Genomic DNA, 72,089 nt, shown 5'->3' with positions numbered 1-72,089 from the left:
TAGAGCCCAACGCACGTCCCGACGTAGAGCCCAACGCACGTCCCGACGTAGAGCCCAACGCACGTCCCGACGTAGAGCCCAACGCACGTCCCGACGTAGAGCTAAAAGTAAGCTAAATCCCGACGTAGAGCCCAACGCACGTCCCGACGTAGAGCTAAAAGTAAGCTAAATCCCGACGTAGAGCCCAACGCACGTCCCGACGTAGAGCTGAAAGTAAGCTAAATCCCGACGTAGAGGCCAACGCACGTCCCGACGTAGAGGCCAACGCACGTCCCGACGTAGAGGCCAACGCACGTCCCGACGTAGAGGCCAACGCACGTCCCGACGTAGAGCTGAAAGTAAGCTAAATCCCGACGCAGAGGCCAACGCACGTCCCGACGCAGAGGCCAACGCACGTCCCGACGCAGAGGACAACGCACGTCCCGACGCAGAGGACAACGCACGTCCCGACGCAGAGGACAACGCACGTCCCGACGCAGAGGACAACGCACGTCCCGACGCAGAGGACAACGCACGTCCCGACGCAGAGGCCAACGCACGTCCCGACGTAGAGCTGAAAGTAAGTTAAATCCCGACGTAGAGCCCAACGCACGTCCCGACGTAGAGCCCAACGCACGTCCCGACGTAGCGCCCAACGCACGTCCCGACGTAGAGGCCAACGCACGTCCCGACGTAGAGGCCAACGCACGTCCCGACTTAGAGGCCAACGCACGTCCCGACTTAGAGGCCAACGCACGTCCCGACTTAGAGGCCAACGCACGTCCCGACTTAGAGGCCAACGCACGTCCCGACTTAGAGGCCAACGCACGTCCCGACTTAGAGGCCAACGCACGTCCCGACTTAGAGGCCAACGCACGTCCCGACTTAGAGGCCAACGCACGTCCCGACTTAGAGGCCAACGCACGTCCCGACTTAGAGGCCAACGCACGACCCGACGTAGAGCTGAAAGTAAGCTAAATCCCGACGTAGAGCCCAACGCACGTCCCGACGTAGAGGCCAACGCACGTCCCGACGTAGAGCTGAAAGTTAGCTAACTACAGACGTAGAGGCCAACGCACGTCCCGACGTAGAGCCCAACGCACATCCCGACGTAGAGCTGAAAGTAAGCTAAATCCCGACGTAGAGCCCAACGCACGTCCCGACGTAGCGCCCAACGCACGTCCCGACGTAGCGCCCAACGCACGTCCCGACGTAGCGCCCAACGCACGTCCCGACGTAGCGCCCAACGCACGTCCCGACGTAGCGCCCAACGCACGTCCCGACGTAGCGCCCAACGCACGTCCCGACGTAGAGCTGAAAGTTAGCTAACTACAGACGTAGAGACCAACGCACGTCCCGACGTAGAGCAGAAAGTTAGCTAACTACAGACGTAGAGCCCAACGCACGTCCCGACGTAGAGCCCAACGCACGTCCCGACGTAGAGCCCAACGCACGTCCCGACGTAGAGCCCAACGCACGTCCCGACGTAGAGCCCAACGCACGTCCCGACGTAGAGCCCAACGCACGTCCCGACGTAGAGCCCAACGCACGTCCCGACGTAGAGCCCAACGCACGTCCCGACGTAGAGCCCAACGCACGTCCCGACGTAGAGCTGAAAGTAAGCTAAATCCCGACGTAGAGGCCAACGCACGTCCCGACGTAGAGCCCAACGCACGTCCCGACGTAGAGCTAAAAGTAAGCTAAATCCCGACGTAGAGCCCAACGCACGTCCCGACGTAGAGCTGAAAGTAAGCTAAATCCCGACGTAGAGGCCAACGCACGTCCCGACGTAGAGGCCAACGCACGTCCCGACGCAGAGGCCAACGCACGTCCCGACGTAGAGCTGAAAGTAAGCTAAATCCCGACGCAGAGGCCAACGCACGTCCCGACGCAGAGGCCAACGCACGTCCCGACGCAGAGGCCAACGCACGTCCCGACGCAGCGCCCAACGCACGTCCCGACGCAGCGCCCAACGCACGTCCCGACGCAGCGCCCAACGCACGTCCCGACGCAGCGCCCAACGCACGTCCCGACGCAGCGCCCAACGCACGTCCCGACGTAGAGCTGAAAGTAAGTTAAATCCCGACGTAGAGGCCAACGCACGTCCCGACGTAGAGGCCAACGCACGTCCCGACTTAGAGGCCAACGCACGTCCCGACTTAGAGGCCAACGCACGTCCCGACTTAGAGGCCAACGCACGTCCCGACTTAGAGGCCAACGCACGTCCCGACTTAGAGGCCAACGCACGTCCCGACTTAGAGGCCAACGCACGTCCCGACTTAGAGGCCAACGCACGTCCCGACTTAGAGGCCAACGCACGTCCCGACTTAGAGGCCAACGCACGTCCCGACTTAGAGGCCAACGCACGTCCCGACTTAGAGGCCAACGCACGTCCCGACTTAGAGGCCAACGCACGTCCCGACTTAGAGGCCAACGCACGTCCCGACTTACAGGCCAACGCACGTCCCGACTTAGAGGCCAACGCACGTCCCGACTTAGAGGCCAACGCACGTCCCGACTTAGAGGCCAACGCACGTCCCGACTTAGAGGCCAACGCACGTCCCGACGTAGAGCTGAAAGTAAGCTAAATCCCGACGTAGAGCCCAACGCACGTCCCGACTTAGAGGCCAACGCACGTCCCGACTTAGAGGCCAACGCACGTCCCGACGTAGAGCTGAAAGTTAGCTAACTACAGACGTAGAGCCCAACGCACGTCCCGACGTAGAGCCCAACGCACGTCCCGACGTAGAGCCCAAGGCACGTCCCGACGTAGAGCCCAAGGCACGTCCCGACGTAGAGCCCAACGCACGTCCCGACGTAGAGCTGAAAGTAAGCTAAATCCCGACGTAGAGCCCAACGCACGTCCCGACGTAGAGCCCAACGCACGTCCCGACGTAGAGCCCAACGCACGTCCCGACGTAGAGCCCAACGCACGTCCCGACGTAGAGCCCAACGCACGTCCCGACGTAGAGCCCAACGCACGTCCCGACGTAGAGCCCAACGCACGTCCCGACGTAGAGCCGAAAGTTAGCTAACTACAGACGTAGAGCCCAACGCACGTCCCGACGTAGAGCCGAAAGTTAGCTAACTACAGACGTAGAGACCAACGCACGTCCCGACGTAGAGCCGAAAGTTAGCTAACTACAGACGTAGAGCCCAACGCACGTCCCGACGTAGAGCCCAACGCACGTCCCGACGTAGAGCCCAACGCACGTCCCGACGTAGAGCCCAACGCACGTCCCGACGTAGAGCCCAACGCACGTCCCGACGTAGAGCCCAACGCACGTCCCGACGTAGAGCCCAACGCACGTCCCGACGTAGAGCTGAAAGTAAGTTAAATCCCGACGTAGAGCCCAACGCACGTCATCACGTAGAGCCCAACGCACGTCATCACGTAGAGCCCAACGCACGTCATCACGTAGAGCCCAACGCACGTCATCACGTAGAGCCCAACGCACGTCACCACGTAGAGCCCAACGCACGTCCCGACGTAGAGCTGAAAGTACGCTAAATCCCGACGCAGAGCCCAACGCACGTCCCGACGTAGAGCTGAAAGTACGCTAAATCCCGACGCAGAGCCCAACGCACGTCCCGACGTAGAGCTGAAAGTACGCTAAATCCCGACGCAGAGCCCAACGCACGTCCCGACGTAGAGCTGAAAGTACGCTAAATCCCGACGCAGAGCCCAACGCACGTCCCGACGTAGAGCTGAAAGTACGCTAAATCCCGACGCAGAGCCCAACGCACGTCCCGACGTAGAGCTGAAAGTACGCTAAATCCCGACGCAGAGCCCAACGCACGTCCCGACGTAGAGCTGAAAGTACGCTAAATCCCGACGCAGAGCCCAACGCACGTCCCGACGTAGAGCTGAAAGTACGCTAAATCCCGACGCAGAGCCCAACGCACGTCCCGACGTAGAGCTGAAAGTACGCTAAATCCCGACGCAGAGCCCAACGCACGTCCCGACGTAGAGCTGAAAGTACGCTAAATCCCGACGCAGAGCCCAACGCACGTCCCGACGCAGAGCCCAACGCACGTCCCGACGTAGAGCTGAAAGTTAGCTAACTACAGACGCAGAGCCCAACGCACGTCCCGACGTAGAGCTGAAAGTTAGCTAACTACAGACGCAGAGCCCAACGCACGTCCCGACGTAGAGCTGAAAGTTAGCTAACTACAGACGCAGAGCCCAACGCACGTCCCGACGTAGAGCTGAAAGTTAGCTAACTACAGACGCAGAGCCCAACGCACGTCCCGACGTAGAGCTGAAAGTTAGCTAACTACAGACGCAGAGCCCAACGCACGTCCCGACGTAGAGCTGAAAGTTAGCTAACTACAGACGCAGAGCCCAACGCACGTCCCGACGTAGAGCTGAAAGTTAGCTAACTACAGACGCAGAGCCCAACGCACGTCCCGACGCAGAGCCCAACGCACGTCCCGACGCAGAGCCCAACGCACGTCCCGACGCAGAGCCCAACGCACGTCCCGACGCAGAGCCCAACGCACGTCCCGACGCAGAGCCCAACGCACGTCCCGACGCAGAGCCCAACGCACGTCCCGACGCAGAGCCCAACGCACGTCCCGACGCAGAGCCCAACGCACGTCCCGACGCAGAGCCCAACGCACGTCCCGACGCAGAGCCCAACGCACGTCCCGACGCAGAGCCCAACGCACGTCCCGACGCAGAGCCCAACGCACGTCCCGACGCAGAGCCCAACGCACGTCCCGACGCAGAGCCCAACGCACGTCCCGACGCAGAGCCCAACGCACGTCCCGACGCAGAGCCCAACGCACGTCCCGACGCAGAGCCCAACGCACGTCCCGACGCAGAGCCCAACGCACGTCCCGACGCAGAGCCCAACGCACGTCCCGACGCAGAGCCCAACGCACGTCCCGACGCAGAGCCCAACGCACGTCCCGACGCAGAGCCCAACGCACGTCCCGACGCAGAGCCCAACGCACGTCCCGACGCAGAGCCCAACGCACGTCCCGACGCAGAGCTGAAAGTTAGCTAACTACAGACGCAGAGCCCAACGCACGTCCCGACGCAGAGCTGAAAGTTAGCTAACTACAGACGCAGAGCCCAACGCACGTCCCGACGCAGAGCCCAACGCACGTCCCGACGCAGAGCCCAACGCACGTCCCGACGCAGAGCCCAACGCACGTCCCGACGCAGAGCCCAACGCACGTCCCGACGCAGAGCCCAACGCACGTCCCGACGCAGAGCCCAACGCACGTCCCGACGCAGAGCCCAACGCACGTCCCGACGCAGAGCCCAACGCACGTCCCGACGCAGAGCCCAACGCACGTCCCGACGCAGAGCCCAACGCACGTCCCGACGCAGAGCCCAACGCACGTCCCGACGCAGAGCCCAACGCACGTCCCGACGCAGAGCCCAACGCACGTCCCGACGCAGAGCCCAACGCACGTCCCGACGCAGAGCCCAACGCACGTCCCGACGCAGAGCTGAAAGTTAGCTAACTACAGACGCAGAGCCCAACGCACGTCCCGACGCAGAGCTGAAAGTTAGCTAACTACAGACGCAGAGCCCAACGCACGTCCCGACGCAGAGCCCAACGCACGTCCCGACGCAGAGCCCAACGCACGTCCCGACGCAGAGCCCAACGCACGTCCCGACGCAGAGCCCAACGCACGTCCCGACGCAGAGCCCAACGCACGTCCCGACGCAGAGCCCAACGCACGTCCCGACGCAGAGCCCAACGCACGTCCCGACGCAGAGCCCAACGCACGTCCCGACGCAGAGCCCAACGCACGTCCCGACGCAGAGCCCAACGCACGTCCCGACGCAGAGCCCAACGCACGTCCCGACGCAGAGCCCAACGCACGTCCCGACGCAGAGCCCAACGCACGTCCCGACGCAGAGCCCAACGCACGTCCCGACGCAGAGCTGAAAGTTAGCTAACTACAGACGCAGAGCCCAACGCACGTCCCGACGCAGAGCTGAAAGTTAGCTAACTACAGACGCAGAGCCCAACGCACGTCCCGACGCAGAGCCCAACGCACGTCCCGACGCAGAGCCCAACGCACGTCCCGACGCAGAGCCCAACGCACGTCCCGACGCAGAGCCCAACGCACGTCCCGACGCAGAGCCCAACGCACGTCCCGACGCAGAGCCCAACGCACGTCCCGACGCAGAGCCCAACGCACGTCCCGACGCAGAGCCCAACGCACGTCCCGACGCAGAGCCCAACGCACGTCCCGACGCAGAGCCCAACGCACGTCCCGACGCAGAGCCCAACGCACGTCCCGACGCAGAGCCCAACGCACGTCCCGACGCAGAGCCCAACGCACGTCCCGACGCAGAGCCCAACGCACGTCCCGACGCAGAGCCCAACGCACGTCCCGACGCAGAGCCCAACGCACGTCCCGACGCAGAGCCCAACGCACGTCCCGACGCAGAGCCCAACGCACGTCCCGACGCAGAGCCCAACGCACGTCCCGACGCAGAGCCCAACGCACGTCCCGACGCAGAGCCCAACGCACGTCCCGACGCAGAGCTGAAAGTTAGCTAACTACAGACGCAGAGCCCAACGCACGTCCCGACGCAGAGCTGAAAGTTAGCTAACTACAGACGCAGAGCCCAACGCACGTCCCGACGCAGAGCTGAAAGTTAGCTAACTACAGACGCAGAGCCCAACGCACGTCCCGACGCAGAGCTGAAAGTTAGCTAACTACAGACGCAGAGCCCAACGCACGTCCCGACGCAGAGCCCAACGCACGTCCCGACGCAGAGCCCAACGCACGTCCCGACGCAGAGCCCAACGCACGTCCCGACGCAGAGCCCAACGCACGTCCCGACGCAGAGCCCAACGCACGTCCCGACGCAGAGCCCAACGCACGTCCCGACGCAGAGCCCAACGCACGTCCCGACGCAGAGCCCAACGCACGTCCCGACGCAGAGCCCAACGCACGTCCCGACGCAGAGCTGAAAGTTAGCTAACTACAGACGCAGAGCCCAACGCACGTCCCGACGCAGAGCTGAAAGTTAGCTAACTACAGACGCAGAGCCCAACGCACGTCCCGACGCAGAGCTGAAAGTTAGCTAACTACAGACGCAGAGCCCAACGCACGTCCCGACGCAGAGCTGAAAGTTAGCTAACTACAGACGCAGAGCCCAACGCACGTCCCGACGCAGAGCTGAAAGTTAGCTAACTACAGACGCAGAGCCCAACGCACGTCCCGACGCAGAGCTGAAAGTTAGCTAACTACAGACGCAGAGCCCAACGCACGTCCCGACGCAGAGCTGAAAGTTAGCTAACTACAGACGCAGAGCCCAACGCACGTCCCGACGCAGAGCTGAAAGTTAGCTAACTACAGACGCAGAGCCCAACGCACGTCCCGACGCAGAGCTGAAAGTTAGCTAACTACAGACGCAGAGCCCAACGCACGTCCCGACGCAGAGCTGAAAGTTAGCTAACTACAGACGCAGAGCCCAACGCACGTCCCGACGCAGAGCTGAAAGTTAGCTAACTACAGACGCAGAGCCCAACGCACGTCCCGACGCAGAGCTGAAAGTTAGCTAACTACAGACGCAGAGCCCAACGCACGTCCCGACGCAGAGCTGAAAGTTAGCTAACTACAGACGCAGAGCCCAACGCACGTCCCGACGCAGAGCTGAAAGTTAGCTAACTACAGACGCAGAGCCCAACGCACGTCCCGACGCAGAGCTGAAAGTTAGCTAACTACAGACGCAGAGCCCAACGCACGTCCCGACGCAGAGCTGAAAGTTAGCTAACTACAGACGCAGAGCCCAACGCACGTCCCGACGCAGAGCTGAAAGTTAGCTAACTACAGACGCAGAGCCCAACGCACGTCCCGACGCAGAGCTGAAAGTTAGCTAACTACAGACGCAGAGCCCAACGCACGTCCCGACGCAGAGCTGAAAGTTAGCTAACTACAGACGCAGAGCCCAACGCACGTCCCGACGCAGAGCTGAAAGTTAGCTAACTACAGACGCAGAGCCCAACGCACGTCCCGACGCAGAGCTGAAAGTTAGCTAACTACAGACGCAGAGCCCAACGCACGTCCCGACGCAGAGCCCAACGCACGTCCCGACGCAGAGCCCAACGCACGTCCCGACGCAGAGCCCAACGCACGTCCCGACGCAGAGCCCAACGCACGTCCCGACGCAGAGCTGAAAGTTAGCTAACTACAGACGCAGAGCCCAACGCACGTCCCGACGCAGAGCCCAACGCACGTCCCGACGCAGAGCTGAAAGTTAGCTAACTACAGACGCAGAGCCCAACGCACGTCCCGACGCAGAGCCCAACGCACGTCCCGACGCAGAGCTGAAAGTTAGCTAACTACAGACGCAGAGCCCAACGCACGTCCCGACGCAGAGCTGAAAGTTAGCTAACTACAGACGCAGAGCCCAACGCACGTCCCGACGCAGAGCCCAACGCACGTCCCGACGCAGAGCCCAACGCACGTCCCGACGCAGAGCCCAACGCACGTCCCGACGCAGAGCCCAACGCACGTCCCGACGCAGAGCCCAACGCACGTCCCGACGCAGAGCTGAAAGTTAGCTAACTACAGACGCAGAGCCCAACGCACGTCCCGACGCAGAGCCCAACGCACGTCCCGACGCAGAGCCCAACGCACGTCCCGACGCAGAGCTGAAAGTTAGCTAACTACAGACGCAGAGCCCAACGCACGTCCCGACGCAGAGCTGAAAGTTAGCTAACTACAGACGCAGAGCCCAACGCACGTCCCGACGCAGAGCTGAAAGTTAGCTAACTACAGACGCAGAGCCCAACGCACGTCCCGACGCAGAGCCCAACGCACGTCCCGACGCAGAGCCCAACGCACGTCCCGACGCAGAGCCCAACGCACGTCCCGACGCAGAGCCCAACGCACGTCCCGACGCAGAGCTGAAAGTTAGCTAACTACAGACGCAGAGCCCAACGCACGTCCCGACGCAGAGCCCAACGCACGTCCCGACGCAGAGCCCAACGCACGTCCCGACGCAGAGCCCAACGCACGTCCCGACGCAGAGCCCAACGCACGTCCCGACGCAGAGCCCAACGCACGTCCCGACGCAGAGCTGAAAGTTAGCTAACTACAGACGCAGAGCCCAACGCACGTCCCGACGCAGAGCTGAAAGTTAGCTAACTACAGACGCAGAGCCCAACGCACGTCCCGACGCAGAGCTGAAAGTTAGCTAACTACAGACGCAGAGCCCAACGCACGTCCCGACGCAGAGCTGAAAGTTAGCTAACTACAGACGCAGAGCCCAACGCACGTCCCGACGCAGAGCTGAAAGTTAGCTAACTACAGACGCAGAGCCCAACGCACGTCCCGACGCAGAGCTGAAAGTTAGCTAACTACAGACGCAGAGCCCAACGCACGTCCCGACGCAGAGCTGAAAGTTAGCTAACTACAGACGCAGAGCCCAACGCACGTCCCGACGCAGAGCTGAAAGTTAGCTAACTACAGACGCAGAGCCCAACGCACGTCCCGACGCAGAGCCCAACGCACGTCCCGACGCAGAGCCCAACGCACGTCCCGACGCAGAGCTGAAAGTTAGCTAACTACAGACGCAGAGCCCAACGCACGTCCCGACGCAGAGCCCAACGCACGTCCCGACGCAGAGCCCAACGCACGTCCCGACGCAGAGCCCAACGCACGTCCCGACGCAGAGCCCAACGCACGTCCCGACGCAGAGCCCAACGCACGTCCCGACGCAGAGCCCAACGCACGTCCCGACGCAGAGCCCAACGCACGTCCCGACGCAGAGCCCAACGCACGTCCCGACGCAGAGCCCAACGCACGTCCCGACGCAGAGCCCAACGCACGTCCCGACGCAGAGCTGAAAGTTAGCTAACTACAGACGCAGAGCCCAACGCACGTCCCGACGCAGAGCTGAAAGTTAGCTAACTACAGACGCAGAGCCCAACGCACGTCCCGACGCAGAGCTGAAAGTTAGCTAACTACAGACGCAGAGCCCAACGCACGTCCCGACGCAGAGCTGAAAGTTAGCTAACTACAGACGCAGAGCCCAACGCACGTCCCGACGCAGAGCCCAACGCACGTCCCGACGCAGAGCCCAACGCACGTCCCGACGCAGAGCCCAACGCACGTCCCGACGCAGAGCCCAACGCACGTCCCGACGCAGAGCCCAACGCACGTCCCGACGCAGAGCTGAAAGTTAGCTAACTACAGACGCAGAGCCCAACGCACGTCCCGACGCAGAGCCCAACGCACGTCCCGACGCAGAGCTGAAAGTTAGCTAACTACAGACGCAGAGCCCAACGCACGTCCCGACGCAGAGCTGAAAGTTAGCTAACTACAGACGCAGAGCCCAACGCACGTCCCGACGCAGAGCTGAAAGTTAGCTAACTACAGACGCAGAGCCCAACGCACGTCCCGACGCAGAGCCCAACGCACGTCCCGACGCAGAGCCCAACGCACGTCCCGACGCAGAGCCCAACGCACGTCCCGACGCAGAGCCCAACGCACGTCCCGACGCAGAGCCCAACGCACGTCCCGACGCAGAGCCCAACGCACGTCCCGACGCAGAGCTGAAAGTTAGCTAACTACAGACGCAGAGCCCAACGCACGTCCCGACGCAGAGCCCAACGCACGTCCCGACGCAGAGCCCAACGCACGTCCCGACGCAGAGCCCAACGCACGTCCCGACGCAGAGCCCAACGCACGTCCCGACGCAGAGCCCAACGCACGTCCCGACGCAGAGCCCAACGCACGTCCCGACGCAGAGCCCAACGCACGTCCCGACGCAGAGCCCAACGCACGTCCCGACGCAGAGCTGAAAGTTAGCTAACTACAGACGCAGAGCCCAACGCACGTCCCGACGCAGAGCCCAACGCACGTCCCGACGCAGAGCCCAACGCACGTCCCGACGCAGAGCCCAACGCACGTCCCGACGCAGAGCCCAACGCACGTCCCGACGCAGAGCCCAACGCACGTCCCGACGCAGAGCCCAACGCACGTCCCGACGCAGAGCCCAACGCACGTCCCGACGCAGAGCCCAACGCACGTCCCGACGCAGAGCCCAACGCACGTCCCGACGCAGAGCTGAAAGTTAGCTAACTACAGACGCAGAGCCCAACGCACGTCCCAACGCACGTCCCGACGCAGAGCCCAACGCACGTCCCGACGCAGAGCCCAACGCACGTCCCGACGCAGAGCCCAACGCACGTCCCGACGCAGAGCCCAACGCACGTCCCGACGCAGAGCCCAACGCACGTCCCGACGCAGAGCCCAACGCACGTCCCGACGCAGAGCCGAAAGTTAGCTAACTACAGACGCAGAGCCCAACGCACGTCCCGACGCAGAGCCCAACGCACGTCCCGACGCAGAGCCCAACGCACGTCCCGACGCAGAGCCCAACGCACGTCCCGACGCAGAGCCCAACGCACGTCCCGACGCAGAGCCCAACGCACGTCCCGACGCAGAGCCCAACGCACGTCCCGACGCAGAGCCCAACGCACGTCCCGACGCAGAGCCCAACGCACGTCCCGACGCAGAGCCCAACGCACGTCCCGACGCAGAGCCCAACGCACGTCCCGACGCAGAGCCCAACGCACGTCCCGACGCAGAGCCCAACGCACGTCCCGACGCAGAGCCCAACGCACGTCCCGACGCAGAGCTGAAAGTTAGCTAACTACAGACGCAGAGCCCAACGCACGTCCCGACGCAGAGCTGAAAGTTAGCTAACTACAGACGCAGAGCCCAACGCACGTCCCGACGCAGAGCTGAAAGTTAGCTAACTACAGACGCAGAGCCCAACGCACGTCCCGACGCAGAGCTGAAAGTTAGCTAACTACAGACGCAGAGCCCAACGCACGTCCCGACGCAGAGCTGAAAGTTAGCTAACTACAGACGCAGAGCCCAACGCACGTCCCGACGCAGAGCTGAAAGTTAGCTAACTACAGACGCAGAGCCCAACGCACGTCCCGACGCAGAGCTGAAAGTTAGCTAACTACAGACGCAGAGCCCAACGCACGTCCCGACGCAGAGCTGAAAGTTAGCTAACTACAGACGCAGAGCCCAACGCACGTCCCGACGCAGAGCCCAACGCACGTCCCGACGCAGAGCCCAACGCACGTCCCGACGCAGAGCCCAACGCACGTCCCGACGCAGAGCCCAACGCACGTCCCGACGCAGAGCCCAACGCACGTCCCGACGCAGAGCCCAACGCACGTCCCGACGCAGAGCCCAACGCACGTCCCGACGCAGAGCCCAACGCACGTCCCGACGCAGAGCCCAACGCACGTCCCGACGCAGAGCCCAACGCACGTCCCGACGCAGAGCCCAACGCACGTCCCGACGCAGAGCCCAACGCACGTCCCGACGCAGAGCCCAACGCACGTCCCGACGCAGAGCCCAACGCACGTCCCGACGCAGAGCCCAACGCACGTCCCGACGCAGAGCCCAACGCACGTCCCGACGCAGAGCCCAACGCACGTCCCGACGCAGAGCCCAACGCACGTCCCGACGCAGAGCCCAACGCACGTCCCGACGCAGAGCCCAACGCACGTCCCGACGCAGAGCCCAACGCACGTCCCGACGCAGAGCCCAACGCACGTCCCGACGCAGAGCCCAACGCACGTCCCGACGCAGAGCCCAACGCACGTCCCGACGCAGAGCCCAACGCACGTCCCGACGCAGAGCCCAACGCACGTCCCGACGCAGAGCCCAACGCACGTCCCGACGCAGAGCCCAACGCACGTCCCGACGCAGAGCTGAAAGTTAGCTAACTACAGACGCAGAGCCCAACGCACGTCCCGACGCAGAGCTGAAAGTTAGCTAACTACAGACGCAGAGCCCAACGCACGTCCCGACGCAGAGCTGAAAGTTAGCTAACTACAGACGCAGAGCCCAACGCACGTCCCGACGTAGAGCTGAAAGTTAGCTAACTACAGACGCAGAGCCCAACGCACGTCCCGACGTAGAGCTGAAAGTTAGCTAACTACAGACGCAGAGCCCAACGCACGTCCCGACGCAGAGCCCAACGCACGTCCCGACGCAGAGCCCAACGCACGTCCCGACGCAGAGCCCAACGCACGTCCCGACGCAGAGCCCAACGCACGTCCCGACGCAGAGCCCAACGCACGTCCCGACGCAGAGCCCAACGCACGTCCCGACGCAGAGCCCAACGCACGTCCCGACGCAGAGCCCAACGCACGTCCCGACGCAGAGCCCAACGCACGTCCCGACGCAGAGCCCAACGCACGTCCCGACGCAGAGCCCAACGCACGTCCCGACGCAGAGCCCAACGCACGTCCCGACGCAGAGCCCAACGCACGTCCCGACGCAGAGCCCAACGCACGTCCCGACGCAGAGCCCAACGCACGTCCCGACGCAGAGCCCAACGCACGTCCCGACGCAGAGCCCAACGCACGTCCCGACGCAGAGCCCAACGCACGTCCCGACGCAGAGCCCAACGCACGTCCCGACGCAGAGCTGAAAGTAAGCTAACTACAGACGCAGAGCCCAACGCACGTCCCGACGCAGAGCTGAAAGTAAGCTAAACCAGATGTAGAGCCCAACAGACGTCCCGACTTAGAGGCGAAAGCAAGCTCAAGCCAGACTTCCCGACCTACAACCCAACAAACGTCCCGACGTTGATCCCAACAGATGTCCCGACGTAGAGCCCAAGAGATGTCCCGACATAGAGCCTAACAGACGTCCCGACGCAGAGCCCAACACATGTCCAGTTGTAGAACTCAACATACGTCCCGACATAGAGCCGAAAGCGAGCTCAAGCCAGACATATCGAAGTAGAGACCAACAGACGTTCCGACGTAGAGCCAAAAGTGAGCTACAGCCGGACGTAGAGCCTAAAAGACGTCCTGACGTAGAGCCCGAGAGATGTCCCGACATAGAGCCCAACACACGTCCCGACGTATATCCCAAAAGACATTCCGAAGTAGAGCTGAAATTAACGTCAAGCCAGACGTAGAAACCAACATACGTTCCGACGTAGAGACCAACAGACGTCCCGACGTATAGCTCGGAAGATGACCCGACGTATAGCCGCAAGACGGAGGGATGGGGGGGCATAGACAGGTGCAGACGTGGTGCGCATCCTCACGGCTGCTCGATAGTCTCACCTTCAAGTCCCAGGAAGGGAAATGCGGTCACAAACACTCCTCACAAAAACCAAGTTGCCATCCTGCAGGAAGTTCAGAATTCCGGGAAAAACCAGTGCACCTAGAACAAAACAGCACCAAAACTATCAGTTAAAAAAAAGGCTATGTGTTTTAAAACCCTCCTGTCACCCCTGAACACCCCCTAGGAAACTGCCGACGTAAAAAAAAAAAAAAAAAAAAAAAAAAAAAAAACCACACCCAAAACCCAAGCTGCATCCCAGGGCGCTCTCTCCTGTGGATGCCGCTGGACCCTGCCCAGTCCCACAGCTCTCGCCTTGCCCAGAAGGAGCTCCCTGGGCAGAGCCCGGGGCTCATCTACTCCAGGGCCCCCCGCACCGAACCGGCACTTGGGCATCCTGGAGGACTGCGGGCCCATAGAGCGCAAGTTCGGAGGACTGAGGGGCACTTCCGGCATCATGGAGGACCGCGGGGAAGCGGCGGGAGCCTGCCGGAGCCCTGGAGGAGCCGGTGAGTCCCCCGCGAAACGAGTGCCGACGGCGGCCGCGGTGGCGGCACCGCCGTCTCGGGGCCGCATCCGCGTCATTTCTCTCCGGAGCTGCGGACGGTGCTTGGAGGGGGCGGGGGGGGGGGGGGGGGTATGGCGCCGCCATCTTCTGAATGAGGCATGGACAGGTGGATAGGGAGTGGCATATACAGGTGCATACATGTTGCACATTCTAATACCTAATAATCTCACCTTCAGTCCTATTAAGGGAAAAGCTGTCAGCCAAACTAGGGAAAAAAACAAGGTTACATCCTGCATGAAGTCCAGAGTTCCAGGAAAATCCAGTGCAGCTAGAACAAAAAAAATTCAGTTAAAAAAAATTCTGTGTTTTTAAAGTATCTTGCCACCCCTGAACACTCAGTATAAAATTGCTGACATCAAAACCAACAAACCGGCATCCAATGGCACTCTCTATGTGCTGCTGGACCTTGCCCAGTCCCACAACTCTTACCTCAGATGCTTCTGCTTCTCTCCGTGTCCAAACCGCAATACCCACACAGCCCAGCCAGCTCCCAAACTGCCACCGCTGATAGCGCCAACAGAGCACCCACACCACAGCAACCTCAGAGCAGAATGAGCTCCCTGAGCAGAGACCCAGACCCCGACCACCACCCTTCCCACAATCACAGGGAACTGAATAAACGGAGACACCGAGAGAGGGAGACCTAGAAATGCCATTGTCACAAGCAACGAGGAAGAATGAAATCAGAGCTGGTGGGGTGCCAGAAAGGAAGAGACATAGAAAGGAAAGGTAGAAGGTGATACTTTACAGGGCAATGCTAGCAGAAGAGCAAAAAGCTTTGGGGAACTAGACAGCCTGAAAGGCAGACAGAAGCAGGGACAGGCAAGGAGGCAGGCAGAGACCTGCAGAACCAGGGCAGGGATGGGCCCGGACACACACGAGGGGACACGTGGCTCCTGGTGCCAACGGCAGACCTTCACCGCCCCGAGGCTTTTCTCTCTGCTTCTGCCCCTTCCTCCTCCACAGTGCCAGCTGCCTGACCTTAGGAGTAAGCGGTGCGTGACTCAATGCACTTCTCTCACGAGGTTTCCTGGACATGCAGCAGCTCACACGTGTGGCCAACAGAGCCGCCAGGGTCCTGGTGTCGTGTGCTGGTGGCGTGCTCTGTTGGGGACGGCTGGGAGGGATCCTTCCTTGCCACAGGGACCGGCTAGAGACAGCTGCCTGTGGAAGCCCCTTGGTTTGACTCCTCAGCCACCTCCTGCAGGCAGGCATGCCCAGGCAGCCCCCTTCCTAGCCCAAAGTAGGGCCAGCCCCATCATTAGCCTCACTGGCCACACCTGCCCCAGCTGGAGCCCGTCAGGAACAGGGGCCTGGCCAAATCCCCACAGCACATGGCCCCCTCCCTGGCACCTGCTCACAGCCACAAGCTCTGCACCCAGGGGCTTGAATACCATCCAGGGGCACAGAGGAGGCAGGAAAAGTTTACTCACCTCTGCCCAGAACAAATCCTGGCACTGAGCTGGCTACAAGGCTCAGTGCTCAAACGCAGCAGGACAGCAGGAGAGAAGGGAAAAAACAGGAGGAAGATAGAGAAGAGGTGGGGGACAGGCAGCCAGTAAACGGGATGCTGCAAACAGGGGAGGGACAGGGAGCAGGACAGTAGCATAGAGAGAGGAGTACTGGGACACTGAGCAAAAAACCCAGGGAGAGGTGGAGGAATACATAAGAGAGAGGAGGAGCAGGAGAAAGAGTCCAAAGGCACCAGCAGGACCACAAGGCAAGGACAAGACGAGGGACAGGCAAATATTGTAAAGCAATAGGGGAAAAGAAACAGAGGCAAGAACTAACACATAGGGTCAGGAAGACAAAAAGAGGGAGCCTTACAAAGACAATGTAAAAAGTGACACCATTTCCACCCACTCTTGATTTCCACATTTTCCCTGACTTCGCACCCCATCTCAGCCTCCACTTTCTTCCAGCCCTGCCACCTCCCCCTGGCTTGAGGGGAAGCCCCAGTGCCATCGGAATGGCAGCAGGGTGCCTGGCAGGCTTCCACAGCAAAGTGGCCAGGACAGAAAGCCATCGTTGGCCCTCCCCATCCCTGGGCAGCCCTTTCCCAGGCAGCGGAAGGAGCGACAGGCAGGGCAGCAGAGATGGACCAGGATGTGCATGGGAGAACATGTGACTCACCCCAGCTCCCAGCACCGGCTCAGACCTTCAGTGCCCCAACACTTTTCTCTCAACTCCCCTCCGCTGCCAGGCTGGCCAGCGGCTCACACACAGCCGATGCAGGCACCAAGCTCTTGGCAACACATGCTGGTGGTCTGCTCCATCACGGACAGCTCAGAGGAACCCTTCTTCACCACAGGGACCAGCCATTCCATGCTGGAGGCACCTCCAGCTCCTCCTCAGCCAGTTCCCCTTTACCAGCTCCCTCAGGCAGCCCCTTTATAGTCCACAGCAGGGCCAGTCATGCCATTAGCCCCACTGGCCACACCTGGAGCCCATCAGGAACAGGGGCCACAGGCAAGAACAAACACCCAGGGACAAGGAGCTCAGAAGAGGGAGATGTAGGAAGAAAACGTAAAAAGTAATGCTGCTTTTCCACTCTCCCACCCACCTCTGCCCTTGGGAAAGCCTGATGGAAACCATGAGACTTCAGGGTGTCCCTGCTGGGTGCCCCTCATTCCCCCTGACATCTACTGGTGATGGCATTTTGCGGTAGTCTTAGGGATTTGGGGCCCAAGGAAGTGCCAGAGCAAAGTTCGGAATGCTAACAGTTTATTCGTGCTGTAAACCTGGAGCAGCAATACTTGGAGAGGTGGGGGCAAGGCAGCTGCATGGAGCAGAGACAAGGGGGGGACAATGCATGCCCATGGGAGGCAGGTGCAAGGCAGAAGCACAGGGCGAGGACAACAGTGTGAGCTATGCACACCCATAAAGAGGGAACACAAAGCAGGCAAAGCACACCCATTGGAGGCAGGGACACGAGAAGTAGGGCCAGGCACACCCACCCTTGGCAAGGCCACCGAGTTGGGGGTGGCATGGGAAAAATCCCACCTGCAGCCACGGACGGAGGGATGGGGGGGCATAGACAGGTGCGGACGTGGTGCGCATCCTCACGGCTGCTCGATATTCTCACCTTCAAGTCCGAGGAAGGGAAATGCGGTCACAAACACTCCTCGCAAAAAACAAGTTGCCATCCTGCAGGAAGTTCAGAATTCTGGGAGAATCCAGTGCACCTAGAACAAAACAGCACCAAAACTATCAGTTAAAAAAAGGCTGTGTGTTTTAAAACCCTCCTGTCACCCCTGAACACCCCGTAGGAAACTGCCGACGTAAAAAAAAAAAAAAAACCAAACCAAAAAAACCCCACCAAAACCCAAGCTGCAGCCCAGGGCACTCTCTCCTGTGGGTGCCGCTGGACCCTGCCCAGTCCCACAGCTCTCGCCTTGCCCAGAAGGAGCTCCCTGGGCAGAGCCCGGGGCTCATCTACTCCAGGGCCCCCCGCACCGAACCGGCACTTGGGCATCCTGGAGGACTGCGGGCCCATAGAGCGCAAGTTCGGAGGACTGAGGGGCACTTCCGGCATCATGGAGGACCGCGGGGAAGCGGCGGGAGCCTGCCGGAGCCCCGGAGGAGCCGGTGAGTCCCCCGCGAAACGAGTGCCGACGGCGGCCGCGGTGGCGGCGCCGCTGTCTCGGGGCCGCATCCGCGTCGTTTCTCTCCGGAGCTGCGGCCGGTGCTTGGAGGGGGGCGGGGGGGGGGGGGGGGGTATGGCGCCGCCATCTTCTGAAGGCTAAGGCTGCCCGCGGCGGGGATGGGGCCGCGCGGCCAGGAGGGGACAGGCCGCCGCCCCGCCGTGCAGAGCTGCGTTCCTTGCGTGTTTCGGCAGGAATCGCTGTTGAATCCGTCTCGCTCTCGAATCCGTCTCGCTCTCCACGGCTTCCGGGCAGTTTCTCCGCCCGCCCTGCCGGTCCGCGGTTAGGCCGGCGCGGAGCACCGGTGACGGGACCTGCGGGCGTGCGGGCGTGCGGGCGTGCGTGCGTGAGGGGCTCTTGCGAGAAGAGCCTCACAATAAGCAGGCTCAGCTCCGGGGCGGCACTAGTAAATGGCGTGGTCCTCGGGCGCCGTTAATTCGTGCCACGCGTTTGAGCTGGAATTTGAGAGAATAGTCTGTTATTTAAACGGCCCGATTGAAGAGTTGACTGGTACAAAAAGCCGGTGAACGAACGGCTCACAGCCGGCAAGCGCTCCGTGTACCGCTGCTGAAGGGAGCAGGAGCAAAGCGCAGGCACCCGACTGACACAAGAGGAAAAGGTTCATTACCGTTGGAAATCACGGTTTCGGATTGTGAATTAGGACTCAAATTAGGGGTACGTTCACGACGACCGTTACCCTAAACTGCTCCCAATTGGTATTCTATTTCTGCTTCCCAAGGAGAAAATTTTCACCTGATGGTGCTGCGGGGGTATCTTTAATGCATCAGTTTAAGATGGCTAGTATTGTTAAACGGGCATTCATGATGCCCAGTTAGCGTTCGATCTGTTTCTAAAATGAAATCTAAGTTTTTGTTCGTCGGATTTAATGGGCGTCGGTTTTTTCTTTTAGCTCTACTTGGAAGGAATTGGTACCCGTCCCCTCCTCCCCCCCCAACGGCTATGTTTAAATTTTGGCAGTCGTGACTCCCTGTTGGTTTTCTAATCTTCCTTTTATTTTAAATCTAAATCTTTTAGCGTTATGTTAGTTCACCACCGCCCGGGAATTCTTTTAGTACCTACGTTTAAACGGAGCCGTTATTGAACGATTCCTTTTTTTATTTCTCTTTATCTAAAGATCTAAAGCTTCGATTACTCTTTTGGTTCTAAGCAGGAGTCACTGTTGCCTCCCAGCTTGCTTACAGCGGTGTGATCGTTTAAGCGTTAGAGCCTCCCAATTAGTTTCCAGTTCAATTGGTTTAGCAGTGGTTATGTTTAAATGGAGCTGTTAACGACTCCCAATTAGTTTTCTGTCTTTATCACTTCAAGAGGGTCTCTAAACTATTCATTTTTTGAATTGCAGTACGGACCGGGAATCATTACTGCCTGGTTCATTAAGTAACATCTGCCACTAAATTTAGTCATTACTCAACCCTAGGTAATATTTCTTCTCTTTAGGCGCGCTCTAATATTTTGTGACTTTACCACGAAGTGGATTAACTAGGACGCGTGATTTTTTTCTTTTCCTGTTAGAGTTGTTTCGCTACAGCTATTACTTCCAGTTAGTGCTCTGTTGTTGACATTCTGCTGCTTGCCCTTTGATTACATCAATGGGGAGTAAGTACTGTCTGCAAAGCGGGAAGCAATAGCTAGAGCGGACGACGGGCAGTATTTGCTCCCAAAGACTATTCTGGTTACTGTGACGGACATTTTTATTTTAAACGTTTTGACGTAAACGAGCGGTAAAAATTAAACTAATAGAAACTGACCACTTTGGAATTCCCCAGGAAAAACCACCGGAGCGCCTCGACGCGACCGGAGCCAGGACGCCTGCCGCGGTCCACTTGGGACGCTCGACGGTTTTGCACTCCGTCTCCAAAGCTTGAAGCTCCGCGGAGCGCAACCTCCCCGAGCGGCGACTCGGCCTGTAGCCACCGCCCGCTCTTCTCTCCGGCTCCGCCACCCGTTTTTCCAGAGCAGCCCAAAATCCCGGGGAAGCGAACCCGCGCACAGCAGATATGCCGCGACACCAAACCTCCGGCTGTCCAGCTGCGCCGCCCCCGACCGTCGCTGCTGCGCCAACGGGAGCCTCCGGCCGACGCAGTGCCGAGCGCCCGCGACCCCGTCGGCCGCCGGCTCTGCCAGCGGCGCGGTCCGGCGAAATCCGCGACGCTGCCGAGTCTGCGGCGAGTCCGGGGCGTGTTTTTTTAGCGAAGGAAAAGGCCATTGCAAGTCTCAAGTCCGACCTGCAAGGAAAAAGAAAGCCCGCGTAACAAGGCTAGACCCGTTCCTGTCTGTTGCAGAACTTGTACCAGCACTACATTCTGGACGGGACCGAATGACAAAGCCGAATGACAGCCTGCAAGAATCCTCCTCTCAGAGCTCTCTGGTTGCAAAGGGAATATTGTAGATCACCAGCAGTTGTAAGACACTGAGACTCCTACTTTTCTCCATCTGCCTCCCTCAACAGAAATAAGTCCCAAAGGACAGAAAACCCCAGGATCGGGTTGAAATCAAACGGAACCCAAACCAAAAACCAAAACCAAGGAAAAACCGTCGGGGAAAAGAACCCCACAGCATCAGGAACTGTACCAAGCACCTTAAGTAACACTGAAGCGACTCGAACCAAAACAAGTGACAAAGCACCTCAGGAGAGGTGCCAGGAAAGACAAATGAGTCCACACAGAGCAACGCCCGTGTCCTTCTGAGAGGACTAGGCAGGTGAGAGAAGGCCCTTTGAAGGCCTGTGGTTCTGAGAAGGCCGCTTGTCACGCAGATTGATTCTGGTGCCTGGATGGGAAATGGAGGGGACTGAGGGGCGCACGAAGGGGAGGGAGGAACTCGGACAGCTTACGGAGATGCCTGCGGTGCAAAGCCGGGCTGCAGGATGGCTCGGCGTCGGTGCCATCGACCCCCCCCAAAAGATGCTGTGACCCCACTTGGGGACGACAACCTCTGGCCCCGGCGCCCCCGGGGCCGGGCAGAGGCAGCAGCGCTGGGCGTAGCTGGTGGCAGGGGGCCCGACGGGGGGGAACGCGTCCCGGCAGGGCCTGGCCAGGCCCAGGAGCACATCTGGTCCTCGCTGAGGGGCTGGAGCCGATAGGGGCCTGAGGAGTACAGGGGTGGCCTGGTGTCCCCGGCCGCAGCTCTTCCCTGCCGCAGCCGCCTGCGCTCCTGTCCGCGCCCGAAGCCCCATGCCCGCAGAGGCAGCTGGGTCTGGAGCTGCCAGCGCCAGCAGCCCCAGAGCAGAATGAGCTCCCTGAGCAGAGGCCGAGGCTCATATACCCCAGGCCCCGCCCCCGGGCAAGTGGTGGGGATGGGACACAAGGGGGGGGCGGGGCCGGGGGGGGGGGGGGGGGCAGCAAGGCACGCCAACAGGAGGGTGGGGCATGGGGCAAAAAAGTCACGCCCGGGGGGGGCGGTGCTGGGGTGGGGTGCAGAATAACAAAGGCAAACCCGGGAAGGGGAGGGGGTGGGGGCCGGGCAGGGCACAGCCACTGTCGGCGAGGCCATGGGGGGGGGGCGGTGCTGGGGCGAGGTGCAAAGCAGCAAGGCACTCCCACGGGGGGAGCGGTGCCGGGGCGGGGCGCGGGGAAGCAGGACACGCCCACGGGGGGGGGGCGGTGCCGGGGCAGAAAAGGCACTCGGGGGGGGGGGGCAAGCAGGGCACGCCTACAGTGGCCAGTGCCGAAGAACAGCAGCAAGGCACGCTCACGGCGGGGGGGAGGCGCCGGGTGGATTTGGGGCCAGGCACACCCACCCTTAGCAAGGCCACCGAGTTGGGGGTGGCATGGGAAAAACCCCACCTGAAGGCGGAGACAGGGGTACGGGGGGGCATAGACAGGTGCAGACGTGGTGCGCATCCTCACGGCTGCTCGATAGTCTCACCTTCAAGTCCTAGGAAGGGAAATGCGGTCACAAACACTCCTCACAAAAAACAAGTTGCCATCCTGCAGGAAGTTCAGAATTCCGGGAAAATCCAGTGCACCTAGAACAAAACAGCACCAAAACTATCAGTTAAAAAAAAGGCTGTGTGTTTTAAAACCCTCCTGTCACCCCTGAACACCCCCTAGGAAACTGCTGACATAAAAACAAGAAAAAAAAAAACCCCAAGCTTCATCCCAGGGCACTTTCTACTGTGGGTGCTGCTGGACCCTGCCTAGTCCCAGAGTTCTTGCTTCACACGTAAGAAGGAGCTTCCTGGGAGAGCTCAGGGCTCATCTACCCCAGGCCCCAACCACCACCCTTCCCACAATCATAGGCAACTGGGTAAACTGAGACACGGAGAGAGGGGACCTAGAAATGCCAGTTTCACAAGCAATGAGGAAGAATGAAATCAGAGCTGGTGGGGTGCCAGAAAGGAAACGACATAGAAAGGAAAGGTAGAAGGTGACACTTTACAGGGCAATGCTAGCAAAAGAGCAAAAAGCTTTGGGGAACTAGACAGCCTGAAAGGCAGACAGAGGCAGGGACAGGCAAGGAGGCAGGCAGAGATCCAGAGAACCAGGGCAGGGATGGCCCTGGACACACACGAGGGGACACGTGGCTCCTGGTGACAACGGCAGACCTTCACCGCCCCGAGGCTTTTCTCTCTGTCTCTGCCCCTTCCTCCTCCACAGTGCCAGCTGCCTGACCTTAGGAGCAGGCGGTGGGTGACTCAATGCACTTCTCTCACGAGGTTTCCTGGACATGCAGCAGCTCACACGTGTGCAGCCAACAGAGGCGCCAAGGTCCTGGTGCTGTGTTATGGTGGCATTCTCTGTTGTGGATGGGTGGGAGGGATCATTCCTTGCCACAGGGACCAGCTGGAGACAGTTGCCTGTGGAAGCCCCTTGGTTTGACTCCTCAGCCAGCTCCTGCAGGCAGGCATGCCCAGGCAGCCCCCTTCATAGCCCAAAGTAGGGCCAGCCCCATCATTAGCCTCACTGGCCACACCTGCCCCAGCTGGAGCCCATCAGGAACAGGGGCCTGGGCAAAGCCCCACAGCACATGGCCCCCTCCCCGGCACCTGCCCACAGCCACGAGCTCTGCACCCAGGGGCTTGAATACCATCCAGGGGCACAGAGGAGGCAGGAAAAGTTTACTCACCTCTGCCCAGAACAAATCCTGGCACTTAGCTGGCTACAAGGCTCGATGTGCAAACACAACAAACGCAGCAGGAGAGAAGGGAAAAAGCAGGAGGAAGGTAGAGAAGAGGTGGGGGACAGGCAGCCAGTAAACGGGATGCTGCAAACAGGAGAGGGACAGGGAGCAGGACAGTAGCATAGAGAGAGGAGTACTGGGACACTGAGCAAAAAACCCAGGGAGAGATGGAGGAATACATAAGAGCGAGGAGGAGCAGGAGAGAGAGGCCAAAGGGACCAGCAGGACCACAAAGCAGGGACAAGACAAGGGACAGCGGAATATTGTAAAGCAATAGGGGAAAAGAAACAGAGGCAAGAACTAACACATAGGGTCAGGAAGACAAAAAGAGGGAGCCTTACAAAGACAATGTAAAAAGTGACACCATTTCCACCCCCATCTTGACTTCCACATTTTCCCTGACTTCGCACCCCATCTCAGCCTCCACTTTCTTCCAGCCCTGCCTCTCCCCCTGGCTTGAGGGGAAGCCCCAGTGCAGTCAGGAAGGTGTTAGGCTGTCCATCAGGCTCCCACAGCAAAGGGGCCAGGACAGAAAGCCATTGCTGGCCCTCCCCATCCCTGGGCAGCCCTTTCCCAGGCAGCAGAAGGAGCGGCAGGCAGGGCAGCAGAGGTGGACTGGGACACACACAGGAGAACGTGTGACTCACCCCAGCTCCTGGCACCAGCTCAGATCTTCAGCACCCCAACACTTTTCTCTCAACTCCCCTCCACCGCCAGGCTGGCCAGCGGCTCACACACACAGCCGATGCAGGCACCAAGCTGCCAGCAACGTGTGCTGGTGGTCTGCTCCATCATGGACAGCTCAGGGGGATCCTTCCTTACCACAGGGACCAGCCATTCCATTCTGGAGGTACCTCCAGCTACCTCCTCAACCAGTTCCCCTTTATCAGCTCCCTCAGGCAGCCCCTTTATAGCCCACAGGAGGGCCGGCCCTGTTATTAGCCCCACTGGCCACACCTGGAGCCCATCAGGAACAGGGGCCACAGGCAAGAACAAGCACCCAGGGACAAGGAGCTCTGAAGAGGGAGATGTAGGAAGAAAATGTAAAAAAGCGATACTGCTTTTCCACTCTCCCACCCACCCCTGCCCTTGGGAAAGCCTGATGGAAACCATGAGACTTCAGGGTGTCCCTGCTGGGTGCCCCTCATTCCCCCTGATATCTACTGGTGATGGCATTTTGGGCCCAAGGAAGTGCCAGAGCGAAGTTTGGAATGCAAACAGTTTGTTTAAAACAGTTTGCATCTGGAGCAGCACTTCTTGTAGCGGTGGGGGCAAGGCAGGTGCATGGAGCAGGGACAAGGGGGGGGGGGACACAAAACATGGTAATGGGAGGCAGGTGCAAGGCACACCCATGGTGGGGGGGCGGGGGGGGGGGGGGGGGGGGAGGAAGGCAGGTGCACAGGGGGAGGATAGGGTGTGAGCTATGCACACCCATAAAGTGGGTACAAAAATCTGTCAGGGATAACCTGATTGAGGAAGATGAAGTTGACCTTGACAGCATTCCAGTATACCCTTGAAAAGACAGAAGAAGTGGATGAAGAATGTTGTAAACAAGTTTGAGGAAGTTATAAGAGATTGAGCAAGAAGAGACTGAGCAAGTAATACCACAGAGCAGAAACTTGGCAAGAGAACAGTAGGTACAGTGAGAAATACAGTAGGAGCTCCAGCCAATCATTATGTGAATGGAGGTGAATGGACAAAGCTATTGAGCGAATCATTTTAGCAGCCTTAGTGCATGAACAGGTGGACAGATAAGAAAGGTTATAAAAGGGTACGCTTTTTCTGCTGCACCATCTCAGCCATCTTGGTTTTTGCAACTTAATAAAGACTGCCTTCTTACATATACTCTTGTCGTTGTCCATCCCTACCATGAAAAAAAGCAGGCAAGGCAGGCCCATGGGAGGCAGGGACATGACAAGTAGGGCCAGGCACACACACGGGAGTCAAGGCCACAAAGATCGGGGTGGCATGGGAAAAACCCCACCTGAAGGCAGAGACAGGGGTATGGGGGGGCATAGACAGGTGCAGATGTGGTGCACATCCTCATGCTACTCGATAATCTCACCTTCAGTCCTAGGAAAGGAAATGGGATCACAAACCCTTGTCACAAAAAACAAGTTGCCATCCTGCAGGAAGTTCAGAATTCCAGGAAAATCCAGTGCACCTATGTCTTGGTTTGAAAGACAGGTGTCTGTGGAGGAAGGCAGGAGCCTCCCTTGAAATGGAAAGTGCAACCCCCTTCCCTCCAAATTATTATAATTTTGAAATTAACGGGCGTTCAGGCAAAGATATGGGGAATAGGAATAACAGTTCTTTACTAATATATATATATATATAAATATATATATATATATATATATATATATATATAACACAAGGCAGGGAAAAAACAAACAACCCACTGGTTTACACTGACAGAGTCAGGAATACAACCTGACACCCTGTTAGGGTGGCAGTAGCAGTCCGATAAGATGCTGGCTGCAGTCCTCCTGAAGCGATGGATGTAGTTCTGTGGAAGCAGCAATCAGGTAAAAGAGTCTGGTCTTCCTCCGAAGGTCCAGTGGTAGGTAGGTAGCTCTTGTCCTCTGGAACTCCAGTGGGGGGAAAAGCTCCTCTGGGAATCCACTGGAAGAAGGCTGCTAGGGTGTTCAAAATCTCTGTTTTTATTTGGCATGGACTGCTTGGCTCCTTCCCCCCCGCCCCCCCGCCCCCCCCCCCCCCCCCCCCCCCCCCGGGCGGAGCATCTCACAATGGGATGGGGAGTCGTGAGGCAGTTCCTTGATGGGCCATTAACAGGAGATAGTCCAGGAGCGAGTTATCGATGAGTCAGGCGATAAGGCATTGTTGTGCCCAGTAACAGGAGATAGTCCGGGGGGGGGAGGCAGAGAGCACCGCCCCACCTGGTCTCAACAGCTCCTGAAGATGGTAATAGAATATTTTTTTCTTTTGGCACATTTTGCACTGTAACCCAGGACAACCTAGAACAAAACCACAGCAAAACTGTCAGTTAAAAAAGCTGTGTGTTTTAGAACCCTCTCATCACCCCTTAACACTCCGTATGAAACTGCTGACAAATAATAAAAAAAAAAAGCCCAAGCTGCATCCCAGGGCTCTCTCTACTGTGGGTGCTGCTGGAGCTTGCCCAATCCCACAGCTCTCACCTCGCACGGAAGGAGCTCCCTGGGCAGAGCCCGGGACTCATCTACCCCAGGCCCCGCCCACTGCCTTTCCAAACATCCCCAGGGGAAGGGGCCGCCGCGGGGCACAAAGGTGAGAGCGTCCGGTGCGTAGCCCACTCACTGTAGGCGGTAGCAGGAGAGAGCGCGGCAGCGCGCACCCGGAGCTGCAGTACCGTCTTTTGGTCACAGGGTGGCAGCAGGGTGCGCGGCAGCGCCGCCGGGGCTGCATAACCGCTTTTTGGTCATAGGGTGGCAGCAGGGAGCGCGGAAAGCTCCGCTGGGCCTGCAGTACCGACTTTCGGTCACAGGGTGGCAGCAGGGAGCGCGGCAGCGCCTTCGGGGCTGCAGTACTGCTTTTTGGTCACAGGGTGGCAGCAGAGAGCGCCACAAATCGGTGTCACCGCACACGCGCGTGTACCACGCCCCAGTACCCAACCCTAGTCAAATCGTGGTAGCAGAGCGCGCCGCGGGCGGCCGCCAGCGCGCATGCGCGTACCCCGGCCTGCAGTACCGCACACCCCCCACGCGCAGGCAGCACAAAGCGCCGTTTCACGCAGCACCCCCGTGCGGTCACAGCGGCGCAGCAGCACCTGCGTCTTTCTCTGACACTGGGGGTACAGGGGGACCCGGAGAGGGGTGGGGGATGACCGACACCAACGGCTCTCCCCGGCATAACCCACAGACGAGCACTCACCTGCCACAGCCCACGAGACAGAATCCATGCTCGATGCCTGCCCCCCGCCAGATCATCGACGCCGGCTGCCGCACAGCAGAGGGGTGGCAGGGCGTCCGCCAAAGGACGGTGCCATGGCTCTTGCTCGCACTCGGCTCTGCCACGTTCCCCGTCTCGGACCACGCCCGGACGGGCTCCCCAGAGCAACAACTGCCCCTTTCCCCACCGGACAGCCGTGGCAGAAAGCTTGGACAGAGACAGAGCTGGCCCCGCGGGGCGAGAGTGCTGAGCCACCGGCAGGCAAACCTGGGGGGGGGGGGCGAGCTGCTGCGCAGCACCGGACACTCACAGCAAGACATCGGGAAACAAAAGGCCCCAGCCATAGTTCAGCACATTAGAAGAACAACACAGAAGCAAGGAGAGGAATTCAATAGAACGAGGGACAGGAGAGCAGTCGAACTGAAGGAGACCAGCCCGAAATACAGACACATCCTCTACAAACCAGAGTGATTTGAATACTTAACACTCCATAGAAAGACAAACAGATACGATTTCCAACCCCTTCTTAGCAGAAAAGCAACTGCTCTTGCTCATGTTTGATGCCCTTCCTTAGAGCGCTGCTGCAGAACAAGGCTGTACACCCCCATCTAGATCTATGCTTACACCTGTCTCCAAAATACACAGTTGTTAATTGACTCTGCTCCTGCCCCACCTTGTTCTATCATGTCACATGATTAGAAACCAAGTACTTCAGAGCGCTCTGTCAAAACACAGGGAAGAAACTCAGTAACATGCAGCTGCCTCTGGCTTGGAAAGAGTTAGAGAAACCCCTGACCGCTTAAGTACACCTCATACATTACATGCTGTACTGATTCGGCAGCGAGTTTAAACCGCGTTAGTCATTCTGCCAATTATACAATTTTAACTTTCTCTAGAGTTTCATATATGACAGGAAAAGATCAGTGAAATAATAGATCCCCCACATGGTTTTACTCATTAAAAAGAAAAAAAAAAAAAAAGAAATTCAAAATCCCCAGGGCTGCAACAGGTAAGGCCACCGAACAGGACTGGCAGATGCACTAAGGCTTCTGGCTGTACCAAAGCACGCAGAGGAACATTTTTTAATCGTATCTCGACCGTTGCAACCAAGAATGTAAAGACCAGCGACGCCATCCACTTTTGGAACACTTGCTGTGCTTCAGTCTTTGGAAACAAATTGACTTTGCTGTTGTTTTGTTTTTCAAAAGAGGGCAAAAAGTCTCACTGCTCATGACTTCTACAGCCAAGCACACAGAGTCCGACAGGCAGTTCGTACAACGCAATTTCTTTGAAGGAGAAAGATTTCCATTCCAGGAAAATCCCTTTTCCAACTGAAATCAAAGTTACGCACTGCAGGACAACGGTCCCTGGTCCCTCAGCTTCGCTTCCAGAGGGCTGGGGATCCGCGTCCATCCTCAGCAGAAACCACATCAACTAACCTGATTACTCCTGCAGTTGCCACGTTCCTCCTCATCGCCTACAGAAAAGAAAAAAAAAAAACCACACACACCGCTGACAGTGGTAGCTGTCACACGGGTCACCACAGACCTCCTCGAAACACCCTCCTCCTCAAAAGGAACGTGGTCTTCCGCTCAACTGCTCCGCACCGATTCCCGTGTTGGACGCTGCAGCTGTCATCGCTTGCGGCCCCCCTAAGGTAGCAACAGACAGAGAAATACCGTCACGCTTGGGAGAAATCACCAGCCCCACGCTCCTCCTTGCTGCTCCTTAGCTCACCACCTCAAAAGCTCACCCAACTCCAAAGGCAGCTGCGTAACACCTGCACAAACGCACAGAAACGCTTGACCGAGCTGCCGCAGGATGCTCCGCTCTTGGACGCCGGCCCGGCTGACAACCGCCTCGCCTCCTCAGGCCGCTGGTCGGCGCGCAGCTTCGCCCCTCCGAGGCTACGTGCGTGACCTGCGAAAGCCAAAACAAAAGGCACGTGCTGAGATACCGCCCGAAACCACAGCCTGCCCGTGCCCATTCCCCTCTCCTCCTCCTCTACCTCGGCCGCCCACCCACCCTACCTCTGCCAGCTGCCGCGTTGAGGCTCCGGTACCACCTGTAAAACACAACCCATAAGGGATGCTTATAAACTTCACAAACGACACAACGCCTGAAAAGTAACTTCTCTGCTGCAGCCCACCAGTCCCAGCTCACCTCGCCCCAGCCACCCGCAGTGCCGATACCCTGCTTCGCTCGCTACTTCGTGCCTTTGGAATACAACAAACCTACCAAGACCTGTCAGCTGCTCACACAGCCATCGGCCGCATCTGCCCGCTGACACTGCGTGCCAACCCACCTTCTTATGGCCGCTCCCCCGCCCCTCCTCTAACCCTTTGGTGCACGGCTCGTCTCACTGCATCTGAAAACGGCATCGAACGAGTCACCCGGCTGCGGAGCAACAGCTTAACGGTTCCGGAGATCTCCTTTCCATGTAGGAATACCCTCTAGACTCCAACAACAGCCAGCCAGCCATCACAGAAAACCAAAGCCAAAGCAACACCTGGCCCTACGCGTACGACCCTTAGCACCTTCCACCCCGGAAGTCAAATGCCACGGCCCCTGACGAAAAGATACGGCCGCGGCCGCAACCGCAACGGTGGACGCGCGAGAAGCCGGGCCCCAAGACCCAACATCCACAGGACGCGGAGAAGTCGTCGTCCCAGAAGAGGGCTCCGTGAGAACAGACCGCTCGACAGCGGATACCCCAGCGCATCCTGGACCACTCGTCACCTTCTCGGACACGAGACGTGCTGGACAGATCTGTGTGTGGAGCTTCTCGCGCGAGACGGGGAGCGCTCGGTCGGCGGTACCCCGGTGAGTCGAGGAGCACGAGACCCTCGGTGCGGCTACCGATGCGCCCGCCTACCGCAAAAGAATAAACCTCCGGAGCATCGAGACCTCATTAATGTGCAGTATAGCGCACACGGAACAAGCACCACCGACCGCCTCCTTACCACTGAACCCCTCAAGGAATCACAGCGGCGGTCAGCTGACGGAAAAACCACGGCGGCTGAAAGATCTAACACAGGCACCTTACAACCACAGAAACCGGTGCTAAACACACAACAGGTGAAAAACTACACGGAAACGTAACTGCTGTGACCGGCACTACGACACGTCTCATCAGGCGCGTCATGAAAAAGTCAGAAACGGAGTAATGGGAAGGCTCGCGTGCCCGGGCCTACGACAGAAGACAGACCCTGGCTGGAGACTGTTACCAGCGCAAAGAACGCAGACCCTCTTCTCTGAGAAGTTCTGGGGAAGATGCCTTCTCGAGAAACTCTCAAGCTCCGTATACAGGCGAGTACAAGATGCTCACCCTAACCCTCGCTGGACAATTTCACCATCAGTCCTATTAAGAGAGAAAAAAGAGCATAGATCAAGACATCAGCAACTTACACAGCACACAGTAAAAACGGTGGGGAAAAAAAACAAGGTTCCATCTCCCATAGTCAGGAATTCCAAAAAAATGCAATGCATCTAAAATTTAAAAAAAAAAAATGGCAGGCTATTAAACCATTTTGCCACCCCCAAACCCTCAGCGGAAAACCGCCAGCCTGAAACAACAAAAACAACTGCATAAAAGGGTACTTCCTACTATGCCTACAGCCGAACCTCGGCCGGTCTCGAAACTCTTCCCTCACACCGACGCCTCCGCTTCTTGCCGTGAGCAAACCCCCGACGCCCCGCGCAGCCCAGCCGGCTCCAAGAGCTGCCGCCAGCGACCAGACCAGCGGAGCGCCCGCACCGCAGCAGCCCCGGAGCAGAACGGGCTCCCTGTGCAGAGGCCAGGGCTCGTACACCCGGGGCCCTGCTCACCACCCTTCCTGCAATCCCCTGGGAAAGGGGCTGGGGCGACCCCCAGCAGACACAAGGGCGGCCGGAGGAGCAGCGGGGAGTTTCCTCACCTGCCTCCGTGTCACGGGGTACAAAGCACTGAGCAAAGACAGCGACCCGTACCGCAAAGGCCGACACCTGCTCTTCTACTGCAGGTATCTGCGGCACCAGCAACGTGACCGGGCAGGGAATTAAACTAACGGAACCGCTTTAACTGGGAGAATAAGGACACAAACCTGAGCCAGGTGCAGTCAGCAACATCCCCGGGGAGGAACCGGCAACCAAGTCCTCAGCGCTGCCCCTGGGAGACACAAAGAACGGCCAACTGTTGTCCACAGCGACGGCCACCCCTTTCCCCAGGCAGGAACCCCTCCTTCTGCAGGAGCTCCTGGAGACGCCCCCTCCTGCCCCAGACCATTGCCAACGGCACCCGTGCTTATGGGGCAATAAAGCACGTTCGCGGGTCAGCTTGCTGCTGCGAGGGCAGGGTCTGGGGTGGTCAGGGGCTACGGGACAGGTGCTGGAGCTGTGGGCAGCTGCATGGGGCGCGCAGGCTGGAGCACTTTTCCAGGGGGTGGGAAGGCCTCCAGGTGCCCGGAGGCAGCCATCTGCCCCTCTTCCTCCTTCCTCTCCACCAGCTCACAAAACCCCTGGGAGCTGCCCTGACGGGGCCCGACGTCTGCTGTCGGCACTCTCGGGCAGGCGTGCCCTAGCAGCACCATCCCCTGGGGCTGCGGCCCCATGACACAGAGCGGCCATCGCCATCAGCCTCGCTGGCTCCCTCCGGGGCTCCTCCGGCACCAGCCCGCAGCTGCAGCCATGGCCCCTTACCCCCGCTGTGTACCTGCTCCCCTGGACTCTCTGACCGCTGCTCAGCAAGTACAAAGGAGACAGAGCGAGGGTTTATTTGCAAACCCATCTAAGTGCGAGGAACACGCCTGCTCTGGGGCTCAGAGCCCGTCCACTCACCCTTCCCTGGGACCGCTCGGCAGTCCACGCTGGGGCAGCAGGTACGGAGAACGAAAACACAGCCATGGGGAGCTGGGCAGAGGAACAGAAAGAGAAAAATAAGGTGAGGGAGAGGAACTGAGGAGCAGAGAAAGAGAGGTACCGGGAAAAGAACAGAGAGGGGGAGACACAGATAAAGAAAGGACACAGAGTCCTGGTCTGTGGAAGGAAAACGGGGTCAGGGAGCCAGGCGGGTGAAAAGAGCACGCCCACCAGCCCTGTGCCCAGGGGGCAGCAGCGGCCTTTCCTCACGGGGAAGTGGCAGCGGGCACGGCGGCCCCATCCCACAGGCCCTGCAGCATCGCGCGGCCGTTACCGGCGGCGCCCGCCGGCAGGACAGCCTGCTGCTCGCCGGATGCAGCGCTGAGCATGGTGCCCGAGCCGGACGCCCGCAGGCAGCCATGCGGCCCTGGCAACGAGCCCACAGCTCGTGCGGCGGCTGTGGCGAGGGCTGGGCCGTGCCGCAGGAGCGGGGGGCCATCACTCGACCCCCGCAGCGCAGCACCTCCTCCCCTGGGCTCCCTCACAGCCCCTCGCCTGCTGTGAAGGGACTGCAAACGCAGCTGGGAGGGCAAAGGAGACTGCGAACGTTTCTTCAGTCACGCAGGTAGCGGATGCAGCGAGAGCGCCTGAGGCAGGGAACAGGATGGCGAGAGAAAGACAGGGACAGGGAGCCCGACAGGTGGAGAAAGAAGCAGCAGGGAGAGAAGAAGAGAGGCAGCAGATAGAGGGAGAAGGGAGCAGGGCAGAGACTGACAAAGGAGGACGGAGACGCAGGACAAAACTGGGACAGGCAGCACGACAGAGAGGAAGGAAAGAAGAACAGGGGCAGGAAGCTGGACCGAGACACATGGAGAAAGACAACAAAGAACAGGGCAGAGAGGGAGGATGAAACAACAGGGACAGGGAGCCAAGACAGCCAACGATGGAGGGAAGGGGCGGGGGTGGGGGGAACAACAACACGGTACAAACCACAGAGCTACACACTACAGGTGGAAGAATTAAAAAATAGAGCCGGGGAGCCAGGAAAAAAAAAAAAAAAGCTGGAGAGCAAAAAGTATAGCGATTCATACAAAAAGGGAGGGAATATTAAAATAGCGTCATCAGGGAGCCAGAGAAAGCGAGACGGAGAAAGGACAAAAGCAACAGGCTACAGGGCAGAGAGGGAGGAACTCATGAGCAGCAACAGAGCTCCGGCCAGAGAGAGACAGAAAAAAGTACAAGACTGCAGGGGCTGCAGGGCAGAGAAGGAAGAATTGACCAACAGGGACAGGGGACCAGACAGAGCGTGATCGAGAACAGAAAAAAACAGCAGCGGGCTACAGGGAAGAGAATTCAAGAGCAGGGACTGGGAGCTGGACAAAGAGACAGAAAAAAAAAAAACAAACCACGAAACAGTGATGGGCTATGAGACAAATAAGGAGGAAAGAAAAAACAGCAGCAGGGAGCCAGACAGAAGAGACTGAGAAACACAGACAAATAGCCTGGGGCTATGGGACAGAGAATGTGGAATGAAAAGGCAGAGAGAGGGAGCCAGACAGAGAGCAGGGGGAAAATCCAGACAGGCTACGGAGGGGCAGAAGAAGGAATTAAAATCTGGGGACAGAGAGCTGAACAGAGAGGGATGGCGACAGCAGGGAATAGCAGCGGGTGCAGGAGTAAGAGGGAGAAAATAATCGATAGGGACAGGGAGCTGGATACAGAGGGTCAGAGAAAGGTGAAAATAGGGGTAGGGTAGAGGGCAGAGAGTAAGAATTAAAAAATGGGGGCACTGAGACACAGAGATGGAGAAAAGAAAAAAGCAACAGGCTACACAGCAAAGGAGGAGGAATTAAAAAACACGGACAGGAAGTGCGAAAGTGAGAAGGGGCTGGGGGGGGGGGGGTGGGCCGGGGACTCCAGGACACACGACTCCTGACAGGCAACAGGACAGAGAGGGAGGAATTAAAAGGGAGGGACTGGGAGCTGGGAGAGGGGGAGAAAGAAAAAGAATCACGGCACACTACAGGGCTGAGAAGGAAGAAACTGAACAACAGGGACAGGGAAACGGCCAAAGAGAGCCCAACGAAAGAAAATGTGCCGATGGGCTACAGGACAGAGAGGGAGGAGTGAAACAACAGGGAGCCAGAGCCAGGCACAGAGAGATCGAGACAGAAAAAACAGCCAGGAGCAACGAGGCGGGACAGGGGTGGGGGGAAGCTGCGAGGATCTGGAGCCAGACAGAGCAACAGCAAAAGAAAATGACAGCGACAAGCTCCAGGGAGGAGCGGGAGGAATGAAAAGACAGAGATGAGGGGCCGGACCCAGTGTGACACACGCAGGAAGCACAGCAACAGCTGGAGGGCAGAAAGGGAAGAATTAAAACACAGGGACAGGGCGCCAGAGGTGGAGTGGGGAGACAGATAAAGGGGGAGAGGGCAGACAGAAAGACAGGCTACAGGGAGAAGCAGGAGGAATTAAAGAAATGGGATCCACAGCCGGACAGAGAGAAGGAGAAAGCAGCACAATCACCACAGGCTACAGGGCCCAGAAGGAAGAAACTGAAAAACAGGGAAGCGGGAGCCGTCCAGAGAGAGATATGAAGAAAGGGAAGATAGCGGGGAGCCGCCACACGGCAGCAAGGGAAGGATTAAAAAGATGGGGCAGGGAGACGGACAGGGAGCGATGGAGAAAGAAACAAAGCCCCTTGATGGGCTACAGGACAGAGAGGGAGCAACTGAAGACTCGGGGAAAAGGAGCAGGACAGAGAACGGAAAACCAGTGACGGGCCACAGGGCAGAGGGAGGAACCACATATGTGGGGAGAGGCAACTGGCCAGAGAGAGATGAGGACAGACAGATAACAGCAGTGGGCTACAGGGCTGAGAGAGAGAAACTGAAAAACGGGGACCGAGAGCCGGGAACAGGAGACACGCAGAAACACCAAATCGCAACAGGCCACAGGACAGAGAGGGAAGAAATAAACATCTGGGACCAGGAGCAACCTACAGAGAGACGTCGGGAAACGGAAGTTTCAAGAACAATGCATACGAGGCAGAGAGGAAGGCATTTTTAGAAGTGGGTCAAGACAGGGACAGGGAGCCCAACAGAGACAGAGAGAACAAGAAAGCAACAACGGGCTGCGAGACAGACAGGGAGGAATTGAAAAATCCCAGCAGGGAGAGACGGCAAAAGGAATGAAATCGCAACACGAACTTCGAAAGCGACAGGCTGCAGGGCAGAGAGGGAGGAATTTTAAAAAATCCGGATCTTGTGCTGGACCAAGAGAGACCGAGCAAATAAAAATGGTGAGGCCTAAAAGGGCACACAGGAAGGAATTAAACAACAGGGACAGAGAGCCAGACAGAGAAAAGTCCTGACAGGCTTCCAGAGAGAGAGGGGAATTTAAAATTAGAGACCAGGAGCTGGACAGAGAGAGACTGAGACAGGGGAGGGATAAAAAAAAAAAAAAAAAAAAGACGGGGGCGGGCAAGGGGGAAATCACAGCACCATGTGAAAGACAGGGGGCCAGGGGAGGGGGATAGGGAGGGCCTGGGACACACAAGTGGGGCGATGGGGCCCCGAGGGCCCAGGACTCACCGCATCCCTTGTTCTCAGTGCTGCCAGGAGAATTTGCCCGTTCAGACGCTTCCTTCTCTTCCTCTCCTCCCTTCCTCTTCTGCAGCTCCGGTCACATGGTGGTTCTCCACCTAAAAGATTACATGGCTGTCTCAACTCTTGCGAGACAAGGCTTCCTAGACATGTAGCCTCGCTCGTTCATGCGTCACACGGCCGTACCACGCCGTGGGTTACGCACATGGACTCTCCGCTTGCCTGCGGTGGGAGGCAGCTGCCGGCCGGCCGGCCTCTGATTCCTTCTTCTTTACCTTTCTCTGGCCTCTCCAGCTTCAGCCGCAGCAGCTCCTGTCCACTGCCCACAGCCAGCAAGCGCTCCGCCCGCCCCTTTTTGCCCCCACGCCGCGACGAGAGCGAGGTCAGGCAGAGACAACCCAGGCAAGACCGAGGCGGGTGCAGACAACAGCATCCTCAGGGGAGGAAGGGACACCTGTGCCCTCAGTGCAGCCTCTGGGAGACAAGGAGAATCAGTGACCATTATGACCGTCGATCATCCCCGGCCAAATCGCCTCCTTCCACAGCAGCTTCTGGAGATGCCACTTTTTCCCTGCACTGCAGCTAATGGCATCCACGTTAAGGCAGAATCAAGTGCATCCGAGGGCCAGCTTGCTGCCATCACAACAGGATGACCTGGGGAGACAGGCTGCAGGGGAGGTGCTGGAGCTGGAGGCAGCTGCGCGGGGCCAGCGGGGCCGGGGAAGGCTCAAGGGGAGCTCTGGCGAGTTGGGAAGGCACCCGGCGCCTGGAGGGGCGTCCGCCTCCTTCCCCTCTTCCCTCCCACCAGCTCCCGGGAGCTCCCCGGGGCTGCCCGCCGCAGCACGGGCCTTGAGGCTTCCCGTCCCGCCACCCCCGGCGGCCAGCGGCCAGCAGAGACTCCCGCACCAGCCGAAGGAGCGAGCTCGCCTCACCGCCGGCCTCGCCCCTCACCCGCCGCCATGCTGCTCTCGCGCACCGCGCATGCGCGAGCCGCCGCCGGCGCGCCGGAAGGTCCACGCCCGGCGCGCGACCGCCGCGCTGCGGGACCGCGCTTTGGCCGCGCGGCAGCAGCGCCCGCCGGGCGGCGCGTGCCCGGGGCGGCCCCGACGCTGCAGCCCCGCGCGTTGCGCGCCGAGCGCCCGCCGGCCCCGCGCCCCTGGGGCGGGAGGACACGCCCCCGGCGGGGCGGGAGCGGGGAAGGGGCGGGTCTGAGCTTGGGCTGGGGGCGAGGGGCAAGTCGGCGGGTGCAGGCGGCACCCGAGGGGCGGTGGGAGGGCGGTGCCGAGCATGGTGGGGCGGAGGGGGCACAAGGTCGGAGGGCAGGGGGTTCGGGGGCACGTCCCGCAAAAACCTCGCATGGGGCAACATCTCCATGGGAATCACTTGGGGGGGGGGGGGGGGGGGGGGGGGGGGGGACGGGACGACACGACGGACGACAGGGATGGGGGGGGCGGGGGCGGGCAGAACAGCGGGGAGGAGACCCTCTGGGCCCCGGACTCTCCCCACCGGACAGCCCCGGCTGCAGCACCCGCGGGTCCCCGCTGGAGACAGAGCCAGGAGCCTCCGGCCGCAGGGCTGGCGCCGCCGGGCGAGCACGCTGAACGGCCGGCAGGCAAACCTGGGCAGGGGGAGCTGCCGAGCAGCACCAGACACAACACGGCAGCTCAAGAACAAAAATCCCAAGTTATGTCTCAGCATATGAGAAAAGTAACACAGGAGAAAGCAGAAGAATTCAGTGAGAATGAGGGATAGGATAGCAGTTGAGCTAAAGGAGGTCAGCTCAAACTACAACACATCTGTTCAAAGCCAGAGCCATCGGTACGCTTAAAAAAAAATTTAAAAAAAAAAATCAATACTAAGACTCATCAATACAATTTTGAAAGCATTCTCAGCATAAAAGCAAACACCCTTGATAGTGCTGGAAAACGTCTCGTCCCTTTCTCACAGCACCCCTGGGGGGAGATACACACCCCCCCCCCCCCCCCGCCCGTGAGACCGCATGAAGACCTCGTACCATCCTCGGACTCACCATAACAGCTACAGCCCTTGCGCCACCGCCGCTGCTGCTGCACGTCTCGCTTGCTCAGTCAATAAATCTGCAGAGTGAAGTGTAAAACTCTAAATAAACATAACAAAGTCATGTTTAAAACGTTCTTTAAAGAAAGAACAAATCTCAGTCGTTCACTTTATACCGAAAAAGCACGTGGATGTTCATGTACATCCAACAAAAACGCTTACACTACCAAAGTATTTGATTTGATGTTTGCGTTAACTGCACTCACCCAGCTGCAAGCAGATACCATTAAATCACCTGTCTCCAAAATACACCGTTCCCATCCGACTGGGGGGTTTCTTGTGCATTACACCATTAGGAGGGACATCTGGGCAGCTGCACCGCCCAGGAGAGATGCCACCAAATGGCCAGGGAAATGCACCACCGAAAGCCAGACAGAAATAAAGTACTTTGGAGTGCTCCCTCCAAATATGGGGAAAACCACCCATAACATTCAGCAGCCTCTCTTTTTAAACACATAGAAGAAATACCGAATTGCTTAAACACCCTCTTCAATCGTACCCTGAAGCTCGCGGGCGGTTACAGTTTAAACAAGGCAAGTTCATTTGTATATTACACAACATGAACTGTTTGGGGTTTTTTCCTATCAGAAATGAAACTTATAAAAAATTAGTAAGATAAGAGATCCCCATACTATTTTACTTTGGGGGACACACACACACACGACACACACACGGACGGGACGATGACGGACAGGGATGACGACACAATGCAGAAATCAACTACCCAGTTCTGCAATGCTTAAGGCTACCAAACAGGACTGGAAGATTTGCCAGAGAGAGGTGGGGGGAAAAAACCCACCAAACAAGCAAAAAAACCCCAAACAACAAAACAAAACAACACAACACAAAAAAAACCCCAACCCACGACCTTGATTGCTCTTAGTACAGATGTCAGTATCTCAGTCAGGTTTTCACGTACCCCTATGAGATATTTTAAACACTTAAGGACTGAAAAAGGAGAAAGCTTTTATCTGGAACACAGTCCATTTCTTCAGAACATCCAAACTCTGACACACAGTTTCTTTCCCCTTTCAGCACCACACGATTCTCACAGAATCGTTTCTCAGCAAGCACACAAAACAGAAAGCTACGCACGCTCTCAGGAAGAGCAAATAAACGGAGGGGAGTACACTTCACACAGGCACAACGTGCTCCAGAACAGATCTTATTTTGAGTGTTTCTGCTGAAGCACTTCCTATCAAAACTAGAGAAGGAGAGCTGGCACGTTCTTCACGTTCACTTTAAAGTCCGTACTACAAGTACCTGGGGAAAAATGCAGACGCACGGGGCAGATGTACCTTGTCCTTGCAGGCCACTCGGGATCCTCTGGGCCAGTCTTGTACCTCCAGGGCAGAAGAAAGGGTCACCATGGTGAAATGATGCCAGTTGATAGTCTGCTGAGAGAGGAAAAAAAAAAAAAACAAGCCACCTTTTAGCACAAAGCGGGCTAGGAATCAAAAGCTTCCTATTTCGGCGAAGGTTTGCAATGACTACAACCGAGTGGAGGAAAAAGCATTTTGCATCATCTTTGGTACAGCTGTTGAGACAGGCCACTAGAGATTTTGGTTTTCATAGAAAACTGGGTGCTTTCTGCCTTTTTTTTTTTTTTCTTTTTTTTCCTCCTTCTGACTCATTGGCAGCTTCAGTCTCACCAGAACTCCCTTCCTTAGATCGACACAGATAACTACGCACCTTTTCTCAAGCCTACACAGAGCCAGGGTTTCCTCACCCTAGACATCCCAAATCGAATACTATCCTTAAAATGTACAGCGACCCACCTGTCCTTGTCAACCGCCTCCTTGCAGAAACTGCCCCTTCACAGCTCGTCCCCGTCTCGGCGGATTGTCCTGCTGGAGGATGAAGTGCAGAAGATGCGTATCCCCACAGCATTTGTCTGTGAGGGTACATGTTCAGAAATACTCCGAATCTGTAAGACAGACAGGTGTCATTTCTGTGATTTCAATCATCAGAACTCAATTGTGAGGAAACAAACTAACGTTTAAATGAAGGGTCTGTACGCTACAGTCCTAGGAGAGGGGCAGGGGGGAGAAAGGCATTACAAATTGGAAAAAAAAAAAAGGGCATGATTCGGAGCTCCCAATCATGACGGAGCGGTGGGGACAGTAACAAAAGCAAAGACAAACAGCAGCAACGTTAAGTGAAATCCAGCTTTAATTCTGATCACGTCTTTAAGAGACTCCCCAAGTCTATACCTCAGTCCTACGAAGGACTAGTTCTTTTTTTTGAAGGACAAGCTTTTTTTTTTTTAACACATAAAAGTCCCAGACTGAGGGCTCCACGGAATAGCATGTGGACTGAACCACAGGACAAGCAGTCATCAACACTCTAATGAAAAAACCAAATCGACTATAAACCAAGTTTAAACATCACTGTCCATCCTGTGTCTTTGGTTACATTTCTACCGGCATCTAGGTGCTCAAGAGTTCACTGTCCTCACACCACAGGTTACTGACAATGTACTCGGGCATCTAAAAATAAAAAGCCATCTCCACCCCACCCATAAAATCAGGGTGAACCACGAGAAGAGAAACTCTCAAGGCGGCAACAGGCAGCTCTGCACTTACCACGGAGGAAAGTCTGTTCCTCGGCCCGGAAAAAAAAACCACTCTCGACTCCCAAGAGACCTCCCGGGGAACGAACCGTGCTCCATTAACGGCGTTTTGTCTCCAGCTTCTCTGCCCCGGGCTTGGGTGGGGAGGGGCGGCGGGGCCCTTCCACTCGCCCTGGCCCCTCCGCGCTCCCCCAGCCCCACGTGGGCCATCGCCCAAGCACCGACCGCATCCGCCCGCGCGGGATCTCCCTCGTGGGACGCGGAACGCGACGCCGGGAAGAGGCGGCGGAACAGGAACCTCTTGGTCAGGTCGCCCGGCCAGCGGCGAGAAGACCGAGCAAGGTTCTGCCCGAGGGGCCGGGCAGGGCCCCCTGGAGCCCCAGCCGGCCCCTTTCCGTCCCCTTTGCCCGGCACCGAGCAGGCCCCGCCGCCCCGCCCCAGACACCGGCGAGCACCGCCCGGCCCGCTCCGGCGCACCGGCAGGGCAGCCCGGCAGCGCCGCGCCCCGGGACCGCCGCTCCCGCCGTGTCGCGAGAGGCGCCTGCCCGGCTTCCGGCCCTGCGGGGACATCGCCCTCCCCACCCTCCCCCCCACGGCGCGGCTCCCCCCCGCTCCTTCCCACACGGCGCGGCTCCGCCCGCAGCCCCCCCCCGCTCCGCGCCTCCGACACGGGCCCCGCCGGCCTGGCCGCCCGCCTCACGGCTTTCCCCGGGACCCACCGGTCGATCGCCCGCTCCCCACTCACCCGCTCCCCCGGCGGAGCCCGAGCCAGAAGAGCCCCAGCCGCAGCCCCAGCCCCGCAACGTTCGGTGACCGCGCCGCTCCTGCCGCGACTCGCACTGCCGGGCGGTGCACCGGAGAGTGCAGGAAGCCACGCGCCCCGGAGGGGCGGGGAGAGAGGCGGAAGTGACGCTTCCGGCGGCGCGACAGGATGCAGGAACACGCGCCCACCAGGACGGGGGGATGCGGCAAAGCGCGCCCCCTGCCGGGCGGGGGGAGCATGGAAGACACACCCCTGGGCGGGCGGGAGCACCGCTGGGCAGCGCCAAAGCACGCGCACCAGGGGCGGGAGAAGGGAGCGGGACGGCACCTCCGGGCCGCCGCCGACCAGGAGACCCCGCGCACCCGCCGAAAGGGATGACTCGCTCGCCTCACCGGTGGCCTCGGCCCTCCCCCGGCGCGCCGCCGTGCTGCTGCCGGGCACGCGTTTGCCCGGCACGCGCTTGCCCCGCCCACCACCGACGCGCCGGAGGGGCCGGAGCCGGCGCGCGAACGGGCAGAGGGCGAGGGGCAGAACGGCAGCGCCGGCCCCGCGCCCGCGGAGCGGCAGCGGGGCTGCCTTACCGGGAGGCAGCAGACGGCGCCAGGCAGCCCCCGCGGTCTCGCATGGCCGCTGCGGGCGAACGGCAGCGTGGAAACAGCGAGCGACACCGCGCATGCGCGGGTCGGGGCTGCAGTACCTGCCCTTGGCCGCATGGTGGCAGCAGAGCGCCGCAAAGCGAACTGAAACGCGCAGAAAGCCCATTTAAGAAGCGCGGGCTCTGAGGAAATCCGGGGGCGATGGACAGAAAAGGCAGCGAACGTGCCCCTCCAGCCCGTGTCCGGGGCTACACGGCAACAGCTGCCCTGTCCCCCGATGACCCCTCACTAGCCAGGGAGGGGCGTCGAGAAAAGGGGAGGAGACCTGCGGGTCGAAGTGAAATCGGGTTTAACGAGACAGCACCACTACCAACAGAGGCATGCAAAGTTACACTGGGCCAAATGAACGTGCAGCAGCCACGATCGACAGGAGAGGGGTCCTCGGGAGCAAGGAGAAGCAGGGAAAGGAGAGAGCCCTGCAGGAGCCCCGCGGGAGATCCCCTTCCTCAGCAAACCTTCCCGCTTTATACTGAGCATGACACAATGGTCCGGGCTACACCTGTAGCTGACTCAAACTGCTAACAGCCTGCTGAGCATTGCTGGGCTGTGATTCTGGACCAGCCAAACCGTGACAGTGAAACACAGACAAGCAAGTCTGTAGACAGAAACTTTTAAAAGTGATGGGGATTAAGGAAATAAGGGAAAAAAATAAAAATAGTAATGGAGAAGTAGAAAGAAAAATCTATAAAGCAAAGGCACTGAAGAAAAAGAAAAAGTTAAAACTTAAGATATCAAAAAGCAAAGAGTAGATGTAGAAAACACAGTGTAAGCAATAGGGATTAGGGAAATAAAGGGGAAAGATATAAAAATACAGAAAGTGACAGCCAACAAAAATGGAGACAGAGAAAGAAAAATTTAAAAGGATGGTGGTAAGGAAAGATAAGGCATAATTAAAAAATAAAGACAGGATGTGGGATAAAAGTAGATAGAAATCTTTAAGAGCAACAGGGTACAAGAAACAGAAATAATTTAAAAATAGGGTTGGGGAGGTGGATAGAAGAAAATTGAGGAAGAATTTTTTTTTTTTTTTAAGTGAGAGCATACAGGACAGAGAGAGGAATTAAAAAAGGAGGGACAGGGTGCCAGAGGGAGGGAAAATGAGAAAGAGAAATTGCAATGCAGTGAGGCACAAGAAACACGGGAAAGCATTAAGAAATTGGGAGAGGGAGCCAGAAAATGGGACACCATGAACAAGAGAGGGATGGAGAGGGGGACAAGGGTGTAGAGAGGAGAGCTGAGAGATTGCACCAGAAAATAGGGACTGAGAGACAAATGGGAGAGATGGGGAGTGAGGCAGAAGGGACTGACGAGACAGAGGCAAAACAAGGGCCAGGGACAAATTCTAAAGCAACAGGGGAAAAGAAACATAGGCAAGAAATTAAAAATAGAAACAGGGAGCCAAATAGAAACACATGTAGAACAAATATTTCAAAAAGCGATGGAGTACGGGAAACACAGGCAAGAAATAACACATGGGGGCAGGGTGACAGATGGAAGAAGCAAAACTGAAGAAGTGGTTGGGTAGAGGACACAGAGGGAAGAATTAAGAACTAGAGACAGGGAGATGGACAGAGGGAAAAGCAGAAAGAATATTTTAAATGTGAAAGGGTACAAGAATTAAAAGAATAGGTATATGGACCTGCGTAAAGGGATGCAGGCAAAAATGTGAAAAACAACAGGAGACGAGAAACATAGGCAAGAAATTAAAATTAGGTCAGGGAGGGGGAGAGCAAGAGAGAGGTTGCAAGAAAATTTAAAAAGCGACTGGGTTCAAGAGACTTAAGTGAGAAGTTAAAAGACAGGAACGGAGAGGTAGAAACTTTCAAAAGCGATGGGGTACAAGAAACATGCAAGAAGGAAAAAACAGGAACAGAGAGCCCAGTAGAAGCAAACTGCCATGGGTTGACCTTGGCTGGCTGTTGAGTGCCCACCAAGGTGCTCCATCACTTCCTTTCCTCAACCAGAGGAAGAAAATACAACAAAAGCGCCAGTGGAAACCCACCACACTTCCCACAATCAACAGGGACCTGGATAAATGGAGGCAGGGAGAGAGGGAGACCTAGAAATGCCCTTTTCACAAGCAAAAGAAACTTTACAGCAAACTGAAGTCACATCCACTTCCTGTCACCCCAGTTTTGGCAGGAGAGCATAAAGGGCCTTTAATCCTCAGTAGTCCCAGAGTTTCAGGAGCTTGCCCAATGATTGCTGGAAAGTCAGTGTCATAGGGAAGACCAGAGCCCCATTGCTAGTCCCTGCTCTGACTGGTCTGCTAACATGAATGAAAAGAGACTCAAGCAACTAAAACAGTTCATAAAATAAAACCAACTTAGAAAGATGTCCAAAGAGGAACAAATCTGAAGTAAGGAAAATCCGACAGTGAAGCACTTATCATATGCAGCTGTAGTGCACAGTTGATTTTAAGGACTCCAGAATTAGGACTGCAGTGTGCTGTGTTGATCAGCATGCGACACACTGGCAAATCACATTGAGTGCACTAGAAATCTTTTTGCATGTGCACTTGCCTTTTGGTAATAATCATATTTCACACAATAAGTGCAAAGCCTTTGGTCTTTTGCACGTGCATTGATGTGGCTTGTGCTTGCTTTGGTACTGCACGCCTGTTTCTTGTGTCATGCTGAAGTACAGCAAAACACTCGAGTATCTTTTTTAAGAACAAAGCCAATCAGATGCAAATTTGGACACAGGCATATGCATCTTTTTGAGTCAGAGTTAAGCAGACGTGTATGCTTTTCAGTGATGCAGTTATTCCCTCTGCTTTGCCTGATGCCATGAAGCTGCCTGCTTAATCCAGCGCTTTTATAAACTGTATTTTTCAGCTCCACTTTGACACCACCAGTCATTATAATCTGTTTTAAACATGTATGCTGATTAATCCAAGGTGTCTTGTTTGCAGCAACCTAGAACTTTGAATCTTATTCTCTAACTTAATCTCCTCATTAATTTTGAGGCTTAATTTTGGAATACAAATGACAGTGAGCAGGAGTGAGCCATGGAAGATGCCAGGCACTGCTTGCTGGCATAGGAAATGGTCTCCCAGTGGAAGCCTTGAGCCATCTTGCAGGTTGCTGCTTAGACTCTGGTAGCCTGGTACCTGTCAGAGGAAGGGGAAAGAAGCACATCCTAACAGCTGGACATGTATCCTGGTGGTCTGTCATAGTCATCAAGATTCCAAGCCTAAACCTGGGAATGTGCCGAGAGCTGATGGGTTAAGCTGGTGGTTAGGATGGCATGCTGCCTTATGAATGGTGCCAGTGTTACAAGTACTTCTTTTATTATAGGAGTACTGAGAGTTCCCAGTTATGCTGGATGCTGCCCAGTAATTCATGGGGTAAAAAATAGTCCACGACCAAAACAGCTGACCACGATATTCAGCAAGACAGTCAATGGAAGGTGCTTTACTTGAGGGGATGTTATTAGCTGTATTCTGCATATAGGTGAACTGAGGTAGAGGAGGGATGAAAATTACTAGTGCAGGGAGGATGTCTCTGACAGAATGGTTGAAGCGATTCAGGCTACAGCATGAAGCAGTTATGCCTGTAGTTTTTGAAGTGTCTGGCCTGGCATAAAAAAATAGGAAAACTGCTGTCTTGAAAATGAATCCGAAAGAAACATTTCCCATCCTTAATCCATTACACCTCTACATCCAGTCTGTACACTGCATTTTGGACTCCTTTGGAACCAAATCTTGCGGGTGGTTGTTGTTAGTATGAAAGGATACTTTCTGTAATAAATTCCAAGACTGCTTCTTGCTGGAAAAGCCTGATGTGGCATCCTGTACACCACTGGCAAATCTCCTACTGACTTGGCCAGCAGGATCTCACCTGAGCCATTTTTACAAAGCACAGCATCTGGCATTGAGCAGAAGCTGGTTGATTGTTTTATTTTTTTAGCTAGTTTCCCAGTCCACTCTGGAAAAAGACCAGCCTATCAGAATCGGCAGAGGACAAGGGTATGTTAGGATGGGGCTTGGCAGAGAAAAAATGGGCAAAACATGCTGCCATGTGACCTACTTCTTGCCAAGAAAATTGATTCTCTCCCTTCCCAGAGCTCTCCCAGCTGGGATGCCAGGGAGAGGAATAGCAATGGTTTTGGCATATAAATTGCAGTGAGCACTAGGATAAGCTGAGGAAGGACTGGCATCATTTGAAGCGTGCACGTTTGTCAGAGGAATAGAAACCATAATGTTCCTCCATCGCAGATCCAATGCATCCTTGCTACAAAATTGGCTGGCTCATGAACAAACTGCCCCCGACAGCCGTAACCTCTTACTTGTCAGTACGAAATGCACACGCATGCCGCCATTCAGTTTAAACCTTAGAGAAATCTTTTGCTAAGGGCCGATTGCCAGAAGGGACAGAATTTGTGACATACTTGCTCTGGACTGAAACTCTTAAACAGTAAACACTCGTGCAGTAAACCTTTCTATGGGAGTCTTCTCTAAAAGAAGGCATTTTGCAGGTAATTGGGAAATGGAGAGTCAGCAAGAGGATGAGCAAATACCTGCTGCAAAAAAAAGCCTGCCACATTTTTCCTCTAAAAATTCCAAGTGTTCCCACGTGCTTGCCACCTGGCTGTCTGTGAAGGTCATCTGTTTGCAGGAAGACAACAGACTCTGTGGGAATCAGGTATGTGTTGGCTCCTCTCTGAGCTTCCCTATTTGCCAGTCCTTGTCAGACTACCATTTGCTGAGGTGAAATGTCAGTATCTGCAAAATTCAGTCGTTAATGTTGCAGAAGTAGGAGCCCTGAACTGAGTCCTCTTTGAGGTCAGACACTGTGCTTCTGCTCTGCCCCAGCAATGGCAGGAAACCAATGACTCAATACTCTCAGGAGTTTCCTCACCAGAGGGAAGCAACACAGACTGACCTGTCAGTCTGTGCACAAAAAACAGAGACAGCTTTACTTTCAGCTTTTAGCTAGAGATAGTGCTTTCTTGCCAAGCGGAAAAGGTACAGTATGAGAAGTGGTTACACATCTGCAGGCAACACTAAATTTATTCTCACAGCCCAGTTTAAGAGTAAGTGGAGTGTAGATGGGATAGACCCAGGCATACTGAAACTCCAGGTGCTCATACAACACCACAAATCACACATATCCATTCCTCCTACTGCGTGCTCTTCAGTCCTTCATTTCAGCTTCTATTCTCACTTCTTTGCTCCTTAGTTGCTTTCAGTACAGAGACCCTGAGGATCCTGCTTTATTCTCACTCCTCTTTTGGCAGTGGCAGAAGAGAGCGGTAGTGGAGAGATATAGTCTTAGTCTCGTCACGAGCAGAATTTTGGCTGGCAGGAGTACGGAGGTTGCCAGTACCAGAACTGTCCAGCATCTTTCACAGCAAGCCCTTTAGACTCTTTTGATGGCAGAGAACAAGGCCTTCGATTACTTTACAGAATTTAAGGTATGTTTTTCAAGCTGTTGAGGAGAGAAGGGGGAAGGGAGAGGCAGACTTGACCTGGGAAGCAATGTACCATAGGAGATAAATGGCCCTGCTCCAGCCAGATAAAGCGCACAAGTAACTATGTGAGAAGAAAAGATAGAAAGAGACATGGAAATCATATGTGGCTGGGGCTGGTGACAGCATTGTTCTCTGACACCTTGCTGAAAGCAGCATTCCCACAGGGAAAACATTTTCCACCCCAGTGGGTACCTATGAGAGAATACAGCAGTTGTGTCTCACTGCCTTTCTGGAAGGAAAGCATCTCTTCTTAGATTTTTTTTTTTCCCTGTCAAAGCAGAGACAGCTTCCCTGCTGGCATTGATCCCTGCTGCCCTATTGGTTTATGAAGCTTTGCCAGCGTGAGAAGAGCTATGTCTGCCATTGGAAGTTACTGCGCAATAAGGTATGATACAAATTTGCTGTGCACTAATTAATCAGCATGCTTTGTGAAGAGTGAGACTGAGGAACTGATTCCATTCAAGGGTAGTCTTACTGCATGCCAAGAACCAGACTAGCCACACACTGCTGCCCAGTGAGAGTGGTCTTCTTCCTTTCCAGTCGCCACTCTCAGTGTCACTCTCAGTGCTACCAGTTCTTTCCTGCTCTGTCCGTTGCTGACTGAGCTTACTAGCCCAGAAGAGGGCAAATCCATTTCTTTTTTGCTTGGACTGGTTTTCTGTTGGGTTGAATGATTGAATTGCCTCATGAAGTGTTCTGATGAACCCAGAAATGGCATGACACAAACAGTGGGAGTGAGGATGGTAACAGGAGACTTGGCTTTCCGTCTTGGCCACAGTGTACCATTAGATTAGATCAACCATATCATCTCTCTTAACCCCATGAGTGTCTGTATAAGGAACAGGTGTAGCATATGCCGTATGCTGCACATTCATGACCTCCCTCACTCTGAATGAACTTCCTTTTAGATGGGAGTTCCTTCCTTCGAGAAGGGTGTGCTTTTCTGGTCAAATTGCAGAAGAGGATCTTTTTTTGATTACTCCTAGGTGCATTCACATTAAATTTCCGTCTTTTTCATTGTCTCCTCTGTGTTGTCGTGTACTTCAAAGGGGATGGAGGAGAAAGGCTGCTATATTGTGTCTGTTCTTCAAAGGGATAAGATCCATTATCCTTTTCTCACTTGTGTTGGCAACCAGCCAGAGTCTTAGTCTCCTGAAAACACGGGCACTGTATGCGAGTTTTATGCTGGTCCCTAAAGGCCAAGGGAGTGTGTCCTTTAGAAGACTGCTCTTAACAAATCCGTAAGCAGAGGAGTCTGACTTTGTGGACAGTAATAGGGGCATCAGCAGAGGTAAAGCTCTATCAGTAAATGATACTATAACCCAGGAGAACTTTCCAGTTGCTCCAGAGTTTCTCAAGGCCTTGAACCTTAACATGCACTTTGCCAGTTTGAGCCCTAAAAGAGAAGGAAAAAAAAACTGGCCAGTTTTACGCCGGAACAGGAGAAGCGAGTTGCCTTGTGTGTGATGGCAGTAACCAATGAGGAAATGATCAGTATGTATCTTTTCACTGAAGAAAGAGGTTTTGCAGTCTTAGAGTATGGCTTTCCAAGTTGTCCCTGTCTTGCAGACCCATCTTTCCACCTCACATGGTCTCTCTTTCTCTTGCCTGAGAGCATTGCTCTAAGTTCCTCCTTAATTCAAAGGCATTTTGATGACCAAAAAGGACACGGAAGATGTATATGGGCAAGGAGCACTTGGAATCCTTGAATCAATGTATTGTGTCTCATTGTTTTCATTACTGTCTCAATTTTGCTTTTCCAATTGGGAAGGAAGAGACAGAATGGAAAGGTAAAAATAAAATGTGTGTTGGGAAAGGGAGCTGTTGATCCCATGGGTTACTCAGAGTGCACAGCTTTGCCCTAAACCTCATTGTTATCTGGGCCGCAGGCCAAATGTTTGGCTGAAAAAAATATGCATAGTTCCAAAACACTGTGTTAATTTATGTCCTCTATTACAATACCACTGAGTAAGAGCATAATTCTTTTTAGTAAACATCTGATAGCATGATAAATACAGTCATCTTTTCAGAGAAGCTACCCTAGCTCCGCCCGTGGTATTTATCAGAGCAAGCAAGAACAGCCAAACAATTTTGCATGTCTGGTTTTCTTCTTGAGCCTGTCTCCTCTTTAGGTCAAATCACATCTTACCCAGGAAGGTTTGGATGGATACCAAAAAATAACTCCTAATTTACCTTATGTAATGTCATTACCAAAATTCAGCATTTCTTAAAAACTGAAAGATGGAATCCAGGTTATGCTGTCTTTAGGTGTCTTTCCGCTCTTATACTTGCAATGCATTTAATCTCTCGAGCCTTACAGGCCTTTAGATGCAGCTGTCCAGGTGAAAAACAAGGGCAGTGACCCACGAGTTTTATAAAAACATGAAGGTAGAAGTTCTTAGTATGACAGTCCTCCGCTTCTTTCCTTCCCTTCAAAATATTTCAGAAGGGCAGAAACTATATTTGGCTTAAATTTTACTGAGGAGCTGCCTCCAAGTCCTATTTTCAAGCAATGAACGGATGTCCCTTCTTCACACAGGGTTGAAGTATAACGGTAGAATATCTCTCCTAGGTAGCAGAAAGACTGCTTTTTCTGCAGTCGAGTTTGCCAGATTGTTGCAGGTGACTGAAGAAAAGCTGGAGGTGATATCCCCTACCACTGAAACAGAAGAATCCTGAAGGGGACATCTGTCCACCACGTTTGATACCTACATGCTGATTCTCTTCTCATTCAGCTTTATACAGCCACAATTCCACTGAGCACATCGAATTAGTCTAGATTTACACCACAGATAAACAGAACCTGGATCAGATCTTTGGAACTAGACCGTTAACAGGCATAAGAACCCATGACTTTAAATCCTCTATATTACTGTGCTAAGCCTGTTTACCCTCTAGTTCAGTAGTCACAGTGAACGCAGTTGTAGTTTATGTCCTTAACAATTATGTTAGGAGGAGGAGGCAGCAAGATCTATGCTTCATCTCAGGACCAGCTTGCAGTAACCTGAGTAAATGGGAGTCATTAGAGTTACTCCAGTTTTAATTACAGTGGTGCACCTGCACAGAGAACGTGGCCCATGCTGGAAGGAACAAACTAGCTTTGCTCAAATCCTTTTGCAACTAAAGGGAAGAACCACGAGAAAATCACAGGCAATTGCTGTATGCAGCATTGCCACAGACTTCTTAGGGGGAGCTCCATGGAGGTATGCTAGCATCTGTGTGCGTAGAGCCCCTTTGAGAAAAGGCAGGCAGCTCAAGCATTTCTGGGTCCTATCCTATGAGAAGCCATGCGTCAGACTGTGTAACAGGGCCATGCATGTGTATGCCAATGCCTTGCAGCAGGGAACAGTCAATGGCTGCATCCAGAGACAGGATGCCTTTCAGTTGGGCTCCTTCAAATTAAAGACCTACTTAAACGGCACGCCTTCTCTGGCTACTCCTCAGCACAGATGCAGTTAGGCCGGTGTCCCTTCAACTACACTGGCCTTTGGGCAACAATGCTGAGCACATAACTCACTACAGGCCATCACTCCTCTCTCCTCGGTTGGCCTGGGCTGTAACTGTAGAAAGTAAACATCTTCCAGATGTTTACACCAAGTGAACATTTAGATCAGATCCAAAGTGTTAAAAAATTCCCTCAGTGATTTTGGAGTGAGACCCTCATTCAATGTAGCCGGTCCTTTGCGGCTTTACCACTTCATGTATATTTAAGAAGTGACCCATTAAATCTCCAAAGAAAGCACCCCCAATATATTCTTGTTCTGTCACCATTTGCCATTGAAATATATCTTTCAGCATACTCTTTAAATGCATTCTGGCAAAATGATACTATAGTTACGCGCGTATTTTTAACACCACAGTGCTATTAAAATACCATGAAAAGCAGTTTACTATGCAGTGGACGTAATCCGTGAACACTCAAGACTAAAAGAAAACTTTTTCTTTCCCAAATCTGAAGCTCAAATGCGCATGTTAAAGGGAACCTCTGGATCATTCAGAACTTGCCAACTAATATTAGCTTATATTTATTTTTGGTGCATTTTATGCCAGTGATTGAGTAATCACCTGTTTTATCACGTTCCATATATGCTAGCAAATAATTCGAAACAATGTAAAGCCAAATGCTTGGATATAAATTTGCTTACTGTGTTTACAGGAGTGGGTTCAATTGTTTGGATGAAGTTTAATTTGGATGATCTTGTGGCCTGTTTGATGTGCCAAATTTTCACTCTCAAACCACAGGGAAAACAATTTAGACCTTAGCACTAGAAATTGAACTATTGTACTCTAGTATTTTTGTACTAGAGCACTGGGTTGGTGTCAGAGATTTGAACCACTGGGAAAAAAAAATTATGGCAATGGATCAGTGCAGATCTGCCAGAACAGCTACACAGGTTTTTACAAAAACACACACACACATATATAAAACCATTGGCATTGAGCTTTAGTGTGAAGTAAAGCTTGGAACATTTAATGGGTTATGTAATACGGTGTTATTTCCTGTCCCCATCAAATAAGACAGACTTCTTTCTTTGCTTTTCCTTTTACCATCTTATCAGGAATCTTAATAGACTTGCGGAAGCGTTTCTATTCTCTGCTTAGAAACACATGTCCCGACGTAGAGCCCAACGCACGTCCCGACGTAGAGCCGAAAGTTAGCTAACTACAGACGTAGAGCCCAACGCACGTCCCGACGTAGAGCCCAACGCACGTCCCGACGTAGAGCCCAACGCACGTCCCGACGTAGAGCCCAACGCACGTCCCGACGTAGAGCTGAAAGTAAGCTAAATCCCGACGTAGAGCCCAACGCACGTCCCGACGTAGAGCCCAACGCACGTCCCGACGTAGAGCCCAACGCACATCCCGACGTAGAGCCCAACGCACGTCCCGACGTAGAGCTGAAAGTAAGCTAAATCCCGACGTAGAGCCCAACGCACGTCCCGACGTAGAACTGAAAGTTAGCTAACTACAGACGTAGAGCCCAACGCACGTCCCGACGTAATGCCCAACGCACGTCCCGACGTAGAGCCCAACGCACGTCCCAACGTAGAGCTGAAAGTAAGCTAAATCCCGACGTAGAGGCCAAAGCACGTCCCGACGTAGAGCTGAAAGTAAGCTAAATCCCGACGTAGAGCCCAACGCACGTCCCGACGTAGAGCCCAACGCACATCCCGACGTAGAGCCCAACGCACGTCCCGACGTAGAGCTGAAAGTAAGCTAAATCCCGACGTAGAGCCCAACACACATCCCGACGTAGAGCCCAACACACGTCCCGACGTAGAGCCCAACACACGTCCCGAAGTAGAGCTGAAAATAAGCTAAATCCTGATGTAGAGCCCAACACACGTCCCGACGTAGAGCCCAACACACGTCCCGACGTAGAGCCCAACACACGTCTCGACGTAGAGCTGAAAGGAAGCTAAATCTTGATGTAGAGCCCAACACACTTCCCGACGTAAAGCCCAACACACGTTCCGACTTAGAGCCCAACACACTTCCCGACGTAGAGCCCAACACACTTCCCGACGTAGAGCTCAACACACTTCCCGACGTAGATGCCAACACACGTCCCGACGTAGAGCTGAAAGTAAGCTAAATCCTGATGTAGAGCCCAACACACGTCCCGACGGAGAGCCCAACGCACGTCCCTACGTAGAGCCCAACCCATGTCCCGACGTAGAGCCCAACGCACGTCCCGATGTAGAGCCCAACGCACGTCCCGACGTAGAGCTGAAAGTTAGCTAACTACAGACGTAGAGCCCAACGCACGTCGCGACGTAGAGCCCAACACACGTCCCGACGTAGAGCCCAACACACGTCCCGACATAGAGCTCAAAGTAAGCTAAATCCTGATGTAGAGCCCAACACACGTCTAGACGTAGAGCCCAACACACGTCCCAACGTAGAGCCCAACACACGTCCCGACATAGAGCTCAAAGTAAGCTAAATCCTTCTGTAGAGCCAAAAACACGTCTAGACGTAGAGACCAACACACGTCCCGAGGTAGAGCCAAACGCACGTCCCGACGTGGAGCCCAACACACGTCCCGACGTAGAGCTGAAAGGAAGCTAAATCTTGATGTAGAGCCCAACACACTTCCCGACGTAGAGCCCAACACACTTCCCGACGTAGAGCCCAACACACGTCCCGACGTAGAGCCCAACACACGTCCCTACGTAGAACCCAACCCACGTCCCAACGTAGAGCAGAAAGTAAGCTAAATCCTGATGTAGAGCCCAACACAAGTCCCGAAGTAGAGCCCAACACACGTCCCGACGTAGAGCCCAACACACGTCCCTACGTGGAACCGAACCCACGTCCCGACGTAGAGTAGAAAGTAAGCTAAATCGTGATGTAGAGCCCAACACAAGTCCCGAAGTAGAGCCCAACACACGTCCCGACGTAGAGCCCAACACACGTCCCGACGTAGAGCTGAAAGGAAGCTAAATCCTGAAGTAGAGCCCAACAGACTTCCCGACGTAGAGCCCAACACACTTCCCGACGTAGAGCCCAACGCACATCCCGACGTAGAGCCCAACGCACGTCCCGACGTAGAGCTGAAAGTAAGCTAAATCCCGACGTAGAGCCCAACGCACGTCCCGACGTAGAACTGAAAGTTAGCTAACTACAGACGTAGAGCCCAACGCACGTCCCGACGTAATGCCCAACGCACGTCCCGACGTAGAGCCCAACGCACGTCCCGACGTAGAGCTGAAAGTAAGCTAAATCCCGACGTAGAGGCCAAAGCACGTCCCGACGTAGAGCTGAAAGTAAGCTAAATCCCGACGTAGAGGCCAATGCACGTCCCGACGTAGAGCTGAAAGTAAGCTAAATCCCGACGTAGAGCCCAACGCACGTCCCGACGTAGAACTGAAAGTTAGCTAACTACAGACGTAGAGCCCAACGCACGTCCCGACGTAATGCCCAAGGCACGTCCCGACGTAGAGCCCAACGCACGTCCCGACGTAGAGCTGAAAGTAAGCTAAATCCCGACGTAGAGCCCAACGCACGTCCCGACGTAGAGGCCAACGCACGTCCCGACGTAGAGCCCGACGCACGTCCCGACGTAGAGCCCAACGCACGTCCCGACGTAGAGCTGAAAGTAAGCTAAATCCCGACGTAGAGCCCAACGCACGTCCCGACGTAGAACTGAAAGTTAGCTAACTACAGACGTAGAGCCCAACGCACGTCCCGACGTAATGCCCAACGCACGTCCCGACGTAGAGGCCAACGCACGTCCCGACGTAGAGCTGAAAGTAAGCTAAATCCCGACGTAGAGGCCAAAGCACGTCCCGACGTAGAGCTGAAAGTAAGCTAAATCCCGACGTAGCGCCCAACGCATTTCCCGAAGTACCGCCCAACGCACGTCCCGACGTAGCGCCCAACGCACGTCCCGACGTAGCGCCCAATGCACGTCCCGACGTAGAGCTGAAAGTAAGCTAAATCCCGACGTAGAGGCCAACGCACGTCCCGACGTAGAGGCCAACGCACGTCCCGACGTAGAGCTGAAAGTAAGCTAAATCCCGACGTAGAGCCCAACGCATGTCCCGACGTAGAGCCCAACGCACGTCCCGACGTAGCGCCCAACGCACGTCCCGACGTAGAGCTGAAAGTTAGCTAACTACAGACGTAGAGCCCAACGCACGTCCCGATGTAGAGCTGAAAGTTAGCTAACTACAGACGTAGAGCCCAACGCACGTCCCGACGTAGAGCCCAACGCACGTCCCGACGTAGAGCTGAAAGTAAGCTAAATCCCGACGTAGAGGCCAACGCACGTCCCGACGTAGAGGCCAACGCACGTCCCGATGTAGAGGCCAACGCACGTCCCGACGTAGAGGCCAACGCACGTCTCGACGTAGAGCTGAAAGTAAGCTAAATCCCGACGTAGAGCCCAACGCACGTCCCGACGTAGAGCCCAACGGACGTCCCGACGTAGAGCCCAACGCACGTCCCGACGTAGAGACCAACGCACGTCCCGACGTAGAGCTGAAAGTAAGCTAAATCCCGACGTAGAGCCCAACTCGTGTCCCGACGTAGAGCCCAACGCACGTCCTGACGTAGAGCTGAAAGTAAGCTAAATCCCGACGTAGAGCCCAACGCACGTCCCGACGTAGAGGCCAACGCACGTCCCGACGTAGAGGCCAACGCACGTCCCGACGTAGCGCCCAACGCACGTCCCGACGTAGAGGCCAACGCACGTCCCGACGTAGAGCTGAAAGTAACCTAAATCCCGACGTAGAGCCCAACGCACGTCCCGACGTAGAGCCCAACGCACGTCCCGAGGTAGAGCCCAACGCACGTCCCGACGTAGCGCGCAACGCACGTCCCGACGTAGAGCTGAAAGTTAGCTAACTACAGACGTAGAGCCCAACGCACGTCCTGACGTAGAGCAGAAAGTTAGCTAACTACAGACGTGGAGCCCAACGCACGTCCCGACGTAGAACCAAACGCACGTCCCGACGTAGAGCCCAACGCACGTCCCGACGTAGAGCCCAACGCACGTTCCGACGTAGCGCCCAACGCACGTCCCGACGTAGAGCTGAAAGTTAGCTAACTACAGACGTAGAGCCCAACGCACGTCCCGACGTAGAGCAGAAAGTTAGCTAACTACAGACGTAGAGCCCAACGCACGTCCCGACGTGGAGCCCAACGCACGTTCCGACGTAGAGCCCAACGCACGTCCCGACGTAGAGCTGAAAGTAAGCTAAATCCCGACGTAGAGGCCAACGCACGTCCCGACGTAGAGGCCAACGCACGTCCCGACGTAGAGGCCAACGCACGTCCCGACGTAGAGCTGAAAGTAAGCTAAATCCCGACGTAGAGCCCAACGCACGTCCCGACGTAGAGCCCAACGCACGTCCCGACGTAGAGCCCAACGCACGTTCCGACGTAGCGCCCAACGCACGTCCCGACGTAGAGCTGAAAGTTAGCTAACTACAGATGTAGAGCCCAACGCACGTCCCGACGTAGAACTGAAAGTTAGCTAACTACAGACGTAGAGCCCAACGCACGTCCCAACGTAGAGTTGAAAGTTAGCTAACTACAGACGTAGAGCCCAACGCACGTCCCGACGTAGAGCCCAACGCACGTCCCGACGTAGAGCCTAACGCACGTCCCGACGTAGAGCTGAAAGTAAGCTAAATCCCGACGTAGAGCTCAACGCACGTCCCGACGTAGAACCCAACGCACGTCCCGACGTAGAGCCCAACGCACGTCCCAACGTAGAGCCCAACGCACGTCCCGACGTAGAGCTGAAAGTTAGCTAACTACAGACGAAGAGCCCAACGCGCGTCCCGACGTAGAGCTGAAAGTTAGCTAACTACAGACGTAGAGCCCAACGCGCGTCCCGACGTAGAGCCCAACGCGTGTCCCGACGTAGAGCCCAACGCACGTCCCGACATAGAGCCCAACGCACGTCCCGACGTAGAGCTGAAAGTAAGCTAAATCCCGACGTAGAGCCCAACGCAAGTCCCGACATAGAGCCCAACGCACGTCCCGATGTAGAGGCCAACGCACGTCCCGACGTAGAGGCCAACGCACGTCTCGACGTAGAGCTGAAATTAAGCTAAATCCCGAGGTAGAGCCCAACGCACGTCCCGACTTAGAGCCCAACGCACGTCCCGACGTAGAGCCCAACGCACGTCCCGACGTAGCGCCCAACGCACGTCCCGACGTAGAGCTGAAAGTTACCTAACTACAGACGTAGAGCCCAACGCACGTCCCGACGTAGAGCAGAAAGTTAGCTAACTACAGACGTAGAGCCCAACGCACGTCCAGACGTAGAGCCCAACGCACGTCCCGACGTAGAGCTGAAAGTAAGCTAAATCCTGATGTAGAGCCCAACGCACGTCCCGACGTAGAGCCCAACGCACGTCCCGACATAGCGCCCAACGCACGTCCCGACGTAGAGCTGAAAGTTAGCTAACTACAGACGTAGAGCCCAACGCACGTCCCGACGTAGAACCCAACGCACGTCCCGACGTAGAGCCCAACGCACGTCCCGACGTAGCGCCCAATGCACGTCCTGACGTAGAGCTGAAAGTAAGCTAAATCCCGACGTAGAGCCCAACGCACGTCCCGACGTAGAGCCCAACGCACGTCCCGACGTAGAGCTGAAAGATAGGTAACTACAGACGAAGAGCCCAACGCGCGTCCCGACGTAGAGCTGAAAGTAACCTAAATCCCGACGTAGAGCCCAACGCAAGTCCTGACGTAGAGCATAACGCACGTCCCGACGTAGAGCCCAACGCACGTCCCGACGTAGAGCTGAAAGCTAAATGCCGACGTAGAGGCCAATGCACGTCCTGACGTAGAGCTGAAAGTAAGCTAAATCCCGACGTAGAGCCCAACGCACGTCCCGACGTGGAGCCCAACTCACGTCCCGACGTAGAGCCCAACGCACGTCCCGACCTAGAGGTGAATGTTAGCTAACTACAGACGTAGAGCCCAACGCACGTCCTGACGTAGAGCCCAACGCACGTCCCGACGTAGAGCTGAAAGTAAGCTGAATCCCGACGTAGAGCCCAACGCACGTCCCGACGTAGAGCTGAAAGTAAGCTAAATCCCGACGTAGAGGCCAACGCACGTCCCGATGTAGAGGCCAACGCACGTCCCGACGTAGAGCTGAAAGTAAGCTAAATCCCGACGTAGAGGCCAACGCACGTCCCGACGTAGAGCTGAAAGTAAGCTAAATCCCAACGTAGAGCCCAACGCACGTCCCGACGTAGAGCCCAACGCACGTCCCGACATAGAGCCCAACGCACGTCCCGACGTAGAGCTGAAAGTAAGTTAATCCCGACGTAGCGCCCAAAGCACGTCCCGAAGTAGCGCCCAACGCACGTCCCGACGTAGCGCCCAACGCACGTCTCGACTTAGAGCTGAAAGTAAGCTAAATCCCGACGTAGAGGCCAACGCACGTCCCGACGTAGAGGCCAACGCACGTCCCGACGTAGAGCTGAAAGTAAGCTAAATCCCGACGTAGAGCCCAACGCACGTCCCGACGTAGAGCCCAACGCACGTCCCGACGTAGAGCCCAACGCACGTCCCGACGTAGCGCCCAACGCACGTCCCGACGTAGAGCTGAAAGTTAGCTAACTACAGATGTAGAGCCCAACGCACGTCCTGACGTAGAACTGAAAGTTAGCTAACTACAGACATAGAGCCCAACGCACGTCCCAACTTAGAGTTGAAACTTAGCTAACTACAGACGTAGAGCCCAACGCACGTCCCGACGTAGAGCCCAACGCACGTCCCGATGTAGAGGCCAACGCACGTCCCGACGTAGAGGCCAACGCACGTCTCGACGTAGAGATGAAAGTAAGCTAAATCCCGAGGTAGAGCCCAACGCACGTCCCGACTTAGAGCCCAACGCACGTCCCGACGTAGAGCCCAACGCACGTCCCGACGTAGAGCTGAAAGTAAGCTAAATCCTGACGTAGAGCCCAACGCACGTCCCGACGTAGAGCCCAACGCACGTCCCGACATAGCGCCCAACGCACGTCCCGACGTAGAGCTGAAAGTTAGCTAACTACAGACGTAGAGCCCAACGCACGTACCGACGTAGAGCAGAAAGTTAGCTAACTACAGACGTAGAGCCCAACGCACGTCCCGACGTAGATGCCAATGCACGTCCCGACGTAGCGCCCAATGCACGTCCCGACGTAGAGCTGAAAGTAAGCTAAATCCCGACGTAGAGCCCAACGCACGTCCAGACGTAGAGCCCAACGCACGTCCCGACGTAGAGCTGAAAGTTAGCTAACTACAGACGAAGAGCCCAACGCGCGTCCCGACGTAGAGCTGAAAGTTAGCTAACTACAGACGTAGAGCCCAACGCACGTCCCGACGTAGAGCCCAACGCACGTCCCGACATAGAGCCCAATGCACGTCCCGACGTAGAGCTGAAAGTTACCTAACTACAGACGTAGAGCCCAACGCACGTCCCGACGTACAGCCCAACGCACGTCCCGACGTAGAGCTGAAAGTAAGCTAAATCCCGACGTAGAGCCCAACGCACGTCCTGACGTAGAGCCCAACGCACGTCCCGACGTAGAGCCCAACGCACGTCCCGACGTAGAGCTGAAAGTAAGCTAAATCCCGACGTAGAGCCCAACGCACGTCCCGACGTAGAGCCCAACGCACGTCCCGACATAGAGCCCAATGCACGTCCCGACGTAGAGCTGAAAGTTAGCTAACTACAGACGAAGAGCCCAACGCGCGTCCCGACGTAGAGCTGAAAGTTAGCTATCTGCAGACGTAGAGCCCAACGCGCGTCGCGACGTAGAGCCCAACGCGTGTCCCGACGTAGAGCCCAATGCACGTCCCGACGTAGAGGCCAACGCACGTCCCGACGTAGAGCTGAAAGTAAGCTAAATCCCGACGTAGAGGCCAACGTACGTCCCGACGTAGCGCCCAACGCACGTCCCGACGTAGAGACCAACGCACGTCCCGACGTAGAGCTGAAAGTAAGCTAAATCCCGACGTAGAGCCCAACTCGTGTCCCGACGTAGAGCCCAACGCACGTCCTGACGTAGAGCTGAAAGTAAGCTAAATCCCGACGTAGAGCCCAACGCACGTCCCGACGTAGAGGCCAACGCACGTCCCGACGTAGAGGCCAACGCACGTCCCGACGTAGCGCCCAACGCACGTCCCGACGTAGAGGCCAACGCACGTCCCGACGTAGAGCTGAAAGTAACCTAAATCCCGACGTAGAGCCCAACGCACGTCCCGACGTAGAGCCCAACGCACGTCCCGAGGTAGAGCCCAACGCACGTCCCGACGTAGCGCGCAACGCACGTCCCGACGTAGAGCTGAAAGTTAGCTAACTACAGACGTAGAGCCCAACGCACGTCCTGACGTAGAGCAGAAAGTTAGCTAACTACAGACGTGGAGCCCAACGCACGTCCCGACGTAGAACCAAACGCACGTCCCGACGTAGAGCCCAACGCACGTCCCGACGTAGAGCCCAACGCACGTCCCGACGTAGAGCTGAAAGGTAAATGCCGACGTAGAGGCCAACGCACGTCCCGACGTAGAGCTGAAAGTAAGCTAAATCCCGAAGTAGAGCCCAACGCACGTCCCGACGTGGAGCCCAACTCACGTCCCGACGTAGAGCCCAACGCACGTCCCGACGTAGAGGTGAAAGTTAGCTAACTACAGACGTAGAGCCCAACGCACGTCCCGACGTAGAGCCCAACGCACGTCCCGACGTAGAGCTGAAAGTAAGCTAAATCCCGACGTAGAGCCCAACGCACGTCCCGACGTAGAGCTGAAAGTAAGCTAAGTCCCGACGTAGAGGCCAACGCACGTCCCGATGTAGAGGCCAACGCGCGTCCCGACGTAGAGCTGAAAGTAAGCTAAATCCCGACGTAGAGGCCATCGCACGTCCCGACGTAGACCTGAAAGTAAGCTAAATCCCGACGTAGAGCCCAACGCACGTCCCGACGTAGAGCTGAAAGTTAGCTAACTACAGACGTAGAGCCCAACGCACGTCCCAACGTAGAGTTGAAAGTTAGCTAACTACAGACGTAGAGCCCAACGCACGTCCCGACGTAGAGCCCAACGCACGTCCCGACGTAGACCTCAAAGTAAGCTAAATCCCGACTTAGAGCCCAACGCACGTCCCGACGTAGAGCCCAACGCACGTCCCGACGTAGAGCCTAACGCACGTCCCGACGTAGAGCTGAAAGTCAGCTAAATCCCGACGTAGAGCTCAACGCACGTCCCGACGTACAACCCAACGCACGTCCCGACGTAGAGCCCAACGCACGTCCCAACGTAGAGCCCAACGCACGTCCCGACGTAGAGCTGAAAGTTAGCTAACTACAGACGAAGAGCCCAACGCGCGTCCCGACGTAGAGCTGAAAGTTAGCTAACTACAGACGTAGAGCACAACGCGCGTCCCGACGTAGAGCCCAACGCGTGTCCCGACGTAGAGCCCAACGCACGTCCCGACGTAGAGCCCAACGCACGTCCCGACGTAGAGCTGAAAGTAAGCTAAATCCCGACGTAGAGCCCAACGCACGTCCCGACGTAGAGCCCAACGCACGTCCCGATGTAGAGGCCAACGCACGTCCCGACGTAGAGGCCAACGCACGTCTCGACGTAGAGCTGAAATTAAGCTAAATCCCGAGGTAGAGCCCAACGCACGTCCCGACTTAGAGCCCAACGCACGTCCCGACGTAGAGCCCAACGCACGTCCCGACGTAGCGCCCAACGCACGTCCCGACGTAGAGCTGAAAGTTAGCTAACTACAGACGTAGAGCCCAACGCACGTCCCGACGTAGAGCCCAACGCACGTCCCGACGTAGAGCCCAACGCACGTCCCGACGTAGAGCTGAAAGTAAGCTAAATCCTGACGTAGAGCCCAACGCACGTCCCGACGTAGAGCCCAACGCACGTCCCGACATAGCGCCCAACGCACGTCCCGACGTAGAGCTGAAAGTTAGCTAACTACAGACGTAGAGCCCAACGCACGTCCCGACGTAGAACCGAACGCACGTCCCGACGTAGAGCCCAACGCACGTCCCGACGTAGCGCCCAATACACGTCCCGACGTAGAGCTGAAAGTAAGCTAAATCCCGACGTAGAGCCCAACGCACGTCCCGACGTAGAGCCCAACGCACGTCCCGACGTAGAGCTGAAAGATAGGTAACTACAGACGAAGAGCCCAACGCGCGTCCCGACGTAGAGCTGAAAGTAACCTAAATCCCGACGTAGAGCCCAACGCACGTCCTGACGTAGAGCATAACGCACGTCCCGACGTAGAGCCCAACGCACGTCCCGACGTAGAGCCCAACGCACGTCCCGACGTAGAGCTGAAAGCTAAATGCCGACGTAGAGGCCAACGCACGTCCCGACGTAGAGCTGAAAGTAAGCTAAATCCCGACGTAGAGCCCAACGCACGTCCCGACGTGGAGCCCAACTCACGTCCCGACGTAGAGCCCAACGCACGTCCCGACCTAGAGGTGAAAGTTACCTAACTACAGACGTAGAGCCCAACGCACGTCCTGACGTAGAGCCCAACGCACGTCCCGACGTAGAGCTGAAAGTAAGCTAAATCCCGACGTAGAGCCCAACGCACGTCCCGACGTAGAGCTGAAAGTAAGCTAAATCCCGACGTAGAGGCCAACGCACGTCCCGATGTAGAGGCCAACGCACATCCCGACGTAGAGCTGAAAGTAAGCTAAATCCCGACGTAGAGGCCAACGCACGTCCCGACGTAGAGCTGAAAGTAAGATAAATCCCAACGTAGAGCCCAACGCACGTCCCGAAGTAGCGCCCAACGCACGTCCCGACGTAGCGCCCAACGCACGTCTCGACTTAGAGCTGAAAGTAAGCTAAATCCCGACGTAGAGGCCAACGCACGTCCCGACGTAGAGGCCAACGCACGTCCCGACGTAGAGCTGAAAGTAAGCTAAATCCCGACGTAGAGGCCAACGCACGTCCCGACGTAGAGCCCAACGCACGTCCCGCCGTAGAGCCCAACGCACGTTCCGACGTAGCGCCCAACGCACGTCCCGACGTAGAGCTGAAAGTTAGCTAACTACAGATGTAGAGCCCAACGCACGTCCCGACGTAGAACTGAAAGTTAGCTAACTACAGACGTAGAGCCCAACGCACGTCCCAACGTAGAGTTGAAACTTAGCTAACTACAGACGTAGAGCCCAACGCACGTCCCGACGTAGAGCCCAACGCACGTCCCGACGTAGACCTGAAAGTAAGCTAAATCCCGACGTAGAGCCCAACGCACGTCCCGACGTAGAGCCCAACGCACGTCCCGACGTAGAGCCTAACGCACGTCCCGACGTAGAGCTGAAAGTAAGCTAAATCCCGACGTAGAGCTCAACGCACGTCCCAACGTAGAACCCAACGCACGTCCCGACGTAGAGCCCAACGCACGTCCCAACGTAGAGCCCAACGCACGTCCCGACGTAGAGCTGTAAGTTAGCTAACTACAGACGAAGAGCCCAACGCGCGTCCCGACGTAGAGCCCAACGCGTGTCCCGACGTAGAGCCCAACGCACGTCCCGACGTAGAGCCCAACGCACGTCCCGACGTAGAGCTGAAAGTAAGATAAATCCCGACGTAGAGCCCAACGCACATCCCAACGTAGAGCCCAACGCACGTCCCGATGTAGAGGCCAACGCACGTCCCGACGTAGAGGCCAACGCACGTCTCGACGTAGAGCTGAAAGTAAGCTAAATCCCGACATAGCGCCCAACGCACGTCCCGACGTAGAGCTGAAAGTTAGCTAACTACAGACGTAGAGCCCAACGCACGTCCCGACGTAGAGCAGAAAGTTAGCTAACTACAGACGTAGAGCCCAACGCACGTCCCGACGTAGAACCCAACGCACGTCCCGACGTAGAGCCCAACGCACGTCCCGACGTAGCGCCCAATGCACGTCCCGACGTAGAGCTGAAAGTAAGCTAAATCCCGACGTAGAGCCCAACGCACGTCCCGACGTAGAGCCCAACGCACGTCCCGACGTAGAGCTGAAAGTTAGCTAACTACAGACGAAGAGCCCAACGCGCGTCCCGACGTAGAGCTGAAAGTTAGCTAACTACAGACGTAGAGCCCAACGCGCGTCGCGACGTAGAGCCCAACGCGTGTCCCGACGTAGAGGCCAACGCACGTCCCGACGTAGAGCTGAAAGTAACCTAAATCCCGACGTAGAGCCCAACGCACGTCCCGACGTAGAGCCCAACGCACGTCCCGACGTAGAGCCCAACGCACGTCCCGACGTAGCGCCCAACGCACGTCCCGACGTAGAGCTGAAAGTTACCTAACTACAGACGTAGAGCCCAACGCACGTCCCGACGTAGAGCAGAAAGTTAGCTAACTACAGACGTAGAGCCCAACGCACGTCCCGACGTAGAACCCAACGCACGTCCCGACGTAGAGCCCAACGCACGTCCCGACGTAGAGCCCAACGCACGTCCCGACGTAGAGCCCAACGCAAGTCCCGACGTAGAGCTGAAAGCTAAATGCCGACGTAGAGGCCAACGCACGTCCCGACGTAGAGCTGAAAGTAAGCTAAATCCCGAAGTAGAGCCCAACGCACGTCCCGACGTGGAGCCCAACTCACGTCCCGACGTAGAGCCCAACGCACGTCCCGACGTAGAGCTGAAAGTTAGCTAACTACAGACGTAGAGCCCAACGCACGTCCCGACGTAGAGCCCAACGCACGTCCCGACGTAGAGCTGAAAGTAAGCTAAATCCCGACGTAGAGCCCAACGCACGTCCCGACGTAGAGCTGAAAGTAAGCTAAATCCCGACGTAGAGGCCAACGCACGTCCCGATGTAGAGGCCAACGCACGTCCCGACGTAGAACTGAAAGTAAGCAAAATCCCGACGTAGAGGCCAACGCACGTCCCGACGTAGAGCTGAAAGTAAGCTAAATCCCAACGTAGAGCCCAACGCACGTCCCGACATAGAGCCCAACGGACGTCCCGACGTAGAGCTGAAAGTAAGTTAATCCCGACGTAGCGCCCAACGCACGTCCCGAAGTAGCGCCCAACGCACGTCCCGACGTAGCGCCCAACGCACGTCTCGACTTAGAGCTGAAAGTAAGCTAAATCCCGACGTAGAGACCAACGCACGTCCCGACGTAGCGCCCAACGCACGTCTCGACTTAGAGCTGAAAGTAAGCTAAATCCCGACGTAGAGCCCAACGCACGTCCCGACGTAGAGCCCAACGCACGTCCCGACGTAGAGCCCAACGCACGTTCCGACGTAGCGCCCAACGCACGTCCCGACGTAGAGCTGAAAGTTAGCTAACTACAGATGTAGAGCCCAACGCACGTCCCGACGTAGAACTGAAAGTTAGCTAACTACAGACGTAGAGCCCAACGCACGTCCCAACGTAGAGTTGAAACTTAGCTAACTACAGACGTAGAGCCCAACGCACGTCCCGACGTAGAGCCCAACGCACGTCCCGACGTAGACCTGAAAGTAAGCTAAATCCCGACGTAGAGCCCAACGCACGTCCCGACGTAGAGCCCAACGCACGTCCCGACGTAGAGCCTAACGCACGTCCCGACGTAGAGCTGAAAGTAAGCTAAATCCCGACGTAGAGCTCAACGCACGTCCCGACGTAGAACCCAACGCACGTCCCGACGTAGAGCCCAACGCACGTCCCAACGTAGAGCCCAACGCACGTCCCGACGTAGAGCTGAAAGTTAGCTAACTACAGACGAAGAGCCCAACGCGCGTCCCGACGTAGAGCCCAACGCTTGTCCCGACGTAGAGCCCAACGCACGTCCCGACGTAGAGCCCAACGCACGTCCCGACGTAGAGCTGAAAGTAAGCTAAATCCCGACGTAGAGCCCAACGCACATCCCGACGTAGAGCCCAACGCACGTCCCGATGTAGAGGCCAACGCACGTCCCGACGTAGAGGCCAACGCACGTCTCGACGTAGAGCTGAAAGTAAGCTAAATCCCGACATAGCGCCCAACGCACGTCCCGACGTAGAGCTGAAAGTTAGCTAACTACAGACGTAGAGCCCAACGCACGTCCCGACGTAGAGCAGAAAGTTAGCTAACTACAGACGTAGAGCCCAACGCACGTCCCGACGTAGAACCCAACGCACGTCCCGACGTAGAGCTTAACGCACGTCCCGACGTAGCGCCCAATGCACGTCCCGACGTAGAGCTGAAAGTAAGCTAAATCCCGACGTAGAGCCCAACGCACGTCCCGACGTAGAGCCCAACGCACGTCCCGACGTAGAGCTGAAAGTTAGCTAACTACAGACGAAGAGCCCAACGCGCGTCCCGACGTAGAGCTGAAAGTTAGCTAACTACAGACGTAGAGCCCAACGCGTGTCGCGACGTAGGGCCCAACGCGTGTCCCGACGTAGAGGCCAACGCACGTCCCGACGTAGAGCTGAAAGTTACCTAACTACAGACGTAGAGCCCAACGCACGTCCCGACGTAGAGCAGAAAGTTAGCTAACTACAGACGAAGAGCCCAACGCACGTCCCGACGTAGAGCAGAAAGTTAGCTAACTACAGACGAAGAGCCCAACGCACGTCCCGACGTAGAACCCAACGCACGTCCCGACGTAGCGCCCAACGCACGTCCCGACGTAGAGCTGAAAGTTACCTAACTACAGACGTAGAGCCCAACGCACGTCCCGACGTAGAGCAGAAAGTTAGCTAACTACAGACGAAGAGCCCAACGCACGTCCCGACGTAGAACCCAACGCACGTCCCGACGTAGAGCCCAACGCACGTCCCGACGTAGAGCCCAACGCAAGTCCCGACGTAGAGCTGAAAGCTAAATGCCGACGTAGAGGCGAACGCACGTCCCGACGTAGAGCTGAAAGTAAGCTAAATCCCGACGTAGAGCCCAACGCACGTCCCGACGTGGAGCCCAACTCACGTCCCGACGTAGAGCCCAACGCACGTCCCGACGTAGAGCTGAAAGTTAGCTAACTACAGACGTAGAGCCCAACGCACGTCCCGACGTAGAGCCCAACGTACGTCCCGACGTAGAGCTGAAAGTAAGCTAAATCCCGACGTAGAGCCCAACGCACGATCCGACGTAGAGCTGAAAGTAAGCTAAATCCAGACGTAGAGGCCAACGCACGTCCCGATGTAGAGGCCAACGCACGTCCCGACGTAGAGCTGAAAGTAAGATAAATCCCGACGTAGAGGCCAACGCACGTCCCGACGTAGAGGCCAACGCACGTCCCGACGTAGAGCTGAAAGTAAGCTAAATCCCGACGTAGAGGCCAACGCACGTCCCGACGTAGAGACCAACGCACGTCCCGACGTAGAGCCCAACGCACGTCCCGACGTAGAGCTGAAAGCAAGCTAAATCCCGACGTAGCGCCCAACGCACGTCCCGAAGTAGCGCCCAACGCTCGTCCCGTCGTAGCGCCCAACGCACGTCCCGACGTAGCGCGCAACGCACGTCCCGACGTAGAGCTGAAAGTAAGCTAAATCCCGACGTAGAGGCCAACGCACGTCCCGACGTAGAGGCCAACGCACGGCCCAAGGTAGAGGCCAACGCACGTCCCGACGTAGAGGCCAACGCACGTCCCGACGTAGACCTGAAAGTAAGCTAAATCCCGACGTAGAGCCCAACGCACGTCCCGACGTAGAGTCCAACGCACGTTCCGACGTAGCGCCCAACGCACGTCCCGACGTAGAGCTGAAAGTTAGCTAACTACAGATGTAGAGCCCAACGCACGTCCCGATGTAGAGCTGAAAGTTAGCTAACTACAGACGTAGAGCCCAACGCACGTCCCAACGTAGAGTTGAAAGTTAGCTAACTACAGACGTAGAGCCCAACGCACGTCCCAACGTACAGGCCAACGCACGTCCCGACGTAAGCTGAAAGTAAGCTAAATCCCGACGTAGAGCCCAACGCACGTCCCGACGTAGAGCCCAACGCACGTCCCGACGTAGAGCCCAACGCACGTCCCGACGTAGAGCTGAAAGTAAGCTAAATCCCGACGTAGCGCCCAACGCACGTCCCGAAGTAGCGCCCAACGCACGTCCCGACCTAGCGCCCAACGCACGTCCCGACGTAGCGCCCAACGCACGTCTCGACGTAGAGCTGAAAGTAAGCTAAATCCCGACGTAGAGGCCAACGCACGTCCCGACGTAGAGGCCAACGCACGTCCCGACGTAGAGGCCAACGCACGTCCCGACGTAGAGCTGAAAGTAAGCTAAATCCCGACGTAGAGCCCAACGCACGTCCCGACGTAGAGCCCAACGCACGTCCCGACGTAGAGCCCAACGCACGTTCCGACGTAGCGCCCAACGCACGTCCCGACGTAGAGCTGAAAGTTAGCTAACTACAGATGTAGAGCCCAACGCACGTCCCGACGTAGAACTGAAAGTTAGCTAACTACAGACGTAGAGCCCAACGCACGTCCCAACGTAGAGTTGAAAGTTAGCTAACTACAGACGTAGAGCCCAACGCACGTCCCGAAGTAGAGCCCAACGCACGTCCCGACGTAGACCTGAAAGTAAGCTAAATCCCGACGTAGAGCCCAACGCACGTCCCGACGTAGAGCCCAACGCGTGTCCCAACGTAGAGCCCAACGCACGTCCCGACGTAGAGCCCAACGCACGTCCCGACGTAGAGCTGAAAGTAAGCTAAATCCCGACGTAGAGCCCAACGCACGTCCCGACGTAGAGCCCAACGCACGTCCCGATGTAGAGGCCAACGCACGTCCCGACGTAGAGGCCAACGCACGTCTCGACGTAGAGCTGAAAGTAAGCTAAATCCCGAGGTAGAGCCCAACGCACGTCCCGACTTAGAGCCCAACGCACGTCCCGACGTAGAGCCGAACGCACGTCCCGACGTAGCGCCCAACGCACGTCCCGACGTAGAGCTGAAAGTTACCTAACTACAGACGTAGAGCCCAACGCACGTCCCGACGTAGAGCAGAAATTAGCTAACTACAGACGTAGAGCCCAACGCACATCCCGACGTAGAGCCCAACGCACGTCCCGACGTAGAGCCCAACGCACGTCCCGACGTAGAGCTGAAAGTAAGATAAATCATGACGTAGAGCCCAACGCACGTCCCGACGTAGAGCCCAACGCACGTCCCGACATAGCGCCCAACGCACGTCCCGACGTAGAGCTGAAAGTAAGCTAAATCCCGAGGTAGAGCCCAACGCACGTCCCGACGTAGAGCAGAAAGTTAGCTAACTACAGACGTAGAGCCCAACGCACGTCCCGACGTAGAACCCAACGCACGTCCCGACGTAGAACCCAACGCACGTCCCGACGTAGAGCCCAACGCACGTCCCGACGTAGCGCCCAATGCACGTCCCGACGTAGAGCTGAAAGTAAGCTAAATCCCGACATAGAGCCCAACGCACGTCCCGACGTAGAGCCCAACGCACGTCCCGACGTAGAGCTGAAAGTTAGGTAACTACAGACGAAGAGCCCAACGCGCGTCCCGACGTAGAGCTGAAAGTTAGCTAACTACAGACGTAGAGCCCAACGCGCGTCGCGACGTAGAGCCCAACGCGTGTCCCGACGTAGAGGCCAACGCACGTCCCGACGTAGAGCTGAAAGTAACCTAAATCCCGACGTAGAGCCCAACGCACGTACCGACGTAGAGCCCAACGCATGTCCCGACGTAGAGCCCAACGCACGTCCCGACGTAGCGCCCAACGCACGTCCCGACGTAGAGCTGAAAGTTACCTATCTACAGAAATAGAGCCCAACGCACGTCCCGACGTAGAGCAGAAAGTTAGCTAACTACAGACGTAGAGCCCAACGCACGTCCCGACGTAGAACCCAACGCACGTCCCGACGTAGAGCCCAACGCAAGTCCCGACGTAGAGCTGAAAGCTAAATGCCGACGTAGAGGCCAACGCACGTCCCGACGTAGAGCTGAAAGTAAGCTAAATCCCGACGTAGAGCCCAACGCACGTCCCGACGTGGAGCCCAACTCACGTCCCGACGTAGAGCCCAACGCACGTCCCGACGTAGAGCTGAAAGTTAGCTAACTACAGACGTAGAGCCCAACGCACGTCCCGACGTAGAGCCCAACACACGTCCCGACGTAGAGCTGAAAGTATGCTAAATCCCGACGTAGAGCCCAACGCACGATCCGACGTAGAGCTGAAAGTAAGCTAAATCCCAACGTAGAGGCCAACGCACGTCCCGATGTAGAGGCCAACGCACGTCCCGACGTAGAGCTGAAAGTAAGATAAATCCCGACGTAGAGGCCAACGCACGTCCCGACGTAGAGGCCAACGCACGTCCCGACGTAGAGCTGAAAGTAAGCTAAATCCCGACGTAGAGCCCAACGCACGTCCCGACGTAGAGCCCAACGCACGTCCCGACGTAGAGCTGAAAGTAAGCTAAATCCCGACGCAGCGCCCAACGCACGTCCCGAAGTAGCGCCCAACGCACGTCCCGACGTAGCGCCCAACGCACGTCCCGACGTAGCGCGCAACGCACGTCCCGACGTAGAGCTGAAAGTAAGCTAAATCCCGACGTAGAGGCCAACGCACGTCCCGACGTAGAGGCCAACGCACGGCCCGACGTAGAGGTCAACGCACGTCCCGACGTAGAGGCCAACGCACGTCCCGACGTAGAGCTGAAAGTAAGCTAAATCCCGACGTAGAGCCCAACGCACGTCCCGACGTAGAGTCCAACGCACGTCCCGACGTAGAGCCCAACGCACGTCCCGACGTAGAGCCCAACGCACGTTCCGACGTAGCGCCCAACGCACGTCCCGACGTAGAGCTGAAAGTTAGCTAACTACAGATGTAGAGCCCAACGCACGTCCCGATGTAGAGCTGAAAGTTAGCTAACTACAGACGTAGAGCCCAACGCACGTCCCAACGTAGAGTTGAAAGTTAGCTAACTACAGACGTAGAGCCCAACGCACGTCCCGACGTAGAGCCCAACGCACGTCCCGACGTAGAGCCCAACGCACGTCCCGACGTAGACCTGAAAAGTAAGCTAAATCCTGACGTAGAGCCCAACGCACGTCCCGACGTAGAGCCCAACGCACGTCCCGACATAGCGCCCAACGCACGTCCCGACGTAGAGCTGAAAGTTAGCTAACTACAGACGTAGAGCCCAACGCACGTCCCGACGTAGAACCCAACGCACGTCCCGACGTAGAGCCCAACGCACGTCCCGACGTAGCGCCCAATGCACGTCCCGACGTAGAGCTGAAAGTAAGCTAAATCCCGACGTAGAGCCCAACGCACGTCCCGACGTAGAGCCCAACGCACGTCCCGACGTGGAGCCCAACTCACGTCCCGACGTAGAGCCCAACGCACGTCCCGACCTAGAGGTGAAAGTTACCTAACTACAGACGTAGAGCCCAACGCACGTCCTGACGTAGAGCATAACGCACGTCCCGACGTAGAGCCCAACGCACGTCCCGACGTAGAGCCCAACGCACGTCCCGACGTAGAGCTGAAAGCTGAATGCCGACGTAGAGGCCAACGCACGTCCCGACGTAGAGCTGAAAGTAAGCTAAATCCCGACGTAGAGCCCAACGCACGTCCCGACGTGGAGCCCAACTCACGTCCCGACGTAGAGCCCAACGCACGTCCCGACCTAGAGGTGAAAGTTACCTAACTACAGACGTAGAGCCCAACGCACGTCCTGACGTAGAGCCCAACGCACGTCCCGACGTAGAGCTGAAAGTAAGCTAAATCCCGACGTAGAGCCCAACGCACGTCCCGACGTAGAGCTGAAAGTAAGCTAAATCCCGACGTAGAGGCCAACGCACGTCCCGATGTAGAGGCCAACGCACGTCCCGACGTAGAGCTGAAAGTAAGCTAAATCCCGACGTAGAGGCCAACGCACGTCCCGACGTAGAGCTGAAAGTAAGCTAAATCCCAACGTAGAGCCCAACGCACGTCCCGACGTAGAGCCCAACGCACGTCCCGACATAGAGCCCAACGCACGTCCCGACGTAGAGCTGAAAGTAAGTTAATCCCGACGTAGCGCCCAACGCACGTCCCGAAGTAGCGCCCAACGCACGTCCCGACGTAGCGCCCAACGCACGTCTCGACTTAGAGCTGAAAGTAAGCTAAATCCCGACGTAGAGGCCAACGCACGTCCCGACGTAGAGGCCAACGCACGTCCCGACGTAGAGCTGAAAGTAAGCTAAATCCCGACGTAGAGCCCAACGCACGTCCCGACGTAGAGCCCAACGCACGTCCCGACGTAGAGCCCAACGCACGTTCCGACGTAGCGCCCAACGCACGTCCCGACGTAGAGCTGAAAGTTAGCTAACTACAGATGTAGAGCCCAACGCACGTCCCGACGTAGAACTGAAAGTTAGCTAACTA

This window comes from Leptosomus discolor, unplaced genomic scaffold (genome assembly GCF_034619465.1).
Source record: "Leptosomus discolor isolate bLepDis1 unplaced genomic scaffold, bLepDis1.hap2 HAP2_SCAFFOLD_28, whole genome shotgun sequence".
Lineage (NCBI taxonomy): Eukaryota > Metazoa > Chordata > Aves > Leptosomiformes > Leptosomidae > Leptosomus > Leptosomus discolor.
The sequence above is the reverse complement of the archived record's forward strand: the minus strand, read 5'-3'. Positions refer to the sequence as shown.